Genomic DNA, 70,948 nt, shown 5'->3' with positions numbered 1-70,948 from the left:
CGGGGTCGGGGTCGGGGTCGGGGTGTCGGGGTCGGGGTCTCGGGGTCGGGGTGTCGTGTCGGGGTGCCGGGTCGGGGTTTTTTCCTCTTTTTTCCTTTTCTTCTTCTTCCTCTTCTTCCTTTTCTTCCTTTTTTCCTTCTTCTTCTTCTTCTTCTTCTTCTTCTTCCTCCTTTCCTTTTTCCTCTTCTTCTTCTCCTCCTCTCCTCTTTTTTCTTCTTCTTCTTCCTCTTCTTCTTTTTTCTTCTCCTCCTCCTCTTCTTCTTCTTCCTTTCCTTTTTCCTCTTCTTCTTCTCCTCCTCTCCTCTTTTTTTCTTCTTCTTCTTTCCTAAAACTAAACCTAAACCTAAATCTAAAACTAAAACTAAATCTAAACTAAACATAAACCTAAAACTAAAAAAATAGAAAAGAAGGAAAAAACTAAATCTAAACCTAAAACTAAACTAAAACTAAACCTAAACCTAAAACTAAACCTAAAACTAAAACTAAATCTAAACTAAACATAAACCTAAAACTAAAAAACAGAAAGAAAAAAAGGAAAAAAAGAGGAGGAGAGCTCACCTGGGGCAGGGCCGGTGGAGGAGGTGGCCGGTGGAGGAGGGGGGCGGGGCGGCGGCGCCGGGCGGCAGTGGCGACGGGGCCAGGCCCGGCCAGGGCGGTGGGGCGCGGGGGGGCCGGGGCGCCGGGGCACGGCGGCGCCGAGACGGCAGGGCGGCGGGGGCGACGGGGCGGGGGACCGGTGGGGCGCCGGGTGGTGGGGCGACGGCGCCGGGCGGCAGTGGCGACGGGGCGGGGGCGGCGGGGTGGTGGGGCGACGGGGCGGCGGCGAGTGGTGGGGGCGGCGGCACGCATGTGAAGAGCAGGGAGAGAAATAGAGAGAGAGGGGCGGGGTGGGGCGCGGCCGTTAACATTAGATATGTTAAATCTTTGTCGTCCGCCCCCCTTTGCCGTCCGCTTATTTGCTCTTTGCCGTATGCTAGCAGACGGCAAAGAGGGGGGTCGTTAAGTTTTTTTTAAGCAGCTCGTCAATGGGGCCCCTCCCTCTTTGCCGTCTGCTAGCTGACGGCAAAGAATCTTTGCCGTCTGCTAGCGGACAGCAAAGAACTGGTTGATGGCAAAGAAGGTCTTTGCCATCAGCCAGTTCTTTGTCGTCTGCTTTTGGGTAGCTGATGGCAAAGAGCTTCTTTGCCGTCTGCTAGCAGACGGCAAAGAGCTTCTTTGCCGTCTGCTAGCAGACGGCAAAGAGCTGGCAGATGGCAAAGTACTCTTTATTCCCATATGCAAACAACCTAATTACTTGGGTTTGTGCTTCTGTCACTCACGCCACCCACCATATGCAAACCATGAACATATTGCAAACCCTACAGCGGGGATCCCTCACGCTTGCGCGACACGGAGAGCACCATAGGACAGCACCAATAATAAAACATTCAACTCAAACCAATCACGATCATCAATTAACCCATAGGACAAAACAGATCTACTCAAACATCATAGGATAGCCATACATCATTGGGAAATAATATATAGTGTTGAGCACCATGTTTAAGTAGAGATTACAGCAGGTAAAAGAGGGGTTACACCGCTGCATAGAGGGGGGAAGAGTTGGTGATGATGGCGGTGAAGTTGTTGGTGTAGATTGCGGTGATGAAGATGGCCCCGGCGGCGTTCCGGCGCCACCGGAAGAGAGGGGAGAGAGCCCCCCTTCTTCTTCCTCTTCCTTGACCTTCTACCTAGATGGGAGAAGGGTTTCCCCTCTGGTCCATGGCCTCCATGGCGGCGGAGGGGCGAGAGCCCCTCCGAGATTGGATTTGTCTCTCTGTTTCTGCGTTCTCTGATTCTGCCCTTTCACTGTTTCTTAAATTCCCGGAGATCCGTATCTCCGATTGGGCTGAATTTTGGACACGATTATTATCTGGATATTAGCTTTCTTGTGGCGAAAGAAGGTTACCAACCTCCTTACGGGGTGGCCACGAGGGCCCAGGGCGCGCCATACTCCCTGGGGCGCACCCCCTGCCTCGTGGCCCCCTCGGGCATCGTCTTGCGTTGATTTTTCTTCCCAAAAATCACATATATTCCAAAAAATATCTCCGTCAGTTTTTATCCTGTTTGGACTCCGTTTGATATGGATTTACTGCGAAACAAAGAACATGCAACAAACAGGAACTGGCACTGGGCACTGGGTCAATATGTTAGTCCCAAAAATAGTATAAAAAGTTGCCAAAAGTATATGAAAGTTGTTGAATATTGACATGGAACAATAAAAAATTATAGATACTACGGAGATGTATCAACATCCCCAAGCTTAATTCCTACTCGTCCTCGAGTAGGTAAATGATAAAAAAGATAATTTTTGATGTGGAATGCTACCTAGCATAATCTTGATCACCAAATCTAATCATGGCATGAATATTAAGACACGAGTGATTCAAAGCAATAGTCTATCATTTGACATTAAGATAATAATACTTCAAGCATACTAATAAAGCAATCATGTCTTTTCAAAATAACATGGCCAAAGAAAGTTATCCCTACAAAATCATATGGTCTGGCTATGCTCCATCTTTACCACACAAAGCATTCAAATCATGCACAACCCCGATGACAAGCCAAGCAATTGTTTCATACTTTGACGTTCTCAAACCTTTTCAACTTTCACGCAATACATGAGCGTGAGCCATGGTCATAGCACTATAGGTGGAATAGAATATGATGGTGGAGGTTGTGTGGAGAAGACAAAAAGGAGAAAGTCTCACATCGACGTGGCTAATCAGCGGGCTATGGAGATGCCCATCAATTGATGTCAATGCGAGGAGTAGGGATTGCCATGCAACGGATGCACTAAGAGCTATAAGTGTATGAAAGCTCAAACTGAAACTAAGTGGGTGTGCATCCAACTTGCTTGCTCATGAAGACCTAGGGCATTTGAGGAAGCCCATCGTTGGAATATACAAGCCAAGTTCTATAATGAAAATTCCCACTTGTATATGAAAGTGATAACTCAAGAGACTCTCTATATGAAGAACATGGTGCTACTCTGAAGCACAAGTGTGGTAAAAGGATAGTAACATTGTCCCTTCTCTTTTTTTTCCTTTTTTTCTTTTTTTCTCTTTTTTTGTAGGCTTCTTTGGCCTCTATCTTTTTTGAGGGGGCTTCTTTGGCCACTTTTATTTTGATCATGGGACAATGTTCTAATAATGATGATCATCACACTTTTATTTACTTACAACTCAATATTACAACTCGATACTAGAACAAAGATATGACTCTATATGGATGCCTCCGGTGGTGTACCGGGATGTGCAATGATCTAGCGTATCAATGCCATCAAAAAACAAATAAGCCATGAAAACATCATGCTAGCTATCTTACGATCATGCAAAGCAATATGACAATAAATGCTCAAGTCATGTATATGATGATGATGGAAGTTGCATGGCAATATATCTCGGAATTGCTATGGAAATGCCATAATAGGTAGGTATGGTGGCTGTTTTGAGGATGATATAAGGAGGCTTATGTGTGATAGAGTGTATCGTATCACGGGGTTTGGATGCACCGGCGAAGTTTGCACCTACTCTTGAGGTGAGAAAGGGCAATGCACGGTACCGAAGAGGCTAGTAATGATGGAAGGGTGAGAGTGCGTATAATCCATGGACTCAACATTAGTTATAAAGAAATCACATACTTATTGCAAAAATCTATTAGTCATCGAAACAAAGTACTATGAGCATGCTCCTAGGGGGGTAGATTGGTAGGAAAAGACCATCGCTCGTCCCCGACCGCCACTCATAAGGAAGACAATTAATAAATACCTCATGCTCCAACTTCGTTACATAACGGTTCACCATGCGTGCATGCTATGAGAATCACAAACTTCAACACAAGTATTTCTACAATCCACAACTACCACTAGCATGACTCTAATATCACCATCTTTATATTGCAAAACTATTGCAAGGAATCAAACATATCATATTCAGTGATCTACAAGTTTTATGTAGGATTTTATGACTAACCATGTGAATGACCAATTCCTGTCATCTCTCTAAATAGATAAAAGTGAAGCAAGAGAGTTTAATTCTTTCTAAAAAGATATGCCCACACTCTAAAAAATATAATTGAAGCAAAAAGAGCATTCTACAAATGGCAGTTTTCTATGTGAAGAGAAACAGGCAATCCAAACTTCAAATGATATAAGTGAAGCACATGAAGCATTATATAAAGCCATACTCAAAAGATATAAGTGAAGTGCAAAGAGCATTCTATAAATCAACCATGGACTATCTCATACCAGCATGGTGCATCAAAGAAAAGTGAAAACTAAATGCAAAAGATGCTCCAAGATTTACACATACCATGTGACGAATAAAAATATAGCTCCAAGTAAAATTACCGATGATTGTTAGAAGAAAGAGGGATGCCTTCCGGGGCATCCCCAAGCTTGGTTGCTTGGGAGTCCTTGAATATTTCCTTGGGGTGCCTCGGGCATCCCCAAGCTTAGGCTCTTGCCACTCCTTATTCCTTCATCCATCATGATTTCTCCCAAAACTTGAAAACTTCAATCACACAAAACTTAACAGGAAGTTCGGTAAGATTCGTTAGTATAATAAAGCAAATCACTATTGTAATACTGTTGCAAACCAATTAATATTTTGTTTTTGCACTGTAGCTACTGTAATATAACTTTTTCATGGCTTAATCCACTGATAGAAATCGATAGTTTCATCAAAATAAGCAAATAATGCATCAAAAACAGAATCTGTCTTAAACAGGACAGTCTGTAGTAATCTGAACATTCACCATACCTTTGATACTCAAACAATTCTGCCAAAATTAGGAAAAATAAAAAAATTGTATAGAAAGACAGTACAAAAAGTTTCAGAACCATTTGACGTTCCAGTAAAAATATAAAATCATGCACTACAGCCAAAGTTTCTGTTCTGCACCGCACAAACCAACAAGCAATGTAAACATCCTAAAGGCAAATCTTGGCACATTATTTTTATAATACAAAGGAATTGTACAAGGGTATAATTATTTTTGTTGAAAATTTTCTGTAATCAAGGGTCACAAAGTTTCCATGGGCATGAACAAAGTTCAAGGCTAGCTCCCATTTTAACAATGCTCGTCTTTCTCACTTTCGCTTTTCTTTTTAAAAAAGTTTTAGGTTCCCCTCTTTATTTTTTTTGTTTTTAAACTTTATAAAAGAACTCAATAGAAATAAATGACTCTCTAAAACTTCCGGGTTGTCTCCCTGGCAGCGCTTTCTTTAAAGCCATTAAGCTAGGCATATAGTGCTCAAGTAATGGATCCACCCGGATCCCAAGGTATATCAAAGCCAATTTGAATTAGCAATGATTTGGCATTTAGTAGTGAGCACAAAGCAACATATATCAAGCAATGACGAAGTCTAACTCTCTTCCTATGCATCAGCATGTCATAAAAGAACAATTCATGCACACATAGTAAAGGCCAATGCATAGTATAAACAGTTTCTTGCAATTTTATCGTGTTGGAAACATAGAGAGGTGGAGATGTAGTTCCTCTCTCATAATAATTGCAAGTAGGAGCAGCAAGAACATGCATATTACATTCATCAAAATCATCATGTGCAACGATAAAATGCAACCCATCAACATAATCCTTAATAAGAGCAAACTTCTCTGATATAGTGTAGTTTGGAGAATTCAAAAAGATAATAGGACTATTATGTGTGGGTGCAATAGCAACAATTTCATGTTTAACATAAGTGAAAGTGCGTTATATCGACTAGAGGGGGGGTGGATAGGCGATTTTTATGAAAGTCTTCAAAACATGGAAGTTATGAAGACAGACGATAGAAATAAACCTATTACCATGCAGCGGAAGGTAGACTACACTAAGCAAACCATAGTCAAGTATTCAATGGAGCGAAAGCACAATGACTAATAGCAGCAATGTAGTAAGGATCAGGTAGGAAGATATTATGAAGCCAAACAGAACACGCAGTCACTCAGTGAAGACAAAAGATAGTGCAATCATACAATGACTTCACAAGGACCAACAGTAAGTAAAGGGAAGGGAAGGATGAAACCAGTGACTCGTTGAAGACAATGATTTGTTGGACCAGTTCCAGTTGCTGTGACAATTGTACATCTAGTTAGGGCGGCTAGGTATTTAAACCTGAGGACACACAGTCCCGGACACCCAGTCCTGAACACGCAGCTCAGGACACCCAGTCCTCACCGTATTCCCCTTGAGCTAAGGTCACACAGACCTCGCCCAATCACTCTGGTAAGTCTTCAAGGTAGACTCCCAAACCTTCACAGACTTCATTCACTGGCGATCCACAATGTCTCTTGGATGCTCAGAACGCAACGCCTAACCGGCTGGAGGATTCACAGTCCTCAAGTGTAATAAGTCTTCAGATCACACAGACAAGAAGACTTAAGTGATGCCTAATTCTCTTTGGCTCTGGGTGGTTAGGGCTTTATCCTCGCAAGGAATTCTCTCTCAAAGGCTTCGAGGTGGGTTGCTCTCAAATGACAAAAGCCGTACTCGAACTCTGAGCAGCCAACCGTTTATGGTTGTAGGGGGGGGCTATTTATAGCCACTAGGCAACCTGACCTGATTTTTCTGAAATGACCCTGGGTCACTAAGGAACTGACACATGTTCCAACGGTCAGATTTCAAACTCACACGGCAACTTTACTTGGGCTACAAGCAAAGCTGACTTGTCCGACTCTGGACAAGATTCGCTCTCATAGTCTTCACTCGAAGACATAGGTTTTGGTTAAGCATCACTTCAGTCATTCTGACTGGTTCTCTTGGACCCCACTTAACAGTACGGTGGTTCCTATGACTCAATCAAAGAAGAAAAAAAACTACGAAAGATCTAAGTCTTCGAGCTCCATAGGCTTCATGTGATGTCTTCTCTTGTCATAGTCTTCAATGTGAATATCTTCATATACCACCTTTGACATCAATGTCTTCATACATTTTTAGGGGTCATCTCTGGTAGGAAAACCGAATCAATGAGGGACTTCTACCTGTGTTATCCTGCAATTCTCACAAACACATTAGTCCCTCAACTAGGTTTGTCGTCAATACTCCAAAACCAACTAGGGGTGGCACTAGATGCACTTACAATCCCCCCCTTTTTGGTGATTGATGACAAACTAGTTGAAGTTTTCAACGGGGAATATAATATGTGAAATTGTAAAGGATAAGGAATTGTCTTCATAAGTTGCAAGGGCTCCCCCTGAAGATGTGCATATAAGTAATTTGCTTTTGGAATGCAGATGCACATGGCAGGTTGTACTTGTGGAGATCCTCTTCAACTTATGATGACAAATCATTATGCATGTGCAGATATGTGAAGATAATGACATGCATAATGGAAAATGGACGTCTACAAAATGATCTAAGTGCGGAATTTATCGTCGCACATGCGGAATTTATCATCGCATCACAAAGTGGCAAATAAGTAGCAGACGACCATTGAGTTTAAGTGTTACAACTCAAAGAACCAAATGTATCAAAACGAGAGTTATAAACACGAAGCAAAATATAAAGCACCCGCTCATATGGACCCGCTTGATGACTATCAAACTCATATGCTTCTCCCCCTTTTGTCAGTAAGGACCAAAAAGGTTTGAAGACATAGAGCATCTACTCGTTCCCATGAAGAGTAGGTGAAGCAGCAGGGTCGTCAGTGGTGTTCGGCGGTGCAGAAGAACTTGGAGCAGTGTCGAAGCGTGCTGAAGGAGGCGGCGGTGAAGTGGCATCGTCTTCATCCTTGATCACTCTGGCATTCACAGTTGCAGCAGAGGAAGAGAACTCAGAGTCTTCAAGAGATGGAGTGCGTCGCGGCACTGCCATTCGAGGAGGTGTGGAGTCAAACTTGAAGCGTTCAGAGAAGCCATCCTCTTGAAGATCATCTTCAGAACACATCAGCATCAGCCCTTTCCATGTGCGTCGTGAGGTTTCATGGGCAACAAAGGCATTCTTGGTGGCAAGATTGCGAATGCGATTAACATCCACCAAGAGGCTTTGCATTTGACGCTTCAGCCAGTCATGATGCCTATCCTGTTTCTGATGAAGAGCCACAAGAAGCTCTCGGTCATTGAGAACACGAGTGCGCTTCTTGGGTCGTTGGGCAATTGTGCTATCAGTGGCTTCAGTGAGAGCAGGATGCGGTGCACGTGTAGTGCCAGCCAAAGGATACACACGAGTGACTGCTTCAACTCCTTCAATGTTTTGAGAAAAACTATGATGCTCTGCATTCTGAAGACTTAGAGGTTCCTTGGTAGGCTCAGGATAGATGGCTTCAATAGACATATCCACATCAGGCAGAAAGATCCGATGATTGTGAGAAGATGGCTGATATGAGATAGTGGAGTGAAGTTTGATCAGCCGCATTACCCATGGGGCGTAGAACTTCAAGCCAAAAAGATCATAGCCTGATGCAGCAAGTTGGCGAATGAAGAAGTCCTGTGCATTGAAGCATTTGCCATGAAGAATATAGAAGACCAAAGTCTTCATTGCACCTTCCAGCTTGGCATATGGAGAGTGTCCTTTGATGGGCCACAGAGTTCGCCTTATGATGTGATAAATAGTCCGTGGCAGATACTCTAGGTCTTCAACAAAGAACTCTTTGGGATATGCAGCATCTTGGGGCAATGGCTTCATCATACTGAGCATCTGACTCATGTTAGGTTCAGGCTTCTGAAAGATGCTCTCCACAGCTTCACTGTGAAGTTGATAGCCAGATTCATAGAGATCGCCAGGAGTGGGTAGACCAGTGAGCTCAATGATGTCAAAGGCTTTGGCTTCATGATGAACGTTTCCTGTCATCCACTCCAGGACCCAAGTCTTTGGATCTCTGTTGTAGCCGCGGATGTGAAGTGTGGCATAGAATTGGAGCAGCAACTCTTCATTCCAATGCTCTTGATCGGTGATGAATGGCAGCAATCCAACCTCTTTGAAGCAATCCAGAGCTTCTTCCAGACAGGGCAGACCAGCTATTGCTTCAATGTCAAGACGCTTGTGTGGGAAGATGCGACCTTGATTGTATAGAATGCAGGAGTAATAGCTTCGCTGCGGATAGCTCCAGAACTGATCAGATGATATTCTTTCCCTTGAGTAGGGGTTCCTGGAGCTATTGAAGAATGTGTTGTCTACTCTGAAGCCATTGACATTGAAGGATCCAGGTGCTGATGCAGGACCTGGAAACCTGGGTAATCTTGGGATTGGCTTCTGTACCTGAGGCCTGTGCTCAACATGATAGTCGAACTGAGGACCGGCAGCAGGCGCAGGAACAGAAGCAGTGGGATCAGTGGCTTCGCTGACTTCTGGTGCTTGGGTTGGTGAAGGCTCCACATTAGCTTCAGCCATGACAACATTAGTGACTTCATTGGTGTTGGTGGTGGCAGCCTCAAGATTGTCAACCTCCACTTGATGAGCTGGAGGGTCGGTCACAGTCACGTTCTCCTCAAGAACAGCTTCTTGGTGGGACAGGGGAGTAGCAGCTTGTGGGGATTCTTCTTCATCGGCTGATGCAGCCGGAATGTCTTCAGCAGCTTTAGCTTCGGACTCAGAAACTGGAGGCCTTGGTCCTTTGCGAAGCCTGCGCAACGCTGGCGACGCCTGTGGAGTTGGAGTTGGCTGGGCCTCATAGTCTTCTTCCTTTTGTGGGTGATCAGCCCATGAAGCATCCTGAGCAATTGGCGTCAGAGGACGACCAATGCTGATGAGTTCGCTGTGCGTTAGCACAGGCGATGATACCTGTTGGTGCTCGAGCTGAGGAAGGACTGCATCATCTTCAACATTGTCATGATGACCAATATCTTCAGCAGCGATGGGATCAGCTGCTGGAAAGTCATCAGCTTCATGAGCCTCTGTGAAAGTAGGCTCATGGATTGTCAGTTGGCGCTCTTGAGGTTCAGCGTCAGGACGAACCATGGAAATGGGTTCAACAATCAAAGGCTCTGTGGGAGCAGCCCGTTCCTTCTTGGTCTTCCTCTTCTTCTTGGAGGGGGCACTAGCAGAGGCTTCAGGATGTTTCCTCTTCCTGGCTTCAGCCTCAGCAGTCCTCGTCTTCTTCAGCTCTGAAGCGGTTGAACGGGCCTTTGGCTTCGAGCCAGTCATGCTAGTGGGGAAGACAATGGGATCTGCTTCCTGCCTTGGTGCGTTGGGGTCGGCCACAATGGGCTTCTTCTTCTACTTAGCAGCCATCCTAGGATCAATGCCCAGACGCCCAAGGGCCTTGCACTTCTCAGCCTCGTTGTAGCCTTGCACACACTTGTCAGCCAGGCTCTTCATGCGCTCCCGAGAACCCTGAGCTTCTGCGCGTTTCTTGAGAAAGGCTTCTTTGAGCTCGTGTAGCATAATCTTGAAGTTTTTCACCTCTTGCACGCTGAGCTTGGCCATATGCTTCTTGAACTGAGCCTTTTCATAGTCAATCTTTTGCTTCAGTTCGACGATGCGCTGAGCGAGAGCTAGCTCTGAAGCAATGGCGCCATGGAAGGCAACACTGAGGCCAATGGGTAGTTGCAAATCTTCGAAGCTGATGTTGGGCGTGTCAAACCACTCATCAATGAAGTTGTGGATGATTGTCATGTCAAAGAGAGGCAGATCATTGAAGATTTCTGCTTCTTCTTTGCTCTTGATGAGTTGCTCAAGAGCGTCATCTGCAAGATCTTCATCACTGGACAGATCAATGGCATCGTTGCGCAGAATGGCAGCAGCTGTCAGCTCTTGGCCGGTGTGTCGCAGAGGCATCTTGACCTTCTGGGGCTTGGAGATGCGTGACAAATCTTCAGACTGCACATTGTCTTCAGGAGGTGCAGTTGCCAATGGCTTTGCTCGTGATATTTTTGGTGCAGAGGCAGGCTTGGAAGCTTTTGGCTGCTTCAGTTTCTTTGGCTTTGGTGCTGCAGGCGCTTCATCTGAGTCAGCGTCATCTGCAGGCTCATTTACGGCAGTCCCTTGAACCACTATGTGGGTGATGAGACCTTCAAGGTTGTAGAAGGGCCCAAGAAGATTGGGTTCAGCTTCGCGAGTTCCATCGGCACGGGGAGTAGAGGGACCAGGGTTGAAATCTAATCCCAAAGACTTCTTGTTCTGCTTCGCTGAGTTTTGGGCAAACTGGAAGTTGCACTTAAACAGATTGTCGTCACGACACCATAGCAGTGACGATGGGTCAGCATCCGCAGGCTGTGGTCCACGGACCATGCAGGTATAGAAGTCTTGTTCAATGGCTTCATCTCTGGTCCTGGGTTGAAGATTTTTGTAGAGGATGTCTCCCCATGGTCGCTTGATGGCATTCTTTTCAGCATATTCCTTTGTTACAAATCTGTACTTGAACCACTGTTCTGCCCAATAGCGTCGAATCCATTGGATTCGTGTCTTGCACTGATTGTAATCCTCTTCAGGATCTGTCTTGTACAACTCTAAGAGGTCATCGGGCAGATCTCTTGATGTTTCTCCTCGACGCTTTCTGCCACCCTTCCTTGCTGATTTCTCTGAAGCCATGAACTTTAAACTGAAAGGCTTCAATACGTTCAAAGGCTTCAAAGGCTTTCGCTTGCTGGACAGACAGGAACTGGCTTCGGGAGAATTTGTGTGATACTGTAAGAATTCTGTAAATGAATGCAGACTATGAGAACCAAGGGATTCTCCCATGGACATGTACCTGTGACAGCATTAAGGTGCGAGGGAAGGGGAAGAGGTCATATGCATTCTCAGAAGATTTTGAAGATAAATCAGTTTAGAAGACATTGACCTCATCGTGCGAAGACATTCACTCATAGATAAGGAGTTGGTTCCAGATTTGTACGAATCCATGGATCAGTACAAGTGAGGAATCTAACTACTTTGTGAAGCATAAGTGAATATACTAGGCATTTTATGAGATGCAGTATGAAAGAGATCCAACTTGTGTGAATAGAAACTGCTTGTGGTAGAAAGTGATAAAGCTATAGGATGGCTGTAAAAAGGAAGTTTTATTTACCACACGAAGAACTACTAGACGGAGTGGAAGAGGAGGCCGAGCAGTTCGATCGTCTGTGCCCTAACTTGGCGACGGAGGACACCTACGGCGACGGCGGAGAAGACGATGTCTGCGGTCGGCGTGAAGACAGCGTCGGAGAGGTTGCGGCAGCGAAGCGCTTCGTCGCCGGCGTCGTCGAGAGCTAGCGGTGGCGCTAGGGTTCGTGCGAGAGTGGAAGAAGAGATAATGACTGCTGTGAGGTGTGTATTTATAGGTACAGGGGCAGCACTATGTTATTACACAGGTGCCCCTGGCGATTCACATCTGAGGAACACGTGGCCATCATGCAGCATATCGGGGGTTGTTCCACGTCCCACGCACGCCTGGATTGTCGGGTGGTCATTCCCACTTCTCCGGGTTTTAGGTGAAGGAATGAGCATTGAAAACGGACTTAATGTTTGTCTCTGTATCTTCTGCTGACAAGGACGCAGAGAAGACATTCGACAGTTTCAATAGAATGCATAAGATTTGGAGAGATAGAGTTTGAGATAGAAAGCATAGAGAGGTTAGGGTCCGATCACATTCACTTAGTTCAAAAGATTCAACAAGAAGACATAGCTATAAGTGAATGCTGTAGAGGACAGAACACTAGTATATATATATATATATATAATCAACATAGTGAAGATAATCATGAAGACATGTTGAGATTGAAGCCAAACCAAATGTGAAGACATAGCAAATGTAACGCCATGAGTGAAACACTTCAAACAGAACATTTGGTGGTGGCGTTACCCACCGTATAGGAAGTATTAGACCCAGACACGGCACACAATTATCGTGGCGCTCCGAAGTCAAATTCCACATTAATGTATTCACACTTAGAATGTATGTCTTCATTGATTGAAGATATACTTTACTTCGTGTGTTGCACATCTAAGTCATCAATATGCATAAGTGTTAGGATGTGTGCTTGATCACAGGACATTTGAGGATTCCAAGATATTCAGCTCACACCGTAACTTGCAAAATCTCTTCTCATCCAAGGGCTTGGTGAAGATATCTGCCAATTGCTCTTCAGTGTTGACGTGTATGACATCAATATCTTCCTTCACAACATGATCTTTGAGAAAGTGATGACGAATTTCAATGTGCTTTGTCTTCGAGTGCTGAACTGGGTTGTTGGCAATCTTGATGGCGCTTTCGTTGTCACGGTAGAGTGGCACTTGCTTCAGATGAATGCCATAGTCCTTGAGTGTTTGCTTCATCCACAGAAGCTGAGCGCAGCAAGATCCAGCAGCAATGTATTCAGATTCAGCAGTGGAGAGAGATACACAGTTCTGCTTCTTTGAAGACCAACATATAAGTGATCGTCCCAGAAAATGACATGTGCCTGATGTAGACTTGCGATCCACTTTGTCACCAGCATAATCAGCATCCGAGAATCCAACCAGATCAAACTCTGAGCCCTTTGGATACCATAATCCTAGAGTTGGGGTGTGAGCCAAATATCGAAGAATTCACTTCACAGCTAAGTGATGCGACTCCTTTGGTGCCGCTTGAAATCGATCACACATGCAAACACTAAGCATAATATCTGGCCTAGATGCACATAGATAAAGCAAAGAACCAATCATGGAGCGGTATACCTTTTGGTCGAACTCTTTACCATTGTCGTCAGGACCCAGATGATACTTGGCTGGCATTGGCGTCATGAAGCCTTTGCAGTCTTGCATACCGAACTTCTTCAGGCAATCTTTGAGATACTTCTCTTGAGATATGAAGATGTCGTTGCGTTGCTGTCGTATTTGAAGACCGAGGAAGAACTTCAGCTCTCCCATCATGGACATCTGATATTGCTCTTGCATCATATATCCAAACTCTTCACTGTACTTCTGATTGGTGCAGCCGAAGATAATGTCATCCACATATATTTGGCACACAAACAGTTCACCATCATATGTCTTCGTGAAGAGAGTGGGGTCGAGGGAACCAGGTATGAAGCCTTTGCTCTTTAGGAAGTATTTGAGTGTGTCATACCAGGCCCGAGGGGCTTGTTTGAGGCCATACAGTGCCTTGTTGAGCTTGTATACCATGTTAGGATGTTTTGGATCTTCAAAGCCAGGCGGTTGTGCAACATACACTTCTTCTTCAATCTTGCCATTGAGAAAGGCGCTCTTCACATCCATTTGATATAGAAGTATGTTATGATGATTTGCATAGGCCAGCAGTATGCGTATGGCTTCAAGTCTAGCCACAGGAGCAAATGTTTCATCGAAGTCAATGCCTTCCACTTGAGTATATCCTTGAGCAACGAGACGAGCTTTGGTTCTGACAACTTGACCATGCTCATCTTGCTTGTTGCGGTATATCCATTTGGTTCCTATTATGTTGTGCTTCCGAGGATCAGGACGCTTAACCAGTTCCCATACATTATTCAGCTCAAACTGTTGAAGCTCTTCTTGCATAGCTTGAATCCATTCAGGTTCCATGAAGGCTTCTTCAACTTTCTTGGGTTCTGTTATTGAGACGAATGCGAAGTGCCCACAGAAATTTGCTAGCTGAGTTGCCCTTGAACGAGTGAGCGGACCAGGTGCATTGATGCTATCAATTATTCTCTCAATCTGCACTTCATTGGCAACACGAGGATGTACAGGGCAAAGGTTTTGCTCTTGCTGATCATTGTCATTGTTAGTGGGATTGTCTTTAGGCTGAGCATTGTCTTCAGGTTGATCAGGTGCGGAGATGATAAGTTCCTCTTCAGGTTGAGCTTCAGAGGGTATGATTTCTCCGGTTCCCATAAGATTGATTGATTCGCTGGATGGAACTTCATCTAGCACATTTGGGAGGTGCTCTCTTTGTGAACCGTTAGTCTCATCAAACCGCACATCCACTGTTTCAACCACTTTATAATGAAAGAGATTGAAGACTCTGTAGGAGTGTGAATCCTTTCCATATCCAAGCATAAAACCCTCATATGCTTTTGGTGCAAATTTTGAAGTGTGATGTGGATCCTTGATCCAGCACCGGGCGCCAAATACTCTGAAGTAAGTGACATTTGGCTTCTCGCCAGTAAGGAGCTCATAAGATGTCTTGTTCAGAAGCTTGTGAAGATAAACACGATTGATTGTATGGCATGCAGTATCAATGGCTTCAGGCCAGAATTTTCTTGGAGTCTTGTATTCATCAAGCATTGTTCGGGCCATCTCAATGAGTGTTCTGTTCTTGCGTTCGACGACGCCATTCTGCTGTGACGTGTACGGGGCTGAGAATTCATGTGTGATGCTCAAGGTATCAAGATATGTATCAAGGCCGGTGTTCTTGAATTCAGTGTCATTGTCACTTCTGATGTGCTTTATCTTGGCGCCATAGTTGTTCATTGCTCGATTGGTGAAGCGTCTGAAGACGTCCTGCACTTCAGTCTTGTAGAGGATTATGTGCACCCAAGTATATCTAGAATAATCATCAACAATGACAAAGCCATAGAGACAAGTAGTAGTAGTAAGAGTTGAGTAATGAGTGGGACCGAAAATATCCATGTGGAGCAGTTCGAAGGGTCGAGTAGTTGTCATGATTGTCTTCGAGGGATGTTTGGCCCTCGTCATCTTTCCTGCTTCACAGGCACCGCATAAGTGATCTTTCTTGAACTTGACGCCCTCGATGCCTATGACATGCTTCTTCTTTGCAAGGGTGTGGAGGTTCCTCATGCTAGCATGCCCTAGCCTCCGATGCCAGAGCCAGCATTCTGAAGCTTTTGCTAGAAGACATACGGCAAGCTGTGGTCCTGCTGAGAAATCTACTACGTACAAATCATCTTTCCGATACCCTTCAAACACTAGAGACTTGTCAGATTCCATTAGAACAAGGCAGCGATATTTTCCAAACATTACGATCATGTTCAAATCGCAAAGCATTGAGACAGACATTAAGTTGAAGCCAAGGGATTCAACAAGCATGACTTTATCCATGTGTTGATCCTTTGAGATTGCAACTCTACCTAGACCCAATACCTTACTTTTACCAGTGTCAGCAAATGTGATGTGACTCTTGTCGGATGGACGTAAGGTTAAGTCCATAAGAAGGCTTCTTTTGCCAGTCATGTGATTGGTACACCCACTATCAATAATCCATTCTGAAGACGTTGGTGTCGTACCCTACAGTGCAGTTAGGGGGATAGGCTTCACGAAGAGAATTGTGAAGCAAAAACATTTGACGAACCAGTGGGTTATGAAAGCTTAGATCCAGATTAGGACTAATAGGGAGAGTAGCAAGCGATTCAGGAACGAAGTACATAGTAAGACCATTCGGGCATTTGATCTTGCGCCCTACAAGATGTTTAAGGTCCCCAGCAATAGTGTCAGACGATTTTGGTTTTCTGCTGGAGACCTTTCCCTGCAAAAGAGAGTTAAACTTTCTTAGCCACCCACATCTTCAAGGGTGGCTTAGAAGCAATAAGTCTAAGTGCAGATAGAGTGGATGGATCTGCTGAAGATTCCTTTGCAGCAACCCATGTGGTTTTGGGGTACTACTCAGGTTTCCAGTAAGAGCCATCAGCATTCATTTTCCTTACGAACCCAACACCCTCTTTCCTCGGGTTTCGGTTCAAGATCTGCTTTTTGAGGACATCACATAGTGTCTGATGCCCTTTAAGACTTTTGTACATCCCTGTTTCAAGCAATGTCTTCAACCTAGCATTCGCATCAGCAATAGCAGTGGTATACTCAGCAGAGGGGTTAGTTTCCACATCAACAGTTGAAGATATTGCAACAGTAGCAGCAGTAGAACATTCAGCAACAGAAGTAGTATTATCACGCTCAATGCATTTAAGACATGGTGGTTCAAATCCTTCCTGAGCGGAACTGATCTGTTTGGCGCGAAGTGACTCATTTTCCTTTTGAAGATCTTCATGAGCCGCTCTCAATTTCTCAAGATCTTGCTTCCTTTGAAGATAATCATAGGAAAGCTTTTCATGAGTTGTTGAGAGCGTTTCATGACGACTTTCAAGTTCCTCATACTTAATGTGAAGATTTTTTATGTCTTCAATTAAGGACTCAGATCAAGTCATTTCAGCGCCTAACAGATCATTGCTTTTGTCTAACAGTTTTTGAATATGTTCCATGGCTTTCTGTTGTTCAGTTGCAATTTTAGCAAGTGTTTTGTAGCTGGGTTTTGAACCACAATCAGAGTCATCGTCACTAGATGTTTGATAGTGAGTAGTGCGTGTGTTTACCTTGGCACCGCGTGCCATGAAGCAGTAGGTAGGAGCGGAGTAGTCCTTGTCATTTGCATCGGTGTCGGTGATGAAGTCATTGTCTTCAGTGTTGAAGATGGACTTGGCAACGTATGCTGTAGCCAGACTTGCGACGCCAGAATCGGACTCCTCCTCAGACTCCACCTCCGCCTCCTCAGAAGCGGACTCCTCCTCTAAATCTATTTCCTTGCCAACAAACGCACGTGCCTTGCCAGATGAGCTCTTCTTGTGTGATGAAGACTTTGAGGAAGACTTGGAAGAAGACTTTGAGTATTTCTTCTTCTTCTTCTTGTCATCAGAGTCATATTCCTTGCTCTTCTTCTTCTTTTTGTTCTCATTGTCCCACTGCGGACACTCGGAGATGAAGTGGCCAGGTTTCTTGCACTTGTGACATGTTTTCTTCTTGTAGTCATGAGCAGAAGCTTCATCATTCCTTGAGCTTGATCGGGAAGACTTTCTGAAGCGTTTCTTCTTGGTGAATTTTTGGAACTTCTTCACAAGCATAGCAAGTTCCCTTCCAATGTCTTCAGGATCATCAGAACTGCTGTCAGATTCTTCTTCAGATGAGGAGACAGCTTTTGCCTTCAAGGCACGAGTTCGCCCATAGTTTGGACCATAGATATCTCTTTTCTCAGAAAGCTGAAACTCATGTGTGTTGAGCCTCTCAAGTATGTCAGACGGATCGAGTGTCTTGAAATCAGGACGTTCTTGAATCATCAGGTCTAGGGTGTCAAACGAACCGTCAAGTGATCTCAGTAGTGTCTTGACGACTTCATGCTTGGTGATCTCAGTAGCGCCAAGGGCTTGAAGCTCATTCGTGATGTCAGTGAGTCGATCAAATGTGAGCTGGACATTCTCATTGTCATTTCTCTTGAAGCGGTTGAAGAGGTTGCGAAGGACACTGATTCTCTGATCTCTCTGGGTTGAGACGCCTTCGTTGACTTTGGAGAGCCAGTCCCAGACTAGCTTAGATGTTTCCAAAGCACTCACGCGGTCATACTGTCCTTTGGTCAGATGACCACAGATGATATTCTTGGTAGTAGAGTCCAGTTGAATGAACTTCTTGACATCAGCAGTAGTGACACCTTCTCCAGCCTTGGGAACGCCGTTCTTGACGACATACCATAGGTCGACGTCAATGGCTTCAAGATGCATGCGCATCTTATTCTTCCAGTAGGGATATTCAGTTCCATCAAAGATGGGGCACGTAGTGGAGACTTTAATTATCCCTGCAGTCGACATAGCTAAAACTCCAGGTGGTTAAACCGAATCACACAGAACAAGGGAGTACCTAGCTCTGATACCAATTGAAAGTGCGTTATATCGACTAGAGGGGGGGTGAATAGGCGATTTTTATGAAAGTCTTCAAAACATGGAAGTTATGAAGACAGACGATAGAAATAAACCTATTACCATGCGGCGGAAGGTAGACTACACTAAGAAAACCATAGTCAAGTATTCAATGGAGCGAAAGCACAATGACTAATAGCAGCAGTGTAGTAAGGATCAGGTAGGAAGATATTATGAAGCCAAACAGAACACGCAGTCACTCAGTGAAGACAAAAGATAGTGCAATCATACAATGACTTCACAAGGACCAACAGTAAGTAAAGGGAAGGGAAGGATGAAACCAGTGACTCGTTGAAGACAATGATTTGTTGGACCAGTTCCAGTTGCTGTGACAACTGTACGTCTGGTTAGGGCGGCTAGGTATTTAAACCTGAGGACACACAGTCCCGGACACCCAGTCCTGAACACGCAGCTCAGGACACCCAGTCCTCACCGTATTCCCCTTGAGCTAAGGTCACACAGACCTCGCCCAATCACTCTGGTAAGTCTTCAAGGTAGACTCCCAAACCTTCACAGACTTTGTTCACCGGCGATCCACAATGTCTCTTGGATGCTCAGAACGCGACGCCTAACCGGCTGGAGGATTCACAGTCCTCAAGTGTAATAAGTCTTCAGATAACACAGACAAGAAGACTTAAGTGATGCCTAATTCTCTTTGGCTCTGGGTGGTTAGGGCTTTATCCTCGCAAGGAATTCTCTCTCAAAGGCTTCGAGGTGGGTTGCTCTCAAACGACAAAAGCCGTACTCTAACTCTGAGCAGCCAACCGTTTATGGTTGTAGGGGGTGGGCTATTTATAGCCACTAGGCAACCCGACCTGATTTGTCCGAAATGACCCTGGGTCACTAAGGAACTGACACGTGTTCCAACGGTCAGATTTCAAACTCACACGGCAACTTTACTTGGGCTACAAGCAAAGCTGACTTGTCCGACTCTGGACAAGATTCGCTCTCATAGTCTTCACTCGAAGACATAGGTTTTGGTTAAGCATCACTTCAGTCATTCTGACTGGTTCTCTTGGACCCCACTTAACAGTACGGTGGTTCCTATGACTCAATCAAAGAAGAAAAAGAACTACGAAAGATCTAAGTCTTCGAGCTCCATAGGCTTCATGTGATGTCTTCTCTTGTCATAGTCTTCAATGTGAATATCTTCATATACCACCTTTAACATCAATGTCTTCATACATTTTTAGGGGTCATCTCTGGTAGGAAAACCGAATCAATGAGGGACTTCTACCTGTGTTATCCTGCAATTCTCACAAACACATTAGTCCCTCAACTAGGTTTGTCGTCAATACTCCAAAACCAACTAGGGGTGGCACTAGATGCACTTACAATAAGTAACTATAGCAAGTTCATCTCCATAAGCATAATTCATATTGGCATCTTTGGCCACAAGCATAGCAAGCATCATCAAAAAGGGATATTTCAAAAGAATCAACAGGATCATCACAATCATCATAGCAATCATCCTTCGGTAAGCACGAATGGAAATTAAACAATGTATGAGTTGAAGAGTTACTCTCATTAGAAGGTGGGCACGGGTAGCTAATCCGCTCTTCCTCCTTTTGTTCTTCGCTCTCCTCATCATCTTTTTCATCCAATGAGCTCACAGTTTCATCAATTTCTTCTTCCATAGACTCCTGCAAAATATTAGTCTCTTCTTGGACAGCAGAGACTCTCTCAATAAAATCATCAATATCGGAATTGAATTCATAATTTTCATAGCAATATTTAAGTATAGCAAAATTTTCAGGTCTGTAAACAGCATCATCAAGATTTTCACACTCTTTAAACAAAGATTCAATTTCATAAGCACCCATAAAAGCAACGAATTCTTCTATTCATTCCACATCATAGTAATCATATATACCATTAGCATAAGAAGCTAAGGTTTCATCATCATTAAATTCGCATGAAAAGGGAAGGTGTGGAGCCTTCATCCTAGAGCAACAAGTATAATCATATCTCAAGCATAGTTGCCAAGCATACCAATGCAACATATAAATTTGATCCCATAATAGTTTCCCTTTTTGAGTCAAGCGATAATCCCTAAAGTATTCACGTTGATCCAACGTTACTCCCATTATAACGTTGAATGGGGTTTTCTCAGGATTATCAAAGTAGTACATAATATCTTTCACATAATGAGCATCGAGGGTTTTAGGAGGTTCCCCATCTCCATGAGTAGCAAGTAAACCTAATTTTTTTGTATTTCATGTTCCATATCCATAACTAAAGATAAAGAACAACTTATAACATCAAATAAAAATTACTTAGTGATAAAGCAAACAAGCACACATGAGAATATTCACCCCACGCTATAACTCCCCGGCAACAGCGCCAGAAAAAGGTCTTGATAACCCACAAGTATAGGGGATCAATTGTAGCCTCTTTCGATAAGTAAGAGTGTCGAACCCAACGAGGAGCTAAAGGTAGAACAAATATTCCCTCAAGTTCTATCGACCACCGATACAACTCTACGCACGCTTAACGTTCGCTTTACCTAGAACAAGTATGAAACTAGAAGTACTTTCTAGGTGTTTTTGGATAGGTTTGCAAGATAATAAAGAGCGCGTAAATAAAAAGTAGGGGCTGTTTAGATGAAGACACAACTAAGTTAGCTTTAGTAGAGAGCTTGTTGTCACACAAGAAAGTTATTTGTCCCTAGGCAATCGATAACTAGACCGGTAATCATTATTGCAATTTTATTCGAGGGAGAGGCATAAGCTAACATACTTTCTCTTCTTGGATCATATGCACTTATGATTGGAACTCTAGCAAGCATCCGCAACTACTAAAGATCATTAAGGTAAAACCCAATCATAGCATTATAAGGCATCAAGTCCTCTTTATTCCCATATGCAAACAACCTACTTCCTTGGGTCTGTGCTTCTGTCACTCACGCCACCCACCATAAGCAAATCATGAACATATTGCAAACCCTACAGCGGGGATCCCTCATGCTTGCGCGACACGAAGAGCACCATAGGACAGCACCAATAATAAAACATGCAACTCAAACCAATCACGATCATCAATTAACCCATTGGACAAAACAGATCTACTCAAACATCATAGGATAGCCATACATCATTGGGAAATAATATATAGCGTTGAGCATCATGTTTAAGTAGAGATTACAGCGGGTAAAAGAGGGGTTACACTGCTGCATAGAGGGGGGAAGAGTTGGTGATGATGGCGGTAAAGTTGTTGGTGTAGATTGCGGTGATGATGATGGCCCCGGCGGCGTTCCGGCGCCGCCGAAAGAGAGGGGGAGAGAGCCCCCCTTCTTCTTCTTCCTTGACCTTCTTCCTAGATGGGAGAATGGTTTCCCCTCTGGTCCATGGCCTTCATGGTGGCGGAGGTGCGAGAGCCCCTCCGAGATTGGATCTGTCTCTCTGTCTCTCTCTGTTTCTGCGTTTCCTAATTCTGCCCTTTCACCATTTCTTAAATTCCCGGAGATCCATAACTCCGATTGGGCTGAATTTTGGACACGATTTTTTATCCGGATATTAGCTTTCTTGCGGCGAAAGAAGGGCACCAACTGCCTTACGGGGTAGCCACGAGGGCCCAGGGCGCGCCCCCTGCCTCGTGGCCCCCTCGGGCGTCGTCTCACGTTGATTTTTCTTCCCAAAAATCACATATATTCCAAAAAAAATCTCCGTCAGTTTTTATTCCGTTTGGACTCCATTTGATATGGATTTACTGCGAAACCAAAAACATGCAACAAACAGAAACTGACACTAGGCACTGGATCAATATGTTAGTCCCAAAAATAGTATAAAAAATTGCCAAAAGTATATGAAAGTTGTAGAATATTGGCATGGAACAATCATAAATTATAGATACGACGGAGACGTATCACCTGCTCAAGAAGATGAGACGGCGGCGGCTCCCTGAAGATGGAATAAAGGTCTCCCCGCCTAGCCCCCGTTCCGGCGATGCGTCTAGTATCGTTGGTGGGCGTGTGGAGGTGTGTCTCCGGCAGATCTATCTTTGGTGGATTTGCTCGGATTTCGTCGTTGTTCTTCTACATTCGTGTGTCTTCAGGTTGAATCCTTCCAACCTACGTTATTCTTCATCTGTGGCGGTTGCTGTTCTGGTGTGCTAGTCCTATGGGGCCTTAGCACGACGACTTCCCGACTGTCTACTACAACAAGTTGTGCCCAACTCCAACGATGGAGGGGTGATGACGGCGGCGCGCCTTCGGCTCGCTTCAGTGCTTGTAGTCGTCGCTAGGTGGTCTACGGATCTGGATGTAATTTTTATTTCTGGTGTTCGTTGTACTGTCATGATTGAAGATGAATAGATTGGAAGTTTTTCGCATAAAAACATATGCAAAAGTTGTTGCATTATTTTCATGTGACATTACCCTTTAAATGACACTGAATGCTGGAGTTGTCACTACTTCTACTTTCATGTCTAAGGCCATCTTTAGCCGATCCCCTAAATGTTAATGGAGTAAAACCCTTAGAGCAACTCCAACGGGCCGACCTCCGTTTGGGTCGGCCCGACGAACACCCATATCCGCTTTCACGCTTGGGTCGACGCTTGCGCCCAACGCCGGCCCGACCCATTTTTTAGGGTGTGCGAAAAAAATACCGCAAACATTTTGAAAATAAAAAAAGTTAATTAAAAATTAATGCTGGCCACAAAGGCCGGCGAGAGTCCACAAGTCCACTTTTACATTAAGTTAAAACATTAAATAAAACTAAAAACTAGGAGGAGGCGTGTTGCCCTAGGCATCCTCCTCGTCGTCGTTGGGGTTGGTGAGCTCGATGAGCGTCGGCGTCGGGCCAACCTAGGGGAACGCTGTCGCACAGGATGTGGCGACGTCCTCCGCCACTGGCTGTTCCACTGCGGGCAAGGCGCTCCTCCTCCTCCGCGTCGCGCTCCAGCTGCTCGAGATACTCGCCCTTGCAACGCTCCTTGGCCAGCCTTTGCTGCTGCCATTGCTCGAGTTAGAACTGCTCCTGCGCCGGCATCGCCCCAAACCAGATCAGTGGCGCCTTGACCAACTCGCGCACCACCCCATTCCATGAGTAGCTCTCCAGCTTGATGGGGGTCGGCGCCAGCTCGGCCTTGACGGAGGACAGCGGCCTCAATGGCGGCACGATGCAGTTGCCGGCAGCGAAGAGCGCCATGGCCTCCGCCATGCGCGCTTGGTACGCCGCCTCCTCCTCCGCTGCCTTGCGCCGCTCGTCCTCCTCGCTTTTTGGTAGGCGGCCTCCGCCTCCTGGTCCTCGTCGCGCAGGACAAGGGACAGCGATGGGGAGCCATGCCGCACGTCATGGATGCCGCGCCCGACGCTGCTCCTCGTGCTCGAACGCTAACTAGACCTCCCAAGCGAGAGAGTCGGATGCGTAGGCGGGGTCACGGTGCTACTCCGGCGTCAGCAACTGCCGTCGGCGCCGCAACTCCTCCGCGTGCACCCAAAAGCCTCAGACTCAACTTGTTCAGCATTAACTACATTTTGTCTCAGCCTCAACTTGTCCTCATCGTCATACATATCCCAAATCCTAGCTAGACTCATCTTCAAAGGGGAAGGCCACTCAGGCTCAACCCACTCAACAAAGTTGCATTTAGGTGCTTCCTATCGATTGACAAAAATAAGTTAATTGCACAAATGGTGGTAATTATCAACACTAAATCAGTGAAGTTCAGAAATGCAGTTAAGTGCACAAATGTAGTTAATAGTTAACTGCACAAATGCAAAAGTTAAGTTATCTATTCACACTACACAAATTCAGTTAACTTTTCAAAGTGAACAAATTCAGTTAAATGTTAACACTCAACAATTCAGAGAATTGCTAAAATCAGTGTGCTGGCTACTAACCTTAAGATCAGATAAATGCACTGGCACAATCATCCACACTTGAAACACACTACACATAGCAATATACAAACAATGCAAAATGAGATAGCTAGCTACTGATCTTCTATGCACAAGCTAAGAGCCTCCTACCACTATCCATTGAATCAAAGGCCACAAGCTTCTCACAGACAACTTTGTGCTCAAATCTAGAAGCAAATTCAGTAACAAGGCCTCTCCATTCCGAGCAGGAAATGGTGGCAGGTGCCTAGAACAAGAACAAATCACCATCTTCAGTACAATTCCCCATTCTCCTGAACCCTAAACCTAGCTACATCACAATGGGGGAGCCGGTGGCTAACCTGACTGGTGACGGAGTCGTCGTCCGATGAGGAGCTCGAGAGATCGTCCTAGAAGACCATGGGGACGACCTAGACTGCGGCAAAAAGCTTGATGGCGGCGGCGAGCTGGGAGATGGAGATGGGGAACAAGAGATGGGCAACAGGAGAAGGCTCGCACAGATCTCAACAGGATATTTCAGACAGATTTAATTCAGGTGGCGGTAGTGCGGGTTGATTGCATAGAACGACAGGGGACTTTGTGCAAAAGTGTAGGCAACAACCGGTCCGACCACTTGGCTGCCACTTGCCGCGATGTGATACGTCTCCAACGTATCTATAATTTTTTATTGTTCCATGCTATTATATTATCTGTTTTGGATGTTTTATATGCATTATTATGTTATTTTATATTATTTTTGGGACTAACCTATTAACTCAGAGACGAGTGCCAGTTTCTATTTTTTTCCTAGTTTTTGAGTTTTACAGAAAAGGAATATCAAACAGAGTCCAAACGGAATAAAACTTTACGATGATTTTTCTTGGACCAGAAGACACATGTAGGATTTGGAGAGGAACGCAGAAGAGTCCCGAGGGCTCCACAAGCCCTCAGGGTGCGCCCCCTGGCTTATGGGCTCCACGGGAGTCCTCCAACCCTAATTTTTGCCCTATAAATTCTCAAATATTCCCAAACCAGCAGAAGCGTCCATCAAAATACTTTTTCGCCGCCGCAAGCCTCTGTTTCCGCGAGATCCCATCTTAGGGCCTTTTCTGGGATTCGATCACGCAGGGCACCTACATCAACTCTATTGCCCTTCCGATGAAGCGTGGGTAGTTTACCACAGACCTACGGGTCCATAGCTAGTAGCTAGATGGTTTCTTCTCTCTCTTTGATCTTCAATACAATGTTCTCCTCGGTGTTCTTGGAGTTCTATCCGATGTAATCTTGTTTTGCGGTGTGTTTGTCGAGATTCGATGAATTGTGGATTTATGATCAGATTATCTACGAATATTATTTGAATCTTCTCTGAATTCTTATATGCATGATTTGATATCTTTGTATTCCTCTTCGAATTATCGGTTTGGTTTGGCCAACTAGATTGGTTTTTCTTGCAACGAGAGAGGTGCTTAGTTTTGGGTTCAATCTTGCGGTGTCCTCACCCAGTGACAAAGTAGGGGTAGCGAGGCACGTATTTGTATTGTTGCCATCAAGGGTAAAAAGATGGGGTTTTCATCATATTGCTTGAGTTTATTCATCTACATCATGTCATCTTACTTAAGGCGTTGCTCCGTTCTTATGAACTTAATACTCTAGATGCATGCTGGATAGCGGTCGATGTGTGAAGTAATAGTAGTAGATGCAGACAGGAGTCGGTCTACTTAACACGAACGTGATGCCTATATTCATAATCATTGCTTTGGATATCGTCATAACTTTGCGCTTTTCTATCAATTGCTCGACAGTAATTTGTACACCCACCGTATTATTTTCCTTCAAGAGAAAAGTCTCTAGTGAAACCTATGGCCCCGGAGTCTATTTTTCATCATATATTTTCAGATCTATAAGCCAAAAATGCCTTGCTGCATTTTTTTTTACGTTTTAGTAATTTTTTATATGTATCTCTATCAGAGCTCATATTTGTAAGGGACCGTGACGGGATTGACAACCCATTTATCGCGTTGGGTGCAAGTGTTTGATTGTTTGTGTAGGTGCATAGATTGGAGAGTTGCGTGTATCTTCTACTGGATTGATACATTGGTTCTTAACCGGGGAAAATACTTATCTCTACTTTCCTGCATCACCCTTTCCTCTTTAAGAGAAAAAACAACGCAAGCTCAAGAAATAGCATGACGTAATAGGATGTGGACGAAAACATCACATTTGGTGCAAGTTGAAGGAGGGTGGAGTAGAGTTTTGCAAGTTTTGGACCAAATCATCACATTTCGTGCAAGTTCTAGGATCTGAGGTGCTATTACCTTATAAAAAATAGTTTCGAGGGAAACCGAAACCATTTCGGGTTACCAGAAGTGTTTCAGTGAATACGAGGTAATACCGCGAATTGATATATCGGCAGAAAAAGTTTCCGTATATGAGACATTTTGTGGATATTTCTATGCAGTCAAAGGGTTTTGACCGTCTATTAGACGTTCTTTGGATGTTTTTTAACCCCCTCTGCATATGTAACTTACATGTGGGGCCCAGTAAAAAGAAAAGGATTAAAATCTCTCCCAACCCCTTCCCCCCTCTCACTTACATGTGGGGCCAGGTCAAAGCTTGCCCAGCCAGCAAGGGCAAGTCAAAGGGACCCATATGTCCATTCATAGCTGGATTTGTGTTTTTGGTTCATGAGTCAGTCCTGTTTTAAACTTTGAATGTGTGGATTGTTTGTATTGCATATATATATTTCCCGCAAATAAAAAAAATCTTGCATCTGTATCGTCATTTGTCTTGGGATCTTTCTGTGAGTTTTTTTTTTACGGTATAAGAGTCTGTATCGTCATTTGCTTTGGGATCTTTTTTTACTGGTAAGAGACAGACGAAGCAACGCTGGCCCTACAACCGAATTGATCCCACTTGCGCTTGTGCCGAGCCCACGCCGACCTCTCGCGGGACGCACGGCCAGTGCACTGCCGATGGCTGGCACGCACACGTAGCTGCGCGTGGTGAGGATAAGCCGCCTGTGGCCACCATCCCCTCCCGATCGTCTCCCTGCCTCCCACGCATATATGGCCGCCCGATCGCCACCCTCACCAAGTTCAACACAGTCCCACCATACATACATTTCGCCGCCAAGAATCGCCAAGAAATCCACGAGAGCCACCTAGCGTTAGCAATGGCATCGGTGGGGTTCGGCAGCAGCGTGGCGGCAGTGGCGCCGGCGTCGTCGGCGGGGAGGAGTAGCCTTCGCCCGCAGCGGACGCGGCTGGCGGTGCCGGCGGCGACGAGGGGCACGCCGGCTCCGGCCAAGAAGGAGAAGAGCATCCTCGACTTCATCGTCAGCGCCATCGTCAAGGACGAGCAGGAGTTCATCGAGACCAACCCGCTGCTCAACAAGGTGGACGGCCCGGCTCCGTCCACGGGCGGCACCGCCTCCAGGAAGGCCGGCGGCACCACCTCCGGCAAGAAGCCCGCGGCCGGCAGCGAGGGCGGCGGCGGGTTCAACCTCGGCGGCCTCTTCGCCAAGAAAGGCTGAACTACATAAGCACGTGCGCGCGCTTGGGTGCGTGCTTCGATCTCATAGCTCGATTTATTGCTGTAACTCCATGGAAAACATCGCAGAGATCTGCATATATGTACACGCGGTGTAACTACTCAAATGATTCTTGCTGTGATGTCTTATAGATTTGTATTCTTCTTCACACAACTTCTGGAGTAATTTCTCTCAAAGGCTCAGTATGTCATATACCCATGTTAAGCTTTGCTTTGCTAAGATCCCAATACCGACAACCTTTATATCTCTGGGACTGCTGATTTTAAACATAAGTAGTATATACGGATATCTAGATCATAGCCAAAGATTGGTTGGCTGTGATATTCCAATTTATTTACAATGATTAAGAAACTGAAAAATATCAGAGGAACAGAGGAAGCTCTTGGGGCACAGCAACAGCAAATTCCCGGTGTTGAAATGGCCAAATCTTTTCCCTTTATTTTGTATGGTTGTTCTGCTCAACTTCTTGAGCAGAGATCAACAATTGGATAGAAGCTGTGACAAGTCCTGCAAACTGCCTTCTGCATGCAGTTATGAAACAAATCCGGGAAAGAATAAACAGAATGTTTCACGAAATCCCAATCGACTCGACAAGTTCAAACGGACTCTGATCGTATATCTGTACAGTTGATAGGAGGCCTTGCCGTGCGAATATTTTCGTGTTACAGTCGCGCCAGGAGAGTGAACATTAGGACTTGGACATCTTTGCCTTTGCGAAGAATATCCCAGCAAAAAGACCTGCAGATGTTAAGATCAAGTACAGAGATGCATCAGAGGTTGCACTCATAGGGTAGCAAGGCAGCATGTTCATAACCCAGTGGTGATGAAACAGATTACTTACCAAAAACTATGCTGAACAAATTTTCCACACTAACAGGAACATTGAATAGCAAGACACCAGCAACCGAAATGGGTATCTTGTTTAGTGAGCCAACAAGACTGAAAGGGAGAAAAGTGATTATCAACATGTGAATAGAACTTTGATGGTGTTACAGTTAGTGTGATACTTTTTTTCATGCAAACATTTATGTGGGCACATTGAAGAAGGAATTGAGTTAGTAGTATCATCTCACCTGTAAGTTGTTGGGCCAGTCTCCTGTAAAAACCACACGGATGAGAAGCTGATCGCTAGTCCTAACAATCCACTGGCGGTCGCAAAAAACCAGAACATGGGCTCTCTGATAACTTCGCTGCAGATGGCATGAGAAAACACGCATAAGTGCAACTGAAAAAAACGCACAACGATGAATTCTACCTTTGAAAGCACTAAAATGAGTGAATGCAAAGTCAGAGCTGCGGACATCTTTCGGAAAAATAAAAATATTACGGGACACAGTACTGGAGCAGTCTTTCATTTTTCCATTTCATCAGACTTCATGCTAGAGTTGGTTAGAGAGATAGCTTCTTTTGTGAGCAAACTCAAAATGTCCAAGGCAAGTTAAAATTTCAAAGTGGAACAGAGCAAAATGAGTTTTTAATATGTACAGATACATGACTTGCATAAATGGAAAAGTTAGTGCATGATAACTACTGCTGGGAAAGTTAGTAATGTAAACTATACTCTAAAATACTCAGTCTCTGCTTCGGAAACAAAATAAATACTCAGTCCTGAATAAATAAGAGTTGCTGCACATCATAGTAAGTTCATATTGCTTTTATGTATGGCTGAGACAGGGAGTAAGATTAAGTTCTTACGTTTGGTACACGTATTCCCACTCGTTGAAGACAATAATCAAAATGACCGCGAAAGGGATGGAGAGCGCATTGTTAAGTAACACCATAGAAACTTCATTGAGAGAACCCGATTTAGTTGATTGTTTGGCTGTGTCCATCAGGCGTCTCAGTGTAAGCTGATATGAGAAACCATATGTTAGCGATCAGTCAAGGTTAAACACTAAAGGGGGCGTCTTTATGTGTGCGTCCGTGCGCACTATGAGGACAACATGAACTAACCGAATAGGCTGCTGTCAGAAAGCAATTCAAAATCTGCCACGCGTAACCGATTAAATGGAAAGAAAGATCTGTCATACCGCCGCTGACAGCTGATATAATCTGCAGGAGAAACAGAGAGAAAGTGCACCGAGGTCAGCAATCATGTTGGTCTGTCGTTGTTACACTCTTAGAACAGGTGGGTGTAGTGAAGTCATTAGCTAATGCTAACAAGTAGGACGTACCATCATGCATAAGGCAGCCCAAACCTGTTTGTTCTGACACTTCCTGAAAACATATATCTCCCCTACAGCCGTTAAAATGTTTGTCATGTTCTTCAATATCGTCACCATGGCAACATTTATGTACTTCAAACTGAAACGTGACAGAAACAAAAGGGGAATAGAGAAGGTCAGGCCAATATTATTGTAAGAAGATCGTAGAAATCAATTCAGACTATGGAGTGCACATTTAAGCAGGATGCACCTGTACATTCCGGTTACTAGCATTCCAACAAAAATGAGATTAACTGGAATCCAGACTTTGATCAACTTCCATGTTAGCTCTTCTGTTGAAATTACAGCGAAGAACTCGAGTGCCACAAGAATGACCACGGATATAAGATTCTGAACAAAGTAGTCATGATCAGCTCGATAATAACTTGTCAATGCAAGCACCACATCTCATATGCATACACATATGCCAGTATTGAGCTATGAAGTTACTTCAGAATGGTTCAACCAAGAGATACTAATTAACAAGTTGATTACCTGGTACAGCATGAGTGAGATGCCAGCACTGAAGTTGTAGCTGGAGAGAACCACCTTGTTGAGCAATATCATGCTGCAAGAGGCTATGCAGTAGGATATCCCAGAGAGCAGAGGCCCGGTCTTGTTCCCCAGCCTGCTCTGCTGCTGCTGAATCAAGGTGTCGAAAACATCCGAAGTCTTCCTCGACAGCCTGCCAAACAAAGCAGTCAGTCAGTCGACCTCTCCATCCATCTCTGAAGACGAAATCTGACAGAGTGACACTACAGCTAGCGCCTAGCGCTACCGCATTACTTGTTGGAGGCGGCCTTGCGGGCGACGCTGGCGGCGACGTTGATGATGGAGTTGTTCTTCTGCTTGAGGAAGCCGTGGATGATCTTGTACACGGAGGCGTCGCCGTCCTTGACGGCCACGGCGGCGACGCTCCGGTTGGGGGACATGGCCTCCTCGATGTCATCGCCGTACACGACGAGAGAGCCGGTGGGGCTGTGGTCCAGTGACATGGAGGCCGGGCCCGGAAGGAAGCAAACCTCGACGGCCGGGGAAGAAATGCAGGGCGGTGATGCTTCTTCCAAGGAGGAGGTGATGGGAGGCGAGGGGGGATGGGAGATGCTAAAAGGGGGGAGGAGGAGATGCCTTTCAACGCCATGGAGGGGCTTGGAGGGGACGCAAAGGGGAGCGGCGGGAGGTGGAAGAAGGTGGTTGGCGCCTTCGGTGGTGAGTAGGTCAACGCGGGCGAGGCCTCGGGGCGCGGGGAGGGGGAGGGGGAGCCGGCGTGCGGCGGAAGGGACTGAGGTCGCGGGCCGGCGGGGGAGCCGAGGTGGAGGAAGGGAGACGACGCGTGCGGCGGCGCCCATGTTCGCCGCGCGGAGCGGGGGAGGAAGGAAGACGAGTGTTGGAGTCAAACTCAAGCCATCGCCGAAAAGAAAGGTTTGACATTGTTGGCGCATCATGATGGCCTTCCTACGCTATGTTGACCTTGGATTTAAAAAGCTCCCCGCCCATGGATTCAAATTCGTTTTACGTTGTGATTCAAAATTACAGTAGAATGTTTGTATGGTCCTTCCCAAATTTCGCTGATTTGGATTTCTAAACTTTTCACCCACCAATAAGGCATCCAATTTATTTTCGACCTTAGCTAAGTTCCTGTGGAATATTGTGGGGTGTGCTCTAGGGAACCAGAGAGCTCCAATGTCTTTTCTCGACCCGTGCTAGATCTGGTTGTCTAGCTATACTAGTAAAGATAGAGTTGTTGTTTTATTGGGTACTACTGCTCTCTTGTGGTCTAAATGGAAAACAAGGAACAAATCCTGTTTTCAAAGTGTTATGCCTAGATATCTTACTGGCATTATCTTTCTTGTTTGTTCCCTACTCGACTCTTGGAAAAATCTGCAGAAAAGAGGGGTATAAAACATGCTTCATCAGGTGTCTAGACGTATCGTGAGGGTGACTCGTGATGTCTTGAGAGGTGGGCATGGTTTGGCGCCGCATGTGAGAAGGATTTTGTAAAGCTAGCCGCTGGAAATGCTTGCTGGTCTCGAAGCCTTTGTGTTAATTTGGTTGTCGTCCTTTAATCTGTTCGTACCTTTGTAGCTAGCGTGACACTAGGGCCTTTCCTGATTAGTTTTGGATAGATTGAAGCATCTTGATGTGGTGATGTATATCAGTGGTATGATGATTAGGCTTGTTAGGCTGGAGCATTTTGGTGTGATTCTAGATAAGTGATGTAATGGTTGGTTTGTTGCCCTGTAAACAACTCCATTTTCATAATGAAAATGGGGCCATGTGGCCCCTTCGATCGAAAAAAATAAGGCATCTTTAGAGCATGTCTAAGAAGTGCTAAATTAGTCGCGCGCTGGAAAACCGACTATATTGTGCGCGTGACCGAGACTGACGCTTTAGCAGACGCGTTAAAATCCCGCGCGTGGCAAAGTAGGTTGAACGCGTTGGGAAAAACGGCATCACGCACTATTTATTTGATGTGCCTGCTCACACACGCTGCAAAATCTAGGTTGTTGTAAGTGGGGCCCAATCCCCGTGTTTTTATGCTTATGGTAAAGCAAAACACCAGCCAGCATGCTAAAACACTATTTCGGCGTTGCAAAAAAAATTAGCGCGTCGCGCAACCGCGCGTTTGATGGAGATGCTCTTAATAACTTCAGGAAAGTTAAAAAACCAATTTTGAGAAGAGCTTGTTGCCCCCATCCGTTGGCGTGACCTAAACCTAGATGAGATCATGCAGAGCTAGCTTACCAGCAGCCAGAAAAACATTTCATGTCCGATTTTTTGAGCTCCCTCTTGCGCTCAAGCGAATGTAGAGAACTCGTTTCCAGAATAAAATTGTGGGCCATCTCCACCCTTGACACGGAGAGCACTACACTCTTGATGGTTGTGCTGTTTTGGTCAAGGGCAGTGCTCACAACCATAGCAGTAGACCATCTTACGCTCCTGAACATTTTCGCTCGAAGTCTTAAAATGCTTGGGCTGATAGTCATAGGCCGAAACATTTGGACCCATCTAGTTATGCCACCTCAAAGAAGAATAATGGGTCCATTAAAAGGCTCTTCACAATAATGCTTCTGTGGACCAAAATGAACATCACCGATGGACTCACAACTCGGCACGCCCTTAGACTTCGACATAGGGGATCCATTCAATGACAATGATATGAACATCTTTGATACCACCACCACCATTACCATCGAAGAAGGCAACAAGGCTAGCTTCTAGAACTCCACTTGGGCTAATGGTCATAGGCCGAAAGACTTGGAGCCGTCTATTTTTGCCATCTAAAAGAAAAAAATAGTGCATTAAAAAGTCTCTTCACAATAATGTTGGGTTGGACCAAGCAAACATCGCCGATGGGCTCACAACTCAACACATCCGGGAGTTCCTCAATATCTGCGAGATCACTTTCACAAACTCTACTATGTGAGGGGCATTAAGACTCCATTGTTTGGAAGTGACTGCAATCGGCCAATACTCGACAACTTCCACATATAAGCCACAATTCAGGTTAGACAACACCACCAACCTCAAGAGCACCGTTAGGAGGAATTGGACGCCTCACTAAGTGCAAATTTTTTGCTTGTCTAATCATCAACAAACCGAATTTGGATGGCAGACCACCTTGGGAAACAAGGGCGGCCAAATTGTGGGGTTTTGACCCTTTTGTAAGGGGGCTCATGAAACTAGGGCACACTTGCTATTCCAATGCCGCTACTCCCTTAGGATTTGGAACTTGGCCAAGGATTGGTTTGGGGTCCCGGGGCTCGACCTGCAATCTTGGCAAGTTTTCAACAAACGTCAAAGCCGTGGCCGACTCTTTTGATGCATAATGACCATGAAAGGGATGCCCTCTCTTTTGCTTGTGGCATGGAGAAATTGGAACTAGCGCAATGCAGGAGTCTTCAACAGTAAATTCAAGCTGCCAACAATCACTTTCGCTCAAGTATGTAGCGATCGAGGCTCTAAATTGGGTGACGACAGGTGCTAAATATTTGTGCATTATCATCTCGCGAGAGTGCTAGTCGGTGGCAAGTATCTTAGGTATTAAGGCAAAAAAGATACCTTGGCGAGATGAATAAATTTGTACTTGTAGGTTCTAACTTCGAGCTAGCTAGTTGTGCATGTCTGTGCAATTCAATAGTAGGTGCACAGTCCTGGCATGTAGATTTCAGAGCGTAATACCATATTGTTGTGGAATTGTCATGGCAGATATCCTTAGTGTCAGGACTTAGTCATAAGGCTAACGCATCTTTGTAGTAGCTTGAGCGGGGTTGAGAGAAATCGAGAGACGCAACACAAGACAAGGATTTAGACAGCTTCGGGCCCCGGGAAACATCATCCGGCAACAACCCTACATGTTGTTTGAGGCTAGGTCTCATTATGATCATCAGGGAGTCACCATAAACCAGCTCTCCTTTTTGTGTCTAGCCCTACGATTTTTTTCTCTTGCTTCTTCCTCTTTGGGGAGCCCCGCCCCTCCTTAGATATGTTGGTGTTGGGGAACGTAGCAATAATTCAAAATTTTCCTACGTGTCACCAAGATCAATCTATGGAGTCATCTAGCAACGAGGGAGGAGTGGATCTACATACCCTTGTAGATCGCGCGCGGAAGCGTTCAAGAGAACGGGGTTGATGGAGTCATACTCGTCGTGATCCAAATCACCGATGATCCTAGCGCCGAACGGACGGCACCTCCGCGTTCAACACACGTACGGAGCAGCGACGTCTCCTCCTTCTTGATCCAGCAAGGGGGGAGGAGAAGTTGATGGAGATCCAACAGCACGACGGCGTGGTGGTGGAAGTAGCGGGATTCCAACAGGGCTTTGCCAAGCACTGCGGGAGGAGGGAGATGTGTCATGGGAGGGAGAGGGAGGCGCCAGGGCTTAGGTATGGTTGCCCTCCCTTCCCCCACTATATATAGGGCCAAGGGAGAGGGGGGGCGCAGCCTTGGCCCTTCCTTCAAGGAAGGGTGCGGCCAAGGGAGGAGTCCCACCTCCCCAAGGCACCTAGGAGGCGCCTTCCCCCTTTAGGACTCTTCCTTTCCCTCTCTCTTGGCGCATGGGCCTCTTGGGGCTGGTGCCCTTGGCCCATACAGGCCAATGCGCACACCCCTACAGCCCATGTGGCCCCCGGGGCAGGTGGCCCCACCCGGTGGACCCCCGGGACCCTTCCGGTGGTCCCGGTACAATACCGGTGATCCCGAAACTTGTCCCGATGGCCAAAATAGCACTTCCTATATATAATTCTTTACCTCCGGACCATTCCGGAACTCCTCGTGACGTCCGGGATCTCATCCGGGACTCCGAACAACTTTCGGGTTACCGCATACTAATATCTCTATAACCCTAGCGTCACCGAACCTTAAGTGTGTAGATCCTACGGGTTCGGGAGACATGCAGACATGACCGAGATGACTCTCCGGTCAATAACCAACAGCGGGATCTGGATACCCATGTTGGCTCCCACATGTTCCACGATGATCTCATCGGATGAACCACGATGTCAAGGACTTAATCAATCCCGTATACAATTCCCTTTGTCTAGCGGTACGATACTTGCCCGAGATTCGATCGTCGGTATCCCGATACCTTGTTCAATCTTGTTACTGGCAAGTCTCTTTACTCGTTCTGTAACACATCATCCCGTGATCAACTCCTTGGTCACATTGTGCACATTATGATGATGTCCTACCGAGTGGGCCCAGAGATACCTCTCCGTTTACACGGAGTGACAAATCCCAGTCTCGATTCGTGACAACCCAACAGACACTTTCAGAGATACCTGTAGTGTACCTTTATAGCCACCCAGTTACGTTGTGACGTTTGGCACACCCAAAGCACTCCTATGGTATCCGGGAGTTGCACAATCTCATGGTCTAAGGAAATGATACTTGACATTAGAAAAGCTTTAGCATACGAACTACATGATCTTGTGCTAGGCTTAGGATTGGGTCTTGTCCATCACATCATTCTTCTAATGATGTGATCCCGTTATCAATGACATCCAATGTCCATGGTCAGGAAACTGTAACCATCTATTGATCAACGAGCTAGTCAACTAGAGGCTTACTAGGGACATGGTGTTGTCTATGTATCCACACATGTATCTGAGTTTCCTATCAATACAATTATAGCATGGATAATAAACGATTATCATGAACAAGGAAATATAATAATAACTAATTTATTATTGCCTCTAGGGCATATTTCCAACAGTCTCCCACTTGCACTAGAGCCAATAATCCAGTTCACATCGATATGTGATTAACACTCAAGGTCACATCCCCATGTGACTAACACCCAAAGAGTTTACTAGAGTCAATAATCTAGTTCACATTACCATGTGATTAACACTCGATGAGTTCTGGGTTTGAACATGTTATGCTTGTGAGAGATGTTATAGTCAACGGGTCTGAATCTTTCAGATCCGTATGTACTTCGCAAATTTCTATGCCATCTTGTAGATGCAACTACTACGCTACATTTGGAGCTATTCCAAATAACTGTTCTACTATACGAATCCAGTTTACTACTCAGAATAATCTGGATTAGTGTCAAAGTTTGCATCGGTGTAACCCTTTACGATGAACTCTTTTACCACCTCTATAATCGAGAAAATTCCTTAGTCCACTAGTTACTAAGGATAACTTTGACCGCTGTCCTGTGATCCATTCTTGGATCACTCTTGTACCCCTTGACTGACTCATGGCAAGGCACACTTCAGGTGCGGTACACAGCATAGCATACTGTAGAGAGCCTATGATAAAAGCATAGGAGACGACCTTCGTCCTTCCTCTTTCTTCTGCCGTGGTCGAGCTTTAAGTCTTAACTTCATACCTTACAACTCAGGCAAGAACTCCTTCTTTGACTGATCCATCTTGAACACCTTCAAGATCATGTCAAGGTATGTGCTCATTTGAAAGTACCATTAAGCGTTTTGATCTATCCTTATAGATCTTGATGCTCAATGTTCAAGTAGCTTGATCCAGGCTTTCCATTGAAAAACACTTTCCAAATAACCCTATATGCTTTCCAGAAATTCTACGTCATTTCTGATCAACAATATGTCAACAACATATATTTATCAGAAATTCTATAGTGCTCCCACTCACTTCTTTGGAAATACAAGTTTCTCATAAACTTTGTATAAACCCAAAATCTTTGATCATCATCAAAGCATACATTCCAACTCCGAGATGCTTACTCCAGTCCCTAGAAGGATTGCTGGAGCTTTGCATACTTATTAGCATCTTTCAGGATTGACAAAACCTTCCGGTTTGTATCACATACAACCTTTCCTCAAAAACGTCGAGGAAATAATGCAGTAATCGCTAATATAATTCCAACAGACTCTTAGCATCGCTACGAGTGAGAAAGTCTCATCATAGTCAACTCCTTGAACTTGTCGGAAAACATCTTAACGACAAGTCGAGCTTTCTTAATGGTGACATTTACCATCATTGTCCGTCTTCCTTTTAAAATCCATATGTACCTAACAGCCTTACGACCATCAAGTAGTTCTTCCAAAGTCTACACTTTGTTTTCATATATGGATCCTCTCTCGGATTTTATGGCCTCGAGCCATTTATCGGAATCCGGGCCCACCATCGCTTCTCCATAGCTCGTAGGTTCATTGTTGTCTAGCAACATGACTTCCAAGACAGGATTACGTACCACTCTGAAGTAGTACGCATCCTTGTCATCCTACGAGGTTTGGTAGTGACTTGATCTGAAGTTTCATGATCACTATCATAAGCTTCCACTTCAATTGGTGTAGGTGCCACAGGAACAACTCCCTGTGCCCTGCCACACGCTAGTTGAAGATATGGTTCAATAACCTCATCAAGTCTCCACCATCCTCCCACTCACTTCTTTCGAGAGAAACTTTTCCTCGAGAAAGGACCTGATTCTAGAAACAATCCCTTATTGCTTTCGAATCTGAGACAGGAGGTATACCCAACTGTTTTGGGTGTCCTATGAAGATGCATTTATCCGCTTTGGGTTCGAGCTTATCAGCCTGAAACTTTTCCACATAAGTGTCGCAGCCCCAAACTTTTAAGAAATGACAACTTAGGTTTCCCTAAACCATATTTCATACGGTGTCATCTCATCGGAATTACGTGGTGCCCTATTTAAAGTGAATGTGGTTGTCTTTAATGCCTAACCCATAAACTATCGTGGTAATTCGATAAGAGACATCATGGTATGCATCATATCCAATAGGGTGCAGTTATGATGTTCGGACATCACACTACGGTGTTCTAGGCTGTATTAGTTGTGAAACAATTTCCACAATGTCTTAATTCTGTGCCAAACTCGTAATTCAGATATTCATCTCTATGATCATATCATAGATCTTTTATCCTCTTGTCACGACGATCTTTCAACTTCACCCTGAAATTACTTGAACCTTTCAATAATTCAGACTCGTGATTCATCAAGTAAATATACTCAACATCTACTCAAATCATCTGTGAAGTAAGAACATGACGATATCCACTACATGCCTCAGCACTCATTGGACTGCACACATCAAAATGTATTACTTCCAACAAGTTGCTTTCTAGTTCCATTTTACTGAAAACGAGGCTTTCAGTCATCTTGCCCATGTGGTATGATTTGCATGTCTCAAGTGATTCAAAATCAAGTGAGTCCAAACGGTCCATTTGCATGGAGTTTCTTCATGCATATACACCAATAGACATGGTTCGCATGTCTCAAACCTTTCAAAAACGAGTGAGCCCAAAGATCCATCAACATGGAGCTTCTTCATGCGTTTTATACCGATATGACTTAAGTGGCAGTGCCACAAGTAGGTGATACTATCATTACTATCTTTTGGCATGAACACGTGTATCACTACAATCGAGATTCAATAAACCATTCATTTCAGGTGTAAGACCATTTGAAGGTATTATTCAAATAAACAGAGTAACCATTATTCTCTTTAAATGAATAACCGTATTGCGATAGACATAATCCAATCATGTCTATGCTCAACGCAAACACCAATCTCGATGGTAGAGGGAGCGTACGATATTTGATCAACCTTGGAAATACTTCCAACACATATCGTCATCTCACCTTTAGCTAGTCTCCGTTTATTCCGTAGCTTTTATTTCGAGTTACTAACACTTAGCAACCGAACCGATATCTAATACCCTGGTGCTACTTGGAGTACTAGTAAAGTACACATTAACATAATACATCCAATATACTTCTATCGACCTTGCCAACCTTCTTATCTACCAAGTATCTAGGGTAATTCTGCTCCAGTGGCTGTTCCCTTTATTACAGAAGCACTTAGTCTCGGGTTTGGGTTCAACCTTGGGTTTCTTCACTAGAGCAGCAGCTGTTTTGCCGTTTCATGAAGTATCCCTCCTTGCCCTTGCCCTTCTTGAAACTAGTGGTTTCACCAACCATCAACAATTGATGCTCCTTCTTGATCTCTACTTTTGTGGTGTCAAACATCGCGAATATCTCAAGGATCATCATATATGTCCTTGATATATTATAGTTCATCACGAAGCTCTAGCAGCTTGGTGGTAACGACTTCGGAGAAACATCACTATCTCATCTGGAAGATCAACTCCCACTCGATTCAAATGATTGTTGTACTCAGACAATCTGAGCACAAGCTCAACAATTGAGCTTTTCTCCCTTAGTTTGCAGGCTAAGAAAATCGTCGGAGGTCTTATACCTCTTGACATGGGCACGAGCCTGAAATCCCAATTTCAGCCCTCGAAACATCTCATATGTTTCGCGACGTTTCAAAACCGTCTTCGGTGCCTCAATTCTAAACCGTTTAACTGAACTATCACGTAGTTATCAAAATGTGTATGTCAGATGTTCGCAACATCCACAGACGACGTTCGAGGTTCAGCACACTGAGCGGTGCATTAAGGACATAAGCCTTCTATGAAGCAATGAGGACAATCCTCAGTCTACGGACCTAGTCCGCATAATTGCTACTATCAACTTTCAACTAAATTTACTCTAGGAACATATCTAAATAGTAGAACTGAAGCGCGAGCTACGACATAATTTGCGAAGACGTTTTGACTATGTTCAGGATAATTAAGTTCATCTTATGAACTCCCACTCAGATAGACATCCCTCTAGTCATCTAAGTGATTACATGATCCGAGTCAACTAGGCCGTGTCCGATCATCACGTGAGACGGACTAGTCAACATCGGTGAACATCTTCATGTTGATCGTATCTACCATACGACTCATGCTCGACCTTTCGGTCTCTTGTGTTCCGAGGCCATGTCTGTACATGCTAGGCTCGTCAAGTCAACCCAAGTGTTTTGCATGTGTTTCGAGGCCATGTCTGTACATGCTAGGCTCGTCAACACCCGTTGTATTCGAACGTAAGAATCTATCACACCCGATCATCACGTGGTGCTTCGAAACGACGAACTTTCGCAACGGTGCACAGTTAGGGGGAACACTTTCTTGAAATTTTAATGAGGGATCATCTTATTTACTACCGTCGTTCTAAGCAAATAAGATGTATAAACATGATAAACATCACATGCAATCAAATAGTGACATGATATGGCCAATATCATATTGCTCCTTTTGATCTCCATCTTCGGGGCTCCATGATCATCATCGTCACCGGCATGATACCATGATCTCCATCATCATGATCTCTATCATCGTGTCTTCATGAAGTTGTCTCGTCAACTATTACTTCTACTACTACAACTAACGGTTAGCAATAAAGTAAAGTAATTACATGACGTTTATGTTGACACGCAAGTCATAAATAAATTAAGACAACTCCTATGGCTCCTGCCGGTTTTCATACTCATCGACATGCAAGTCGTGATTCCTATTACAAGAACATGATCATCTCATACATCACATATATCATTCATCACATCCTTTGGCCATATCACATCACATAGCATACCCTGCAAAAACAAGTTAGACGTCCTCTAATTGTTGTTTGCATGTTTTACGTGGCTGCTATGGGTTTCTAGCAAGAACGTTTCTTACCTACGCAAAAACCACAACGTGATATGCCAATTGCTATTTACCCTTCATAAGGACCCTTTTCATCGAATCCGATCCGACTAAAGTGGGAGAGACAGACACCCGCTAGCCACCTTATGCAACTAGTGCATGTTAGTCGGTGGAACCAGTCTCACGTAAGAGTATGTGTAAGGTCGGTCCGGGCCGCTTCATCCCACAATGCCACCGAATCAAGATTGGACTAGTAACGGTAAGCATATTGAACAAAATCAACGCCCACAACTACTTTGCGTTCTACTCGTGCATAGAAACTACGCATAGACCTAGCTCATGATGCCACTGTTGGGGAATGTAGCAATAATTCAAAATTTTCCTACGTGTCACCAAGATCAATCTATGGAGTCATCTAGCAACGAGGGAGGAGTGGATCTACATACCCTTGTAGATCGCGCGCGGAAGCGTTCAAGAGAACGGGGTTGATGGAGTCATACTCGTCGTGATCCAAATCACCGATGATCCTAGCGCCGAACGGACGGCACCTCCGCGTTCAACACACGTACGGAGCAGCGACGTCTCCTCCTTCTTGATCCAGCAAGGGGGGAGGAGAGGTTGATGGAGATCCAACAGCACGACGGAGTGGTGGTGGAAGTAGCGGGATTCCAACAGGGCTTTGCCAAGCACTGCGGGAGGAGGGAGGTGTGTCATGGGAGGGAGAGGGAGGCGCCAGGGCTTAGGTATGGTTGCCCTCCCTTCCCCCACTATATATAGGGCCAAGGGAGAGGGGGGGGGCGCAGCCTTGGCCCTTCCTCCAAGGAAGGGTGCGGCCAAGGGAGGAGTCCCACCTCCCCAAGGCACCTAGGAGGCGCCTTCCCCCTTTAGGACTCTTCCTTTCCCTCTCTCTTGGCGCATGGGCCTCTTGGGGCTGGTGCCCTTGGCCCATACAGGCCAAGGCGCACACCCCTACAGCCCATGTGGCCCCCGGGGCAGGTGGCCCCACCCGGTGGACCACCGGGACCCTTCCGGTGGTCCCGGTACAATACCGGTGATCCCGAAACTTGTCCCGATGGCCGAAATAGCACTTTCTATATATAATTATTTACCTCCGGACCATTCCGGAACTCCTCGTGACGTCCGGGATCTCATCCGGGACTCCGAACAACTTTTGGGTTACCGCATACTAATATCTCTATAACCCTAGCGTCACCGAACCTTAAGTGTGTAGACCCTACGGGTTCGGGAGACATGCAGACATGACCGAGATGACTCTCCGGTCAATAACCAACAGCGGGATCTGGATACCCATGTTGGCTCCCACATGTTCCACGATGATCTCATCGGATGAACCACGATGTCAAGGACTTAATCAATCCCGTATACAATTCCCTTTGTCTAGCGGTACGATACGTGCCCGAGATTCGATCGTCGGTATCCCGATACCTTGTTCAATCTCGTTACCGGCAAGTCTCTTTACTCATTCCGTAACACATCATCCCGTGATCAACTCCTTGGTCACATTGTGCACATTATGATGATGTCCTACCGAGTGGGCCCAGAGATACCTCTCCGTTTACACGGAGTGACAAATCCCAGTCTCGATTCGTGCCAACCCAACAGACACTTTCGGAGATACCTGTAGTGTACCTTTATAGCCACCCAGTTACGTTGTGACGTTTGGCACACCCAAAGCACTCCTACGGTATCCAGGAGTTGCACAATCTCATGGTCTAAGGAAATGATACTTGACATTAGAAAAGCTTTAGCATACGAACTACATGATCTTGTGCTAGGCTTAGGATTGGGTCTTGTCCATCACATCATTCTTCTAATGATGTGATCCCGTTATCAATGACATCCAATGTCCATGGTCAGGAAACCGTAACCATCTATTGATCAACGAGCTAGTCAACTAGAGGCTTACTAGGGACATGGTGTTGTCTATGTATCCACACATGTATCTGAGTTTCCTATCAATACAATTATAGCATGGATAATAAACGATTATCATGAACAAGGAAATATAATAATAACTAATTTATTATTGCCTCTAGGGCATATTTCCAACAGTTGGAGGGGCGGTTTACATGTGGAGTCCTATTAGGATTAGGACTAGTCTATCTCTAATACAAACCGGATACAAGTCCAGGTCTTAACTCCTTGTAAGACAAATATTTCTCACGCCTTTCCTCCTAAACCGGCCCATCATAACATGAGCCGGCCTTCTGAGCCTTGGGCCTTGTTGTTGAAAATATGCCCTAGAGGCAATAATAAATTAGTTATTATTATATTATATTTTATTGTTCATGATAATCGTTTATTATCCATGCTAGAATTGTATTGATAGGAAACTCAGATGCATGTGTGGATACATAGACAACACCATGTCCCTAGTAAGCCTCTAGTTGACTAGCTCGTTGATCAATAGATGGTTACAGTTTCCTGACCATGGACATTGGATGTCGTTGATAACGGGATCACATCATTAGGAGAATGATGTGATGGACAAGACCCAATCCTAAGCCTAGCACAAAGATCGTGTAGTTCGTATGCTAAAGCTTTTCTAATGTCAAGTATCATTTCCTTAGACCATGAGATTGTGCAACTCCCGGATACCGTAGGAGTGCTTTGGGTGTGCCAAATGTCACAACGTAACTGGGTGGCTATAAAGGTTCACTACAGGTATCTCCGAAAGTGTCTGTTGGGTTGGCACGAATCGAGACTGGGATTTGTCACTCCGTGTAAACGGAGAGGTATCTCTGGGCCCACTCGGCAGGACATCATCATAATGTGCACAATGTGACCAAGGAGTTGATCACGGGATGATGTGTTACGGAACGAGTAAAGAGACTTGCCGGTAACGAGATTGAACAAGGTATCGGATACCGACGATCGAATCTCGGGCAAGTATAATACCGCTGGACAAAGGGAATTGTATACGGGATCGATTGAATCCTTGACATCGTGGTTCATCTGATGAGATCATCGTGGAACATGTGGGAGCCAACATGGGTATCCAGATCCCGCTGTTGGTTATTGGCGGAGAGTTGTCTCGGTCATGTCTGCATAGTTCCCGAACCCGTAGGGTCTACACACTTAAGGTTCGGTGACGCTAGAGTTGTTATGGGAAATAGTATGTGGTTACCGAAGGTTGTTCGGAGTCCCGGATGAGATCCCGGACATGACGAGGAGCTCCGGAATGGTCCGGAGGTGAAGATCGGTATATTGGACGAAGGGTATTGGAGTCCGGAATTGTTCCAGGGGTACCAGGTGATGACCAGCGTGTCCGAAAGGGGTTTCGGAGGCCCCGACAAGCGTTGGGGGGCCTTATGGGCCAAGGGGAGAGGGCACATCAGCCCACTAAGAGGCTGAGCGCCCCTCCCACCCCATCTCACGTAACCAGAAGAGGTGGGGGCGCCACCCCTAGGGTAGCCGCTCCTCCCGGCTTGGGGGGCAAGTTTCCTAAGGGGTGGGGGCGCCCAAACCCATCTAGGGTTTCCCCTGTGGCCGCCGCCCCTCCCCTAGGGAACCCTAGGGCGCCTCCCCCCTCCCTTCCCCTTATATATAGTGAGGGAGAGAGAGGGCAGCCGCACCCTTCCCCTGGCGCAGCCCTCTCCCTCCTCCAACACCTCATCCTCCTCCATGGTGCTTGACGAAGCCCTGCCGGAGAACCACAAGCTCCTCCACCACCACGCCGTCGTGCTGTTGGACTCTCTTCCTCAACCTCTCCCTCCTCCTTGCTGGATCAAGGCGTGGGAAACGTCTCCGTTCCGTACGTGTGTTGAACGCGGAGGTGCCGTCTGTTCGGCGCTAGGATCATCGGTGATTTGGATCACAACGAGTACGACTCCATCAACCCCGTTCACTTGAACGCTTCCGCTTAGCAATCTATAAGGGTATGTAGATGCACTCTCCTTCCCCTCGCTGCTAGATTACTCCATAGATTGATCTTGGTGATGCGTAAAAAATTTTAAATTTCTGCTACGATCCTCAACACTTGTCACCGTCTGTCCCGCCCACCGCGTTACCAGTGAATCATAAACCGCCAGGTCCAAATGGGTCACCCGTGAATCGTCAAGTCTCAGCCGGGTCTCAAGTAAACCGCCAAGTCCGGCCGGGTTATACTTCCGGCCGGTTTACACCGCGGGGTATATCCCCGACACATATCATAAATTTGTGTGTGAAAATTTATCTAGCTCTGAGAGGAGAGTGGTACCATCACATAGAATAAACAGATAAATAAATAAAATACATGCTATCATTATTAGTGATAAAAAATGTCCAATTATCAATGTTAAATGCCAAGTCCGATCCATAATAAGTGTCACCGTTTTGATATTTGGACTAACCCTAGTTCAAAACTTGGACACTTATTTTGGAACCGGAGGGAGTACAAGACAACAATATCCAGACCCTGAATAGAGGACTGAGACATCGCAAAATAAACAAATAGAGGATGAGATATCAATCTATCATCATGCTATGAAAATCAACCCGCTAATAACAATCGATTAGATAGATTCCCACAAAGCCACCGTCGTGTTTTTTCTTCAGAAAACTTCTGGGTGGAAGTTCCCCGGCATGGAGGCCCCGCGTCCGGCGTTCCTGAGGTGCATGGACAGCCCATAATTATCCGCCTCGAGCCGCCTGACCTGCTCCCGGTACTGGGCGACCTGCACCTGGAGCTCCCTGCCCCTCCCCTCGTCCTCCATGTGCTGCCGGTGCTGGATCACCACCGCCTTCTTCAGGATGGCGTTCTGCCGCCGAACATTGTCCAGCGCCGCCCGGTCCTTGTCTCCGAGCACCTGCACGGCGCGAGAGCAAACAACACCTCCGAATGCGTCGAGGATCCTGGCGGCACGGCGCCGGGCGTCGTCCATGGAGGTGGCGCTCGCCATCTCGCTCACCAGGACCTCCGTCCACTCACCCGTCGACTGCTTTACGTGGCCGTTCTCCGCGGCGGCGGGCTGCGCCGGGGCATCCGTGGCGAGCTCATCGGCACCGCCGTCCGGGGGAGTTGTTGTAATACCCCCGTCGCCGCTGTCTCGCGGGAAATCCAGATGCAGTCGGGTCATCGCCTGCAGCACCGCGAGGTAGTCGTCGGCGTCGTCCATGGCGGAGTGCTGACGACGCTGTTTTCCCTACTAGAGTAGTATATATCATGTTCGGCCCAAAAGCCGAGTCGAAGTCTCAGTCCGACCTGGGCTCCCGGCCTGGGCCTAGCAGGCTCACCCAGCCTGACTTCCGTCGCAGGCCGCGTAGCTCACGCAAAAGCCCAGCCCAGGCAAGGCTCTCTCCATTTTTCTCCACCGAGAAAAAAACACCCTCCTCCAAACCCCCAGCTCTCGCTCTCTCCCAAAATCAAATCGGAAGCCCGCAATTTCCAGAGCAAACCCCAGCCCCAACTCCGGCGACGGAAATGCGGCGCGGGCGCAGGCGCGGCGGCGGCGGGCGGCACCCGAAGGCGCCCCTCTCCTCGGCGGCGGTCGACCGCACCCCGATGTCGGACGCCTTCAGCATCCAGAGGAACCTCGACCACGCCTTCTCCCGCCGCGACTCCGACGCCTTCAGCATGTGCAGCAGCCGCCCCTCCTCCATCGGCACGGGGGCGGCCTCCCACGCCGGCGGCCCCATCACCAGCCTCTCCGACCGCGCCTCGCAGGCCGCCGCCCTCCGCGCCGTCAACGCCTACCTCGCCGCCGCCGCCATCCACCTCCGCCCGCCCCTCCCGCCCGCCAAGGACATCGTCGCCGCCTTCCACCACCTCGCCGACCGCCTCCGCTACCCCCTCAAGCCCGCCGCCTGGGAGAACGACCTCCTCAGCCTCCTCCGCTCCCTCGGCTGCCCCTACAAGGTCACCAGATCCGCCCTCAAGGCCCCCGGCACCCCGCACTCCTGGCCGCCGCTCCTCTCCGTCCTCTACTGGCTCACCCTCCTCTGCCGCGTCACCGACGGCCTCGACGCGTCCCCTCCCGTCTCCGCCTCCAATGACCTCATGACCTACATCACCGACAGCTACTACCTGTTCCTCACCGGCGAGGATGATGCCGTCGCCTCCCTCGACGACGACTACCACGTCAAGGCCCGCGCCCAAATCGCTGAGAAGGCAACGGCCATCCAGGAGCTGGAGAAGGAGCTTCAGGATCTCGAGGCCAAGCGGAGCAAGCAAATGTCGGCGCCCTCTCGCCTCAAGAGGCTGGAGGATAAGAAGGATGCATTTACTGCAGACGTTCAGAAGTTCGAGGCCGTGGTGAAGAGCTGGTCCACCAAGATCAAGGAGAAGGAAGAGGCGTTGGTGGAGAAGGAGAAGGAGCTGGAGGCCAAGGTGTTGAATTGCAAGCAGACCATGGCCGAAAATGAGGAGCTGGCGAAACAGGTGGAGACGCAGGTGGTCAATGTGAGGGATGTCGATAGGATGGCTAGGGAGATGCAAGCGGTGGAGAATGATATTGCCAAGCTGGAGAATGCGAATGCCGTGCTGGAGGAGAAGGGGTGGGAACTCGAAGCTGCACTGGTCAGTAAGCTTGAGGAGATCGAGGGCCTTGCAGAGCTGTGCAACCAGTCCCTCAGAAAGTATGAATTCCCCAAAAGAACTTTGGATCTCCTGGTTCTTCATTTTTTCTCTCCATATTTGTTATTCTTTCACCAATGCTTCGATTGTTATCTAACACCTTTAAACTGACCTTAACAGAGTAATGAGTAACCATACCTCTCTTATTTGATATGTAGAAATGTACTTAAACAAACATCTGCTGTTCTAATGCTGACATGTTGCTCCATTGTTAAATATGTTTGATCTTCTAAACCTCCATATCATAGTTCACATAATAGTCCATTCGGTGAATCAATTAGTTTTGTTCATGCCTCAGCACTTCAAATGCTCAATGTCAGAGGATTATTTTGATAATCTTTTGCTTTGTTTAGGAGTTGTGGTCACCCAGTTTACAAGATTGTGCTTTAGCTTGCGATAGTATTCTCTTGACTTTGCAATTAGTCTTCTGTCTTGTAGGTTACCTTTTACCTTTCTTGGTGTTTGTCAGTCTTAACTTTTCTTGCTGCTTGTTTTCTTAACGGTTTGGAGTACACTCTGCTAGTCTGCTATGTGTTCGATTATATATGTTAGGAGAAGGCATGATTCTTTTATGGACTATGATTGAGATGTCAAGTTAAAACAAGGAAACTGCTTTCTGTTCATAAAAATAGTTATACTATCAGCCGCTTGTATCTGTGCATACAAAAGAGACAATGAATAAGAGCATGCACAAGGCAGTCCTCCAGTAGTTAACATTAGCTAAATAGAGACGGTTCAAATGTTGCAGTGTTACACATCAGAAAGTGCAGGAAAGTTGTAGGACATCGTATGTTTTTGCCATTGATTTACTTTATCTCCCATTCCCTCTTCTCATTTATTTATGTAGCTTAACTCTCTGTGTAATTCCTTCCCCTCTGTTTCTCATCATTCCTTTTCTTAAGTTTTGCTGTTGAACATAGTATCATGTTGCAAATCGATGACTTCATTTGTGAAAGCATTTCCAGCAGGGCTATGAAGCTATGTGTGTGTTCTATCGGTATTTTTTAAAATCTTTCTTTTGGGTGATGGACACAATGTTTAGGCAGACATAGTTAGAATTAATGCACACTGCTCCTCTGTTGCAACAATATTATATATCGCATGTCTATATGTTAATTGGGTATGGCTATGATACATACGTTTTCACAAAAAGCTTCTAATACGTTTCACATCATAATATTCTTCATAATTGAGAAATATAAAAAATGAAGGCTATACCAACATTTTGTAATTAAAAAAAACATTGCTGAGATAGATTTTGTGTAACACAGTATTCTTAAGTATTGCTCCTCAGTGCTCAGTTAGTGACAGACTGAAGCAAACAAAGATCGAGATCTCAGAAAAGATTTCATTTTATTATGTTTCCCAATCTGTTGTTTATTCTTTGTCTTCTCTTTTGTCAATTTATATGTAGAGCGGTAGAGCTTGTTGCCTTACTGTCAAACATCACTGTGCCATTTTGCAGGTTGAAACCCAGTATTGATTTCCAGTACGAGGTAAATGCAAAAGGATCCTCCCCGGCTGAGATCCTTGGTACCACGTACAAAACCACTCTGAAGCCTGCGCTCAATGCTCTTGCCAATGAGGCTAAAAGGCTAATTATCTCAAAGCGCGACGAGTCAATTGATCTACAAAAGCAGTTGCAAGGAATTGTTAAAATGCTGGAGGAGAAAAGGAGTCATGTTTCTGTTCTACAGGCTAAAAATAATGAGGTCAGTCACCTTATACGGTATATGGTATATATCACAACATGACAAAGTAAAACAAAGACCTCAAGTCCACTTTAACACATAGTATGTTCATGATTGACTTATTAAAACTCATGCATCAAAGTGGAAATTCTGCCTGTATATCTTGTAGCAAAACTTGTTCACTATCCTGGCAAAATGGAGGTTCTGTACTATGAGTTGATAAACTTACTCCACTTGTATAAAATGTCATTAATTTATTACTCATTACAACCTAGAAAATAATTGGATTATTATTTATGTGCTGTGCATCATGCAAAAAGTACTCAAGTGAACTCTTTTTTTATGGAAAATCAAAAGTCAACACTGGCCAATGGCTTACTTCCTTCTCTTATACTCCCTCAGTTCAACAATACATGTTGTTTTGGGTTATGACTTTTGACATGGTGTCTGGCGTGCAATTTTGACCGTTAGTTTTCATATGAATAAGTTAGAAAAGAGTCATAAGGTTCTACTTTTACTAAATATTTTCATGGCAAACCTAATCATACTGTTTTCACTCTGCCAATCCAAATTATAAACATCAGTTGTCAAAGGTAGAGATGTGTTACATATATTCCGAAATGGAGATATTAATTGGTTACAATAGTTACAAAGTTCTGATGACCTGCATTTTATGGTAGAAAACTTGCTATACTGCTGGTAATGTGGTTTGTTTTATTTCTCATCTGTTCCAACTGCTAGAGAACCAGTTTTGAGGGCACGTACAGTGGGGTGATGTCAGTTTTCTCTTGGTAATGCCACTGCCATGTAGGATAATTGCTGAGTTGGAAGAGAGAGAAGTGAAAAGAGGGGGGAGAGGTGTCTTTTCTTAACTAAGAGATGTTCTCTTAGCGTTTAAGATAAGTCATTTTTATCGATTGAGTCAGATGCCATATCTTGGCCTTATTTAGTTATCACTGCACAATTTTAGGGGCATGCAAATACTACTTTGCTATAAAATAACACAAAGAGATTACCCATTATCTAGCATGTTCAAGTTATCATCTTAAATGAGATGGAAGCTTAAGAGAAGGCTGCCTTCTCAACCACTGTACATGCCCTGAAAGGCATCGCCTATGAACTAGCCAAGCCCTCCTGCATATGTGGCGATTAGACCTTCCATCACCTATGAGTGTCTAGGGCCTTGGTGAATACTGAACATAATGTAATGACTGATGTTCACGTGTAACCTGTTACAAGTGGTATGCTATATCTTCACATGTTCTTATTTGTGCTGCATAAACTGGTTGAGATGCCTAGCTTGTGATAAACAAACACACTTAAGCTCTGTTCAGAATACGGGATATATCCCTTTTCCCCTGGGAAATAAAATGGTTCCTGTAAAATTCTTTCTTTCCAAAGAGTCCCTTTAGTTTGAAAAGAGTGGATTTTGTGCAACCAGTTGCTGCTACACCCCATTATTCAAAAACTTACTTTGGAGTTTCCAAAAAATGTAAAACAGTTCATGGATTTAATCTCTACTTGCATTTTCATGCAATTATTCTGAATAGTTCATCAAGATATGTAAACGTCTGAACATATTTTATTGATCAAGCATATGCTTGAGCTGAAAGCATTGAACTGATAGTAGCTTTGCCATGTTTACTCGTTCATGAATGTAGTGTTGCATGTGTTGCCTTAGTGTATTAATTCTCCATATAATGATTTATGAACACATAGGCGTTGACGTGGATTCTGTATTTACGTCAATATGACAGATCATCACTCCTGGCTTAGCTTGTATAGTTGTTTCTGAAAAATGAGTCATCGCATATACCTGGGAAACTATGTCACGATTGCACCAACGTAGATATTTTGGACTCCCGTTTCATACAACACAATCACAAACTAGTCTGTAACCTTGTGGATAATTTGGTGCAAAATAAAACAGTAAACTAGTTATCATTTGTAATGTTCCTGTTTACATTTTAGTTTCTGTACCCAGATGACTGCTCAGGTGGATTCACTGGATCGCGAAATCCAAAGCCACGTTTCACGCTGCGCAGCCGATGCTAGAAAAATGAAAGACGAGCTAGAGAAAAAGGAACATCACCTGAGCACCATTGAGAAGGAGGCAGAGGTTTTTTTAAAGGTAAAATTGTCTCTCAAAGTTCCGTAGCATGGAACACGGGCCATCATCAGATAACTTATCTGCATCAATGTTGTGATTCGGCAGAACTCTGAAGAGGGTCTCCAGGCTGCGTTGAGGGAGACCGACGAAGAAACCCAGATGTGCGCGAGGGAGCTGCTTAAGCTCATCGATTCCATCGCGGAGTACAAGGAGTTTGTGGAGCAGTCGACTGCCGAGATGAAGAAAGAGCTCTACGAATGCGCGGACGACATAGCTTCGCTGTCGGCCAAGATGGTGTGAGGCTGGTCACACGCTGAAAGCGAGTTAGATTTGGCGATGCTGCTGTAGGGTTTCTCCACGCGCCAATAGCTACCTTTTGGATTGCTTAACGTCGTCTGTGGTGTAGTGTGATAGTTTGAGGCCTTGATCGGAGGTGTAGTTGTGGGCCGGTGAGAGGAGTTCGGTGTGTGTGTGTGTCTCTTGCTGCATTGGCCAGAGGAACATACTACTTGTTTGTAAATAGCTAAGCACCTATGTAGGATGTGCACAGAGATTGTTGAAATGGCGGCATATGCCTGAGCTCCCAGTTTCATTTCTGGATACACCACTCTGCACCATACTAACAGGTCTTGAGAAGCTGCAGGGAACAGCCCCTATGCATTGCCAGAAGCTAACTGAAGTACGGAAACAGCAGCAAAATAACAGCAAAAGTTGCAGCTGCTAGGTAAACAGATTCAGCAGCAGTGTGTTCAATTCAGATGACAGCGGAGCCCAACATCAACACACAGAACAACACTATCAGCCTGCGCCTTCATGTCAGCCCCCTGCCGAAGCGCGCTTTTCTGAAGGTTTGGCCAGTTGTAGAGAGAATGCCATCAAAGTAAGTTCACGTTAGTAGGCTTACTTCCTTGGAAACAAGATTTAATTCTTGTTTTCCAGAGATTCCGAAAAATGGCAGCAGCACCCGACCATAACCCCCTTCCGATCCTACCATAAACAAGACTTAAATCAGGAATCGCTCAAAGCAGAGGAGCAAGCAAGGCTTTGTGCTGATCCCAACCCTAAGGGAACACCAGCAGGCTTGTGTGCATCACTCAATGTAGAGGCCGAGGGATGTCCTCTCTTTTCGAAAAAAAAGGAACACCAGCAACATTCCAGACACAATTAGCTAGACAGCAGAAGAACAAGTGTTCCAGAATTTGCTTTGGCCAGAATTCTATTCCTGATCACTAGCCATAGTGGAGCTTAGTACGAACTAGAGAGGCCATCAGGCCAAGCTAAATTAACTGCATAGGATATGAACCATCTGAAACTTGAATGGCAAGAAATATAATGGGCAGGTCAAAACAACTCGCAAGAAGCAGACTTGTTCTTGATACTAGTACACAAGAGAGCACGTTAAACACATGTCGCACGGACGGTAGCTATATCCACACCATATCTGGAGATCCTTGCACTGTTGCACAGTTGGGACAGGCCTGAAATTAGCAGATTTACATTAATCAATTCTCAGCATAAATTGGCGAACAAGGCTCTATGAATCATGTGTCTTAATCTTTATTCTAGTAATGCTTGCATGATGAAATTTTTTCTCTTCTGTAATTAATAAGCAGGGTCCCATGATAAATTTTCATATGGCAACATCAAAAGCTTTCTTCGAAGTTCATAGTCCTTGTGATTAATCAAGAAAGTTGTCATTATAGAAGAGAATACTTTGTATAGTTTGAAGAAATTTCACCTTAATCCCAGTATTGCTTTGCAAAGTTAATCAACAGAAATTTTCATAGTTCGAAGTTCATAGGTCTTGAAACGAGTTTTTTTTAGAAAAGGAGGATGACCCCCGGCCTCTGCATCTGGGAGATGCATACGGCCACTTTATTGATTATTCTCGAGGACCTTACAAAGTATTACAACAATGTGCCTGAATCCACCATCTTGGCAACACATGCCGCTACTCCTATCCAAAATGATGAAGGGGTGCTAGCTGGGCCACTACCCAAACCACTCACCTAAGCCTAACAATCAAAAGCCAGACGCCGAAACATATTCGGAAGCCCCAGCCGAGCCACATACCGGGTCTGGAACACAATCCGGTCAGACACACTCGTGTGTCGTCACCGCCATCTTCCACATGTCTGTCTTCAGGTCATATTGAGGCTTCTACCTTGTCTGCCCACTCAGTCATCAACGTCACCATGACGCCAGACAGCAACCTCCTCCTGCACGAGTCCATCTCCGCGCATCAGACGCCGAGTCTCAACCGCACCACGTCGCCGAGATTCGCCACCATCAATGTGAAAGATGAAGCACCGCTCCACCAAAGTCGCCGTCCTCCTCGAGCCCGTGTGCACCTCCAAAAATGACGCCCCCATGGGGGAAAAGGACACCAGAGAGCCGCCGTCATCCGATCTACTGATCTAGGGTTTCGCCCGGAGGTAGCAGAGAGTGGCCTTGAACTTCTTCACGGCGATGCCTTCAGGAAGGGAACGACGCAGACAGCGTCGCCATCGTCGGCCTTGGCAGTAGCCAATAACAGGTTTTCACCCAGATCTGATCAAAGACCTCTATCTCTCGTGCACGGGTCGCTGGCGTCCTTGCCAGGATCTGAATGATCCCACTTGCCGTTTCTCTGGATTTTTTTAACCTTAAACGTTGGGAGAGGCGCCCTCTGCCGGCCTGAACTCCACGAGCTTCCTGACATCCAGCCACAGCTGCTCCAGCACCTTGGCTTCATACAGCTTCTTTGCCCCGCCTTCATCGACCTGGATTGTGATGTAGTAGAGCCTGCCAGCAACAGCTTGCTCCTTGACCCTCACCACTTTCTCCAACTCCAGCGGAGTATTCTGCATCAGTGAATTCAGATTAGACCAATGCAAATACTACGTTCCTATACTGCTTTGTCGAACACGGGAATGCAGATTCAACAAGGGAAGGGGGGAGCGGTGGTGGGCCGAGGGCTTACGGCCTCCTTGTTGTGCTCGGAGACGGCGAAGCGGGCGAGGCCGACGATGTAGAGATCGTTCTCTCGCCCCGGCGACTCCACGATGCCTCCCGCCAGCCGCCGCGCGGGTTCCGCCGCCATGGCAGCCGTCGCTCGCGCGCTCTGCTTCTGGGACTGGGTCTGAGTAGACGGCAGGACGAGGGCGAGTAGCAGGAGCAGGAGCAGGGCAGGGGCAGCCACCGATCCTAGACCTCGGTGGTGTTTCCGCATCTCCGTCGATCGGGGTCGGCCGCAGCGGCGGAGGAGGAGGGGAGAAGATGGCTGGATTTTGGGGCGGCGGAAGGCGGACGGCTTGGCTGGAAATATAGAGTGGCTGTGGAGGTGCTCGATTTGGGCGGAGTGGCGGTGGAGGCTGCCGATCCGGGAAGGGAATTAATACCATCTCCGATAGCTGCCTTATTTTAAGGCAGGAAAAATGGATGTTATAAATTTTTTCACACCAAAAGTGTCTTTGGCAAGAGTAAGGCGCTGCTTCTGCTACACGAGTTGCTGCTCCGGCTGCTAGTGTTTTCAGCCCAAAGACGGTGGACAATGCCGATCCAGGGAAAAGAATTCTATGAAACCAGGTCTCATGTGAGATCCATGATGAATGACACGTGGTATTCACAAATCATAAAGCATCTACTCCATCCGCTAACCGTGAGACCCGGTTTCATATAATTTTTTTCCGTCTCCAATTGCTGTCTTATTTTAGTGGGAAAATTGGGTGTTAAGGAAGCGTTTATGTAAGGTCGACCGGTTCTGATTTTTCGGCGGTGGGTGGCTTGGCTGGAGTGGCGGTGGACGGTGCCGATCCGGGAAGGAGTGGAGGCCGGCGGTACTGAGAAAACGCTCGAGAGAGGGAAGGAGAATGCCCAACGCGGGCGTATCACAACCGTCAAGTCGAGATTGGAAGTAAGCTGTAGAGTACTACTGTACATGAGAGTAGGTCCGAACAAGTGCAGGCCAGCTAATAACACGGTCAGGTTCATTACTTAATCTGACCTGAGCTGTTGCCGTTCGTCAGTAGTGAGATACTACTCCCTGTAGACTGTAGTGTCAAAAACGCTCTTATATTATGGGACGGAGAGTAGTTCACGGTGTGTTTTTACTTGTTATATAGACACGATGCCTCTTGCTGCTTTGTAAATAGTTAAGCACCTATGTATGTATGATGTGTTTAGAGATTGATGAGACGTCTCCCAATTTCATTTCTGGAACTGCACACTGCGTACATCATGCTACACCAACAAACAGTAGTAACACACACACACACACACACACCAAACTGCATCAACTAAGTTCCAGCTGCAGGTAAACGTACAGATTTAGCAGCGTTGCGTTCTATATTCAGAAGGCAACATACAGAACAGCAAGACAACATACAGTACAGAACAGCACCTGCATCGCCAGCCTCCTTGATACAGGATTCCCGTCCAGCCATGCCGTTGCCCGAAGATCTCCCTTGCTGCCCGCGCCATCATGTCACCCACGATTGCAGAAGCCTTTGCAGCGCGCTTTTCTAGAGGTTCGACCGGCTGTAGAGAAAACGACATAAAAGTAAGGTCACATTTGTAGAGTCAGCAAGCTTGATTCCTTGGAAACAAAAAAGATTTGTTTCTTCTCCAGAGAGCCAAAACAATGGCAGCAGCACTGATCATAATCAACTTCCGATCTCTACCAGAAAAAAAAGAGACGTAAACCAGGTATTTCACAAATTAGAGAAGCTACTAGGCTTTGTGCTTATCCCTAAGGAAACATTCCAGACATATATTTAGCTAGAGGGCAGAGGAAGAACAAGTGTTCCATCACCACAAAATTCACACAGGTCAGACTCTTTCCATCCCCTTTTCTGAAGATTTGCTTTGTTCAGAGTTGTATTTCTGATCACTAGCCAACACAACACTTTCGTTCTCAAGGGTAGCTTGAGAGTCCACACCATTATGCATGGAAAGCTACTCTTCTAGCCATACTGATAGTAGCAAGATTCAACAACAAACTCACCAGGTTTTGTCAACGAGCATTTCACACGGTCAGGTTCAATAATTAACCTGACCTGGGCACAAATGTCCTCCAGGTTTTGCCACATAGCCATAGTTTCTTCCCTAAGAAACCTTCTGGATTTTAAGCTATCAATACCCCAAACAAAATATTTGGACCTTGAATTTTACCACTTTACCTTTCATTGCTCTGATATCCTTGTTCAAGTAAGTCGAGTCCCTGGTTCATGTCGTCCTCCCCCGAAACGCTACGAGGAAGTGCACCATCAAAAACAGTACAGATGCGTAGCTTAATAAGAACTAGATAGGCCATCAGGCCAAGCTAAATTAACTGCATTGGATATATATGAACCATCTGAAACTCGAATGGCAAGATGTACACAATGGGCAGGTTCAAAAGAACTCGCAAGAAGCAGATTTGTTCTTGATATTACACAAGAGAGCAGCTAAGACATGTCCCACAGACGATAGCTATATCCACACCATATCTGCATATCCTTGCACAGCTGGGACCGACCCGCCTGAAATCAGCAGATTCAGAGTAATCAATTCTCTACAAACAAAATGGTGAACAAGGTTCGGTACATCACGCGTCTTAATTTTTTTTTGAGGGAATGACAGTGATCTGCCCATATATTAAGGAGAGCAACACATTACAATACAAGGTTTTTGGTTACGTATAAGTCTGTGAGACGTGTCTTAATATCTATTCTAGTAATGCATGCATGATGAACAATTCTCTTTTATAACACCGCAATCTTTTTTTCAAAACAGTTGATAGTCCTTATGATTAATCAAGAAACTTATTAACATGGTTATTTATTGATTACAGCCAGCATGATTCAACCAGGGCAAAAAAGCAGGCATGATATGCTCCTTGACTGATACCTTAAGCGCTCGCAGAGGCGCGCTCTGCCGGCCTGAACTCCATGAGCTTCTTGAAATCCATCCATGGCCGCTCCCACACCTTGGCTTCATACATCTTCTTTGCCCCGCCCTCATTGACCTGAATTGTAATATAATACATCATGCCTGCAACAACTTGCTGCTTCAGCCTCACCACTTTCTCAAACTCCAGCAGAGCGTTCTGCAACCAAAATTATTAGTCACGCGGAAAAGTACTCGATAATTGTTAAGAGCTCACGATTGAAATCAAATCGCACATGCTACTCATAGTAGTATTGTTTAAAGCACTCGAATTTCGCATAGATCGATGCATAGATACTTCCTACACAAGGAAGGACCTGCGTGCGTCGATCAGAAACATCCAGATTCAACAAGGGAAGGGAAGAGGGAGGGGTGGTGGGTGGAGGGCTTACGGTCTTGTTCTTGTGCTCGGAGACGGCGAAGCGGGCGAGGCCGATGATGCGGAGGTCGTTCTCTGCCCCCGGCGAGTCCACGATGCCTCCGTCCAACCGCCGCTCGTCGGCAGCCTTCTCTCGTGCGCTCTGCATCTGGGTCTGAATAAACGGTAGGACGAGGGTGAGGAGCAGGAGCAAGAGCAGGGCAGGGGCGGCCACCGATCCTAGGACTCGTTGGTATTTCCGCATCTCCCTCGGTCGGGGTCGGCCGCAGCGGCGGAGGAGGGGACAAGGTGGCTCGATTTTGCGGCGGCGGATGGCTTGGCTGGAGTGGCGGTGATCGATTTGGGCGGCGGATGGCGGCTGGAGCGGCGGTGGACGCTGCCAATCCGGGAATGGAATTAAAGAGTGTGGAAGACCACGTCGGTTGCAGTTTCAGGGATGTACATATTTATATTTTTGTCCCTCAAATTTACAAGAAGTCAACATACGACCCCTCGTCTTTTCTTTATCGACCTTCATGTTTTAAAACTGGACATGTTTCATACTCCCTCCGTTTCGAATTAATCTAGATGTATTTTAGTTTTAAATACATTTTTTTAAGAATACATCAATAACGTACCATATTTTTATAGAAGACATTTTTTTAAGATACATTCATTTCTACAACGCGTAACTTAGAACAGAAGGAGCACAAAACTAGAAACAAAAGCAGTATTTTTCTATAAATAACTACGTGTATATCGCAAAAAGCATACAGAGCACGTAAAAAGTTCATTGAAAGGACATATGAACACATGTGTCACGTACAATTGCACACAAGGCCTCAAAAGAAACAATGTAAAAACTCAGTCCTAAGAGATCCTTGCATCCACGAGTCATCTTCGCTCGTTGCCGACCACCGTGGTTGCTCAAGCACCGTCAAATACAAGCAGAAGAAAAAACAGCTCCACAAACCAGATCCGTCGAAGCAACATAGCTGAATCAGCGTTGTGAAACTATTAAACAGGCCGCCGCAGAACATCAAGGCCAAGCCTCTGTAGCACGTTGGTCGGGGAATATCCTCATGCTCGTTGGATTGCAGATCCGCCGACTCCACTCGATGCCGTCGAGGGAGAGTGAAGGAGTTCTGGATTAGGGGGTATCCGGACAGCCGGATTATATTTTTTGGGCGGACTGTTGGACTATGAAAATACAAGATTGAAGATTTCGTCCCGCGTCCGGATGATACTTTTCTTGGCGTGGAAGGCAAGTTTGGCAATACGGATATATAGATCTCTTTCTTTGTAATCGACTCTGTGTAACCTTAGCCCCATCCGGTGTCTATATAAACCGGAGGATTTTAGTCCGTAGGACAACATACAATCATACCATAGGCTAGCTTTTAAAGTTTAGCTTCTTCGATTTCGTGGTAGATCAACTTTTGTACTACTCATATTATCAAAAACAATCAAGCAGGACGTAGGGTATTACCTCCATCAAGAGGGCCCGAATCCTGGGTAAACATCGTGTCCCCTGCCTCCTGTTACCATCCGCCTTAGACGCACAATTCAGGACCCCCTACCCGAGATCCGCCGGTTTTGACACCGACATTGGTACTTTCATTGAGAATTCCTCTGTGTTGTCATCGTTAGACTTGATGGCTCCTTCGATCATCGATAGTGATGCAGTCCAGGGTGAGACTTTTCTCCCCGGACAGATCTTTATATTCTACGGCTTCGCACTGCGGGCCAACTCGCTTGGCCATCTGAAACAGATCGAGAGTTACGCCCCTGGCCACCAGGTCAGGTTTGAAAGCTTAAACTACACGGCCGACATCCGCGGAGACTTGATCTTCGACGGATTCGAGCCCTTGCCGAGTGCGCCGCACGGTCATGATGAGCATGATTTAGTTCCACCATCGGACAGTGTTCGGGAAATCGCACCGGCGACCGCTCCGACCCTCAATTCGGAGCCAGTTGCGCCATCTAAGGACGGGTGGATAGACCCCGCCACGGAGGCCGCATCTTCAGCGGCGATCGAGCCAAATACGACTTTACCCTTCACGGGAGGCGTGACGCCGAACTGCCGGATTCTTCCCCGGCCACGGACTCCGAACCGCCTGCGCCCGTGCCTATCGAATCCGACTGGGTGTCGATCATGGAGTTCACCTCCGCGGATATCTTTCAGCACTCGCCCTTTGGCGACATACTGAACTCATTAAGGTCTCTCTCCTTGTCAGGAGAGTCTTGACCGAACTATGTTCGGCAGGATTGGGATGCGGATGACGAAAAAATTCGCCGCCCACCCACCACCCACTTAGTAGCAACTGTCGACAATTTGGCCGACATGCTCGACTTCGACTCCGAAGACATCGACAGTATGGACGATGATGCAGGGACGAACAAGAACCACTGCCCACAGGGCACTGGACAACCACCTCATCATATGATATATATATATATATGGTGGACACACCCAAAGAAGGCAATGGCGACGGGACAGCGGAGGATGACCCCTCCAAGAAGCAACCCAAGAGCCGACGTCAGCGGCGCCGCTCTAAGTCTCGCCAAGGAAAAAGCGGTGATACCGGCACAGGAGATAATAGCACTCCGGACAGTGCCGAAGATGACAACAATCCCCTCCAGCAAGATTTAGAGCAGGAGGATGGAGAAACTAGCCCTCCCGAGAGAGCGGCAGATGAAGAGGCGGAGGATGATAATTACACGTCTCCCTCCGAAGACGAGGCAAGCCTCGACGATGACGAATTTGTCGTGCCTGAGGATCCCGTCGAGCAAGAGCGCTTCAAGCGCCGGCTTATAGCCACGTCAAATAGCCTTAAGAAAAAGTAACATCAGATTCAAACTGATCAAGATTTGCTAGCTGACAGATGGACTGAAGTCCTTGCGACCGAGGAATATGAACTCGAACGCCCCTCCAAGAGTTACCCAAACCACAGGTTGCTACCCCGACTAGAGGAGGAAGCATTAAAACCTACATCTCCAGCGTATGACGCGGCTGATCGGCCACCTCGTGACTGTGACAGAGAGGCATTTCAGCCAAAAGCTCAGCCCGCACCCCAACGCAACTCAAATAAAAATGTCAAGGCACGGGGAAACGCGCTAGACCTGCGAGACGTATTGGAGGATAAAGCAAAACACGCAAGATCGATCTACGGATCACGAGGGCGCGCCACTACGCGAGACGATAACCGTCACGCCGGATACAGTAAAACTAAATCCGGCCGGGCCAAACATAGCGGACAAGACTCATTTGAGCTGCGTCGTGATATAGCCCAGTACAGAGGCGCTGCACACCCCCTATGCTTCACAGACGAAGTAATGGATCACCAAATCCCAGAGGGTTTCAAACCCGTAAATATCGAATCATACGACGGCACAACAAATCCTGCGGTATGGATCGAGGACTTCCTCCTGCACATCCACATGGCCTGCGGTGACGATCTACACGCCATCAAATACCTCCCACTCAAACTCAAAGGACCAGCTCGGCATTGGCTCAACAGCCTGCCAGCAGAATCCATTGGCTGTTGGGAAGATCTGGAAGCCGCATTCCTTGACAACTTCCAGGGCACTTATGTGCGACCACCAGATGCCGATGACTTGAGCCACATAATTTAGCAGTCAGAAGAATCAGCCAGGCAATTCTGGACACGGTTCCTGACAAAGAAAAATCAAATCGTCGACTGTCCGGATGCAGAGGCCCTAGCAGATTTTAAGCACAACATCCGCGACGAGTGGCTCGCCCGGCACCTTGGCCAGGAAAAGCCGAAATCTATGGCAGCCCTCACGACACTCATGACCCGCTTTTGCACGGAGAGGACAGCTAGCTGGCTCGCAGCAATAATATATCAAAGAACCATGGTACTTCAGATACCAAGGATAGTAATGGCAGGTCACGTCGCAACAAACACAAGCGCCGCATCAACAGCGACAATACCGAGGATACGGCAGTCAATGCCAGATTCAGAGGCTCTAAACCCGGTCAGCGGAAAAAGCCATTCAAAAGAAGCACTCCGGGCCCGTCTAGTCTGGACCGTATACTTGATCGTTCGTGTCAAATACACGGCACCCCCGACAAGCAAGCCAACCACACCAACAGGGAATGTTGGGTGTTCAAGCAGGCCAGCAAGTTAAATACCGAAAACAAAGATAAGGGGCTACATAGCGATGACAAGGAGGAGCCCCGACCGCCGAACACCGGAGGACAGAAAAGGTTCCCCCCACCAGTGCGGACGGTGAACATGATATACGCAACCCACATCCCCAAGAGGGAGCGGAAGCGTGCGCTAAGGGACGTATATGCGTTGGAGTCAGTCGCCCCAAAGTTCAACCCATGGTCCTTCTGTCTGATCACCTTCGATCGCAGGGACCACCCCACTAGTATCCGTCATGGCGGATTCGCCACACTGGTCCTAGACCCAATCATCGAGGGATTTCACCTCACTCGAGTCCTTATGGACGGCGGCAACAGCCTAAACTTGCTTTATCAGGACACAGTGAGCAAAATGGATATAGACCCCTCAAGGATCAAACCCACAAAAACGACCTTCAAAGGCGTCATACCAGGTGTAGAGGCCCATTGCACAGGCTCAGTCACACTGGAAGTGGTCTTCGGATCCCCGGATAACTTCCGAAGCGAGGAGTTAATCTTCGATATAGCCCCGTTCCGCGGTGGCTATCACGCATTGCTCGGGCGAACCGCATTTGCAAGATTCAACGCAGTACCGCATTATGCATACCTCAAGCTCAAGATGCCAGGACCTCGGGTGGTCATCACAGTCAATGGAAACACAGAGCGCTCTCTCTGCACGGAGGAGCACACTGCGACCCTCGCAGTAGAAGCACAAAGCAGCCTCTTCAGGCAATCCACTAGTTCGGTGATTAAACACCCGGACACCGTCAAGCGCGCCCGGAGTAATCTGCAACAAGACCACCTGGCACGTTTCGAGCTCGCATAGCAATGCGGCCCCACCCCAGTCCCAGCCAAACGACGAAATACGTGCCACGCGTACATAATTACGCATTGAAAATACCATGGGCATAGGTGTGTGGGGGGCACGACTACGGCACGTCCCAAAACGCGGCTCAACCGCACTAGGGGCTTCCCGCTTTGTTATTCTTTTCTCTCTTTCATGACTTTACTCTCCGGAAACCCCGTTCGGCAGTACGATTGCTGGACACACGATACAACAACCAAGGAGGCAGAAAGCTACGTCGCACCATGGAACTCCCAGGTGGTCTCTGATAACGAGTGAAATACTTGCTTTAAATACCATTCCTCAGCTTGCCCTTGGAGGGGACATGTCAAATAGTCCTACTTTTTGCTTATCGCACTACTTGTATCATTCTGCTTCGACGCACCTTTTTGAATAAACAATGCATAGCACTAGGCTATTACCTCATTCTCTATTCTTCTATATATATATGTTCATTCATGACATTCAGCACCCGTACACTCTGGTACGGCCAATACGCCAGGGGCTTAAGCGTACCCCATAATACGGTGTGAGAAGTTTGAACACTTTCGACAATGCGGCACCCCGAACTTATAACGTTATATGCATCAGCTCCGAATCATGTCTTGGGTCAATAGTTGGGTTTGCCCGGCTCCCATGTTTTGGTACCTTACGTTCCGCTATATCGGCTAAGGTAGCACTGGGAGAACTACTGCGATTGTGCCCCGGTTCATCTAGGCAAGCACCTCAGTAGAGAAATCTAAAACTGACTATCATGATAAGGCGAGAGCTGGTCGCCATTCGAGAGGTCTCGAGTCCCTAATGACTTATGCCGCTTAGAGCGAGGAGTCGGCTTTGTCCGGCTTAGGCGTGTATAGCGCCCCGAATTCGGCCTTTCGAATACTAGGGGCTTCGCCAAAATTTAAAATTGTAGACTTCTATGGCTACGTGAGAGTGATAAAGCATTATAGTCCGATTGCCTTGTTCGTTGTGCTGAGCACCTCCCTCGAAGGACCCAACAATGGGGAAAAGAGTGCTCAGATTTGTTGGGGAACGTAGTAACTTCAAAAAAAATTCTACGCACATGCAAGATCATGGTGATGCATAGCAACGAGAGAGGAGAGTGTTGTCTACGTACCCTCGTAGACCGGCAACGGAAGCGTTGACACAACATAGAGGAAGTAGTCATACGTCTTCCCGATTCGACCGATCCAAGTACCGAACGTACGACACCTCCGAGTTCTGCACACGTTCAACTCGGTGACGTCCCTCGAGCTCTGATCCAGCAAAGTGTTGAGGGAGAGTTTCGTCAGCACGACGGCATGATGACGGTGATGATGTTCTACCGACGTAGGGCTTCGCCTAAGCACCGCTACGATATGACCGAGGTGGAATATGGTGGAAGGGGGGCACCGCACACGGCTAAGGAACGATCACGAAGATCAACTTCTGTGTCTATGGAGTGCCCCCACCCCCATATATAAAGGAGTGGAGGAGGGGGAGAGGGCCGGCCCCTATGGCGCGCCCTGGAGGAGTCCTACTCCCACCGGGAGTAGGATTCCTCCCTTCCCTAGTTGGAGTAGGAGAGGAAGGGAAGGAGGAGTAGGAGAGAAGGAAAGGGGGGGGGGGACGCAACCCCCAAACCTTCTCCAATTCGGCCTCCTTCCCAAAGGGGGCGCACCAGCCCCTTGTGGGCTGGTGTGCTTCCTTCTTATGGCCCATAAGGCCCATAACTTCTCCCGGGGGGTTCCGGTAACCTCCCGGTACTCCGGAAAAATGCCTGAACCACTTGGAACCCTTCCGATGTCCAAACATAGTCATCCAATATATCAATCTTTACGCCTCGACCATTTCGAGACTCCTCGTCATGTCCCCGATCTCATCCGGGACTCCGAACAACCTTCGGTACATCAAAAACACAAAAACTCTTATTACGATCGTCACCGAACTTTAAGCGTGCGGACCCTACGGGTTCGAGAACTATGTAGACATGACCGAGACACGTCTCCGGTCAATAACCAATAGTGGAACCTGGATGCTCATATTGGCTCCCACATATTCTACGAAGATCTTTATCGGTCAAACCGCATAACAACATACGTTGTTCCCTTTGTCATCGGTATGTTACTTGCCCGAGATTCGATCATCGGTATCTCAATACCTAGTTCAATCTCATTACTGACAAGTCTCTTTACTCGTCCCGTAACACATCATCCCACAACTAACTCATTAGTTGCAATGCTTGCAAGGCTTATAGTGATGTGCATTACCGAGTGGGCCCAGAGATACCTCTCCGACAATCGGAGTGACAAATCCTAATCTCGAAATACGCCAACCCAACAAGTATCTTCGGAGACACCTGTAGAGCACCTTTATAATCACCCAGTTACGTTGTGACGTTTGGTAGCACACAAAGTGTTCCTCCGGTAAACGAGAGTTGCATAATCTCATAGTCATAGGAACATGTATAAGTCATGAAGAAAGCAATAGCAACAAACTAAACGATCAAGTGCTAAGCTAACGGAATGGGTCAAGTCAATCACACCATTCTCCTAATGATGTGATCCCGTTAATCAAATGACAACTCATGTCTATGGTTAGGAAACATAACCATCTTTGATCAACGAGCTAGTCAAGTAGAGGCATACTAGTGACACTCTGTTTGTTTATGTATTCACACATGTATTATGTTTCCAGTTAATACAATTCTAGCATGAATAATAAACATTTATCATGATATAAGGAAATAAATAATAACTTTATTATTGCCTCTAGGGCATATTTCCTTCAAGATTTATCCCGAACACCCCAGCACTCGTGGCAAGTCTGTATAAAACTATATGCTTTGATCAACTTATCAAAGCGTATATTCCAACTCCAAGATGCTTGCACCAGTCCATAGATGGATCGCTGGAGCTTGCATATTTTGTTAGCACCTTTAGGATTGACAAAACCTTCTGGTTGCATCATATACAACTCTTCTTTAATAAATCCATTAAGGAATGCAGTTTTATTTATCCATCTGCCAGATTTCATAAAATGTGGTAATTGCTAACATGATTCGGACAGACTTAAGCATAGATATGAGTGAGAAACTCTCATCGTAGTCAACACCTTGAACTTGTCGAAAACTTTTTGCGACAATTCTGGCTTTGTAGATAGTAACACTACTATCAACGTCCGTCTTCCTCTTGAAGATCCATTTGATTTCAATGGCTCGCCGATATTTGGGAAGTCAATCAAAGTCCATACTTTGTTCTCATACATGGATCTCATCTCAGATTTCATGGCCTCAAGCCATTTCGCGGAATCTGGGCTCATCATTGCTTCCTCATAGTTCATAGGCTCGTCATGGTCAAGTAACATGACCTCCAGAACATGATTACCGTACCACTCTGGTGCGGATCTCACTCTGGTTTACCTACGAGGTTCGGTAGTAACTTGATCTGAAGTTACATGATCATCATCATTAGCTTCCTCACTAATTGGTGTAGTAGTCACAGGAACAAATTTCTATGATGAACTACTTTCCAATAAGGGAGCAGGTACAGTTACCTCATCAAGTTCTACTTTCCTCCCACTCACTTCTTTCGAGAGAAACTCCTTCTCTAGAAAAGATCCATTCTCAGCAATGAATATCTTGCCTTAGGATCTGTGATAGAAGGTGTACCCAACATTTTCTTTTGGGTATCCTATGAAGACGCACTTCTCCGATTTGGGTTTGAGCTTATCAGGTTGAAACTTTTTCACATAAGCATCGCAACCTCAAACTTTAAGAAATGACAACTTAGGTTTCTTGCCAAACCATAGTTCATACGGTGTCGTCTCAACGGATTTAGATGGTGCCCTATTTAACGTGAATGTAGCTGTCTCTAATGCATAACCCCAAAACGATAGTGGTAAATTGGTAAGAGACATCATAGATCGCACGATATCTAATAAAGTACGGTTATGACGTTCGGACACACCATTACACTGTGGTGTTCCAGGTGGCGTGAGTAGTGAAACTATTTCACATTGTTTTTAACTGAAGGCCAAACTCGTAACTCAAATATTTTACTTCTGCGATCATATCGTAGAAACTTTTATTTTTGTTACGATGATTCTCCACTTCACTCTAAAATTCTTTGAACTTTTCAAATGTTTCAGACTTGTGTTTCATCAAGTAGATATACTCATATCTGCTCAAATCATCTGTGAAGATCTGAAAATAATGATACCTGCCGTGAGCCTCAATATTCATCGGACCACATACATCAGTATGTATGATTTCCAACAAATCTGTTGCTCGCTCCATTGTTCTGGAGAACGGAGTCTTAGTCATCTTGCCCATGAGGCATGGTTTGCAAGCATCAACTGATTCATAATCAAGTGATTCTAAAAGCCCATCAGCATGGATTTTCTTCATGCGCTTTACACCAATATGACCTAAACGGCAGTGCCACAAATAAGTTGCACTATCATTATTAACTTTGCATCTTTTGGTTTCAATATTATGAATATGTGTATCACTATGATCGATATCCAACGAACCACTTTCATTGGGTGTGTAACCATATAAGGTTTTATTCATGTAAACAGAACAACAATTTATTCTCTTACTTAAATGAATAACTGTATTGCAATAAACATGATCAAATCATATTCATGCTCAACGCAAACACCAAATAACACTTATTTAGGTTCAACACTAATCCCAAAAGTATAGGGAGTGTGCGATGATGATCATATCAATCTTGGAACCACTTCCAACACACATCGTCACTTCACCCTTAACTAGTCTATGTTCATTCTGCAACTCCCGTTTCGAGTTACTACTCTTAGCAACTGAACCAGTATCAAATACCGAGGGGTTGCCACGAACACTAGTAAAATACACATCAATAATCTGTATATCAAATATACCTTTGTTCACTTTGTCATCCTTCTTATCCGCCAAATACTTGGGGCAGTTCCGCTTCCAGTGACCAGTCCCTTTGCAGTAGAAGCACTTAGTCTCAGGCTTAGGACCAGACTTGGGCTTCTTCACTTGAGCAACAACTTGCTTGCCGTTCTTCATGAAGTTCCCCTTCTTCCCTTTGCCTTTTTCTTGAAACTAGTGGTCTTGTCTACCATCAACACTTGATATTTTTCTTGATTTCTACCTTCGTCGATTTCAGCATTACGAAGAGCTTGGGAATCGTTTCCGTTATCCCTTGCATATCATAGTTCATCATGAAGTTCTACTAACTTGGTGATGGTGACTAGAGAATTCTGTCAATCACTATTTTATCTGGAAGATTAACTCCCACTTGATTCAAGCGATTGTAGTACCCAGACAATCTGAGCACATGCTCACTGCTTGAGCTATTCTCCTCCATCTTTTAGCTATATAACTTGTTGGAGACTTCATATCTCTCAACTCGGGTATTTGCTTGAAATATTAACTTCAACTCCTGGAACATCTCATATGGTCTATGACGTTCAAAACGTCTTTGAAGTCCCGATTCTAAACCGTTTAAGCATGGTGCACTAAACTATCAAGTAGTCATCATATTGAGCTAGCCAAATGTTCATAACATCTGCATCTACTCCTGCAATAGGTTTGTCACCTAGCGGTGCATCAAAGACATAATTCTTCTATGCAGCAATGAGGATAAACCTAAGATCACGGATCCAATCCACATCATTGCTACTAACATCTTTCAACTTAGTTTTCTGTAGGAACATATCAAAAATAAAACAGGGGAGCTAAACGCGAGCTATTGATCTACAACATAGATATGCTAATACTACCAGGACTAAGTTCATGATAAATTAAAGTTCAATTAATCATATTACTTAAGAACTCCCACTTAGATATACATCCCTCTAATCCTATAAGTGATCACGTGATCCAAATCAACTAAACAATGTCCGATCATCACGTGAGATGGAGTAGTTTCAATGGTGAACATCACTATGTTGATCATATCTACTATATGATTCACGCTCGACCTTTCGGTCTCCGTGTTCCGAGGCCATATCTGTTATATGCTAGACTCGTCAAGTTTGACCTGAGTATTCTGACCTGAGTATTCCGCGTGTGCAACTATTTTGCACCCGTTGTATTTGAACATAGAGCCTATCACACCTGATCATCACGTGGTGTCTCAGCACGAAGAACTTTCGCAACGGTGCATACTCAGGGAGAACACTTGTACCTTGATAATTAGTGAGAGATCATCTTATAAAGCTATTGTCGAACTAAGCAAAATAAGATGTATAAAAGATAAACATCACATGCAATCAAAATATGTGACATGATATGGCCATCATCATCTTGTGCCTTTGATCTCCATCTCCAAAGTATCGTCATGATTTCAATCGTCACCGGCATGACACCATGATCTCCATCATCTTGATCTATATCAATGTGTCGTCACATGGTCGTCTCGCCAACTACTGCTCTTGCAACTATTGCTATCGCATAGCGATAAAGTAAAGCAATTATTTGGCGCTTGCATCTTATGCAATAAAGAGACAACCATAAGGCTTCTGCCAGTTGCTGATAACTTCAACAAAACATGATCATCTGATACAACAACTTATATCTCATCATGTCTTGACCATATCACATCACAACATGCCCTGCAAAAACAAGTTAGACGTCCTCTACTTTGTTGTTGCAAGTTTTACGTGGCTACTACGGGCTGAGCAAGAACCGTTCTTACCTACGCATCAAAACCACAACGATAGTTCGTCAAGTTGGTGCTGTTTTAACCTTCGCAAGGACCGTGCGTAGCCACACTCGGTTCAACTAAAGTTGGAGAAACTGACACCCGCTAGCCACCCGTGTGCAAAGCACGCCGGTAGAACCAGTCTCGCGTAAGCGTACGCGTAATGTCGGTCCGGGCCGCTTCATCCAACAATACCGCCGAACCAAAGTATGACATGCTGGTAAGCAGTATGACATATATCGCCCACAACTCACTTGTGTTCTACTTGTGCATATGACATCTACGCATAAAACCTAGGCTCTGATACCACTGTTGGGGAACATAGTAATTTCAAAAAAATTCTACGCACATGCAAGATCATGGTGATGCATAGCAACGAGAGAGGAGAGTGTTGTCTATGTACCCTCGTAGACCGGCAACGGAAGCGTTGACACAACGTAGAGGAAGTAGTCGTACGTCTTCTCGATCCGACCGATCCAAGTACCGAACGTACGACACCTCCGAGTTCTGCACACGTTCAACTTGGTGACGTCCCTCGAGCTCCGATCCAGCAAAGTGTTGAGGGAGAGTTTCGTCAGCACGACGGCGTGATGACGGTGATGATGTTCTACCGACGTAGGGCTTCGCCTAAGCACCGCTACGATATGACCAAGGTGGAATATGGTGGAAGGGGGCACCGCACACGGCTAAGGAACGATCACGAAGATCAACTTCTGTGTCTATGGGGTGCCCCCACCCCGTATATAAAGGAGTGGAGGCGGGAGAGAGGGCCGGCCCCTATGGCGCGCCCTGGAGGAGTCCTACTCCCACCGGGAGTAGGATTCCTCCCTTCCCTAGTTGGAGTAGGAGAGGAAGGGAAGGAGGAGCAGGAGAGAAGGAAAGGGGGGGGGGCAACCCCCAAACCTTCTCCAATTCGGCCTCCTTCCCAAAGGGGGCGCACCAGCTCCTTGTGGGCTGGTGTGCTTCCTTCTTATGGCCCATAAGGCCCATAACTTCTCCCGGGGGGTTCCGGTAACCTCCCGGTACTCCGGAAAAATGCCTGAACCACATGGAACCCTTCCAATGTCCAAACATAGTCATCCAATATATCAATCTTTACGTCTCGACCATTTCGAGACTCCTCGTCATGTCCCCGATCTCATCCGGGACACCGAACAACCTTCGGTACATCAAAAACACAAAAACTCTTATTACGATCGTCACCGAACTTTAAGCGTGCGGACCCTACGGGTTCGAGAACTATATAGACATGACCGAGACACGTCTCCGGTCAATAACCAATAGTGGAACCTGGATGCTCATATTGGCTCCCACATATTCTACGAAGATCTTTATCGATCAAACCGCATAACAACATACGTTGTTCCCTTTGTCATCGGTATGTTACTTGCCCGAGATTCGATCGTCGGTATCTCAATACCTAGTTCAATCTCGTTACCGGCAAGTCTCTTTACTCGTCCCATAACACATCATCCCGCAACTAACTCATTAGTTGCAATGCTTGCAAGGCTTATAGTGATG

At 45.9% G+C, this 70,948-nt stretch overlaps 6 protein-coding genes across 7 annotated transcripts; 2 read left to right on the top strand and 4 right to left on the bottom strand.

Moving 5' to 3' along the window:
• Positions 1–27,464: 27,464 nt before the first annotated feature.
• LOC147973578 (thylakoid soluble phosphoprotein) lies at positions 27,465–28,090 on the top strand. Its single transcript, XM_087522128.1, has one exon. The coding sequence runs from the start codon at positions 27,560–27,562 to the stop codon at positions 27,917–27,919; it is 360 nt and encodes a 119-aa protein (XP_087378254.1). The 5' UTR covers positions 27,465–27,559; the 3' UTR covers positions 27,920–28,090.
• Positions 28,091–28,168: 78 nt separating this feature from the next.
• On the bottom strand, positions 28,169–31,804 carry LOC125530928 (GDP-mannose transporter GONST1). The gene is made up of 9 exons (XM_048695343.2): positions 30,928–31,804; positions 30,637–30,826; positions 30,353–30,492; positions 30,112–30,241; positions 29,891–29,989; positions 29,633–29,787; positions 29,011–29,127; positions 28,779–28,876; positions 28,169–28,675 (listed from the first exon to the last, which is right to left on the bottom strand). The coding sequence occupies exons 1-9, from the start codon at positions 31,584–31,586 to the stop codon at positions 28,626–28,628; spliced, it is 1,638 nt and encodes a 545-aa protein (XP_048551300.2). The 5' UTR covers positions 31,587–31,804; the 3' UTR covers positions 28,169–28,625.
• Positions 31,805–45,512: 13,708 nt separating this feature from the next.
• On the bottom strand, positions 45,513–46,353 carry LOC147973577 (uncharacterized). The gene has a single exon (XM_087522124.1). The coding sequence runs from the start codon at positions 46,231–46,233 to the stop codon at positions 45,670–45,672; it is 564 nt and encodes a 187-aa protein (XP_087378250.1). The 5' UTR covers positions 46,234–46,353; the 3' UTR covers positions 45,513–45,669.
• Positions 46,354–46,446: 93 nt separating this feature from the next.
• LOC147973576 (kinetochore protein NDC80 homolog) lies at positions 46,447–52,093 on the top strand. The gene is made up of 4 exons (XM_087522123.1): positions 46,447–47,692; positions 49,156–49,402; positions 51,366–51,512; positions 51,597–52,093. Exons 1-4 carry the CDS (start codon positions 46,539–46,541, stop codon positions 51,789–51,791), a joined length of 1,743 nt encoding a protein of 580 aa, XP_087378249.1. The 5' UTR covers positions 46,447–46,538; the 3' UTR covers positions 51,792–52,093.
• A 536-nt stretch (positions 52,094–52,629) lies between these two features.
• Positions 52,630–54,848, bottom strand: LOC147973575 (cysteine proteinase inhibitor A-like). The gene is made up of 3 exons (XM_087522125.1): positions 54,454–54,848; positions 54,136–54,334; positions 52,630–52,969 (listed from the first exon to the last, which is right to left on the bottom strand). Exons 1-2 carry the CDS (start codon positions 54,700–54,702, stop codon positions 54,137–54,139), a joined length of 447 nt encoding a protein of 148 aa, XP_087378251.1. The 5' UTR covers positions 54,703–54,848; the 3' UTR covers positions 52,630–52,969; position 54,136.
• Positions 54,849–56,794: 1,946 nt separating this feature from the next.
• Positions 56,795–58,188, bottom strand: LOC147973574 (cysteine proteinase inhibitor A-like). 2 transcript variants are annotated; one of them, XM_087522127.1, is made up of 3 exons: positions 57,791–58,188; positions 57,360–57,477; positions 56,795–56,992 (listed from the first exon to the last, which is right to left on the bottom strand). In XM_087522127.1, exons 1-2 carry the CDS (start codon positions 58,019–58,021, stop codon positions 57,361–57,363), a joined length of 348 nt encoding a protein of 115 aa, XP_087378253.1. In that variant the 5' UTR covers positions 58,022–58,188; the 3' UTR covers positions 56,795–56,992; position 57,360. The 2 variants fall into 2 exon arrangements, with proteins under 2 accessions (XP_087378253.1, XP_087378252.1); XM_087522126.1 differs by having other exon boundaries at positions 57,360–57,558; positions 57,791–58,187.
• Between the last annotated feature and the right edge of the window lie 12,760 nt (positions 58,189–70,948).

Source organism: Triticum urartu, chromosome 5A (genome assembly GCF_056163025.1).
Source record: "Triticum urartu cultivar PI428250 chromosome 5A, HENAU_Tu73, whole genome shotgun sequence".
Taxonomy (NCBI): domain Eukaryota; kingdom Viridiplantae; phylum Streptophyta; class Magnoliopsida; order Poales; family Poaceae; genus Triticum; species Triticum urartu.
The sequence above is the reverse complement of the archived record's forward strand: the minus strand, read 5'-3'. Positions and strand labels throughout refer to the sequence as shown.

Coding starts and splice junctions, on each gene's coding strand:
- LOC147973578 (XM_087522128.1), top strand. CDS start 27,560: ATGGCATCGGTGGGGTTCGGCAGCAGCGTGGCGGCAGTGGCGCCGGCG.
- LOC125530928 (XM_048695343.2), bottom strand. CDS start 31,586: ATGATGCGCCAACAATGTCAAACCTTTCTTTTCGGCGATGGCTTGAGT. Junction 30,493..30,636: donor TCTCACTCATGCTGTACCAG/GTAATCAACTTG, acceptor TACTTTGTTCAG/AATCTTATATCCGTGGTCAT. Junction 28,676..28,778: donor TTTGTTCAGCATAGTTTTTG/GTAAGTAATCTG, acceptor TAACATCTGCAG/GTCTTTTTGCTGGGATATTC.
- LOC147973577 (XM_087522124.1), bottom strand. CDS start 46,233: ATGGACGACGCCGACGACTACCTCGCGGTGCTGCAGGCGATGACCCGA.
- LOC147973576 (XM_087522123.1), top strand. CDS start 46,539: ATGCGGCGCGGGCGCAGGCGCGGCGGCGGCGGGCGGCACCCGAAGGCG. Junction 49,403..51,365: donor TACAGGCTAAAAATAATGAG/GTCAGTCACCTT, acceptor TTCTGTACCCAG/ATGACTGCTCAGGTGGATTC. Junction 51,513..51,596: donor AGGCAGAGGTTTTTTTAAAG/GTAAAATTGTCT, acceptor GTGATTCGGCAG/AACTCTGAAGAGGGTCTCCA.
- LOC147973575 (XM_087522125.1), bottom strand. CDS start 54,702: ATGCGGAAACACCACCGAGGTCTAGGATCGGTGGCTGCCCCTGCCCTG. Junction 54,335..54,453: donor CCGAGCACAACAAGGAGGCC/GTAAGCCCTCGG, acceptor TCACTGATGCAG/AATACTCCGCTGGAGTTGGA.
- LOC147973574 (XM_087522126.1), bottom strand. CDS start 58,021: ATGCGGAAATACCAACGAGTCCTAGGATCGGTGGCCGCCCCTGCCCTG. Junction 57,559..57,790: donor CCGAGCACAAGAACAAGACC/GTAAGCCCTCCA, acceptor TTTTGGTTGCAG/AACGCTCTGCTGGAGTTTGA.